The 69,809-nt window shown below is 39.3% G+C and overlaps 7 protein-coding genes across 12 annotated transcripts; 4 read left to right on the top strand and 3 right to left on the bottom strand.

Annotated features, from left to right (window-relative positions):
* Positions 1-4,604: 4,604 nt before the first annotated feature.
* LOC127944704 (serine/arginine-rich splicing factor 6-like) lies at positions 4,605-12,252 on the bottom strand. The gene is made up of 6 exons (XM_052540896.1): positions 12,037-12,252; positions 8,835-9,031; positions 6,340-6,455; positions 6,006-6,208; positions 5,537-5,614; positions 4,605-5,457 (listed from the first exon to the last, which is right to left on the bottom strand). The coding sequence occupies exons 1-6, from the start codon at positions 12,141-12,143 to the stop codon at positions 5,022-5,024; spliced, it is 1,137 nt and encodes a 378-aa protein (XP_052396856.1). The 5' UTR covers positions 12,144-12,252; the 3' UTR covers positions 4,605-5,021.
* A 1,055-nt stretch (positions 12,253-13,307) lies between these two features.
* On the bottom strand, positions 13,308-16,043 carry LOC127944715 (PRA1 family protein 3-like). Of its 2 annotated transcripts, none has more exons than XM_052540916.1 (3): positions 15,801-16,043; positions 14,939-15,168; positions 13,308-14,092 (listed from the first exon to the last, which is right to left on the bottom strand). In XM_052540916.1, the coding sequence occupies exons 1-3, from the start codon at positions 15,977-15,979 to the stop codon at positions 13,917-13,919; spliced, it is 585 nt and encodes a 194-aa protein (XP_052396876.1). In that variant the 5' UTR covers positions 15,980-16,043; the 3' UTR covers positions 13,308-13,916. The 2 variants fall into 2 exon arrangements, with proteins under 2 accessions (XP_052396876.1, XP_052396877.1); XM_052540917.1 differs by having other exon boundaries at positions 14,939-15,156; positions 15,801-16,034.
* Positions 16,044-23,529: 7,486 nt separating this feature from the next.
* LOC127944706 (serine/threonine-protein kinase Sgk2) lies at positions 23,530-29,278 on the top strand. Of its 4 annotated transcripts, XM_052540899.1 has the most exons (13): positions 23,530-23,785; positions 24,252-24,367; positions 24,455-24,507; positions 24,661-24,718; positions 24,907-24,990; positions 25,386-25,517; positions 26,520-26,632; positions 26,709-26,745; positions 26,833-26,919; positions 27,701-27,796; positions 27,876-28,031; positions 28,122-28,211; positions 28,367-29,278. In XM_052540899.1, the coding sequence occupies exons 2-13, from the start codon at positions 24,350-24,352 to the stop codon at positions 28,526-28,528; spliced, it is 1,086 nt and encodes a 361-aa protein (XP_052396859.1). In that variant the 5' UTR covers positions 23,530-23,785; positions 24,252-24,349; the 3' UTR covers positions 28,529-29,278. The 4 variants fall into 4 exon arrangements, with proteins under 4 accessions (XP_052396859.1, XP_052396860.1, XP_052396861.1 ...); XM_052540900.1 differs by having other exon boundaries at positions 23,780-24,367; XM_052540901.1 differs by lacking the exon at positions 23,530-23,785 and having other exon boundaries at positions 23,792-24,367; positions 24,661-24,805; positions 24,907-25,517.
* A 7,030-nt stretch (positions 29,279-36,308) lies between these two features.
* On the top strand, positions 36,309-40,652 carry adtrp1 (androgen dependent TFPI regulating protein 1). The gene is made up of 6 exons (XM_052540912.1): positions 36,309-36,518; positions 36,598-36,747; positions 37,968-38,069; positions 38,145-38,260; positions 38,337-38,497; positions 39,647-40,652. Exons 1-6 carry the CDS (start codon positions 36,348-36,350, stop codon positions 39,670-39,672), a joined length of 726 nt encoding a protein of 241 aa, XP_052396872.1. The 5' UTR covers positions 36,309-36,347; the 3' UTR covers positions 39,673-40,652.
* Positions 40,653-41,107: 455 nt separating this feature from the next.
* LOC127944694 (protein tyrosine phosphatase domain-containing protein 1-like) lies at positions 41,108-49,376 on the top strand. Of its 2 annotated transcripts, XM_052540872.1 has the most exons (10): positions 41,108-41,303; positions 41,928-41,962; positions 42,544-42,718; positions 42,959-43,039; positions 43,121-43,239; positions 43,429-43,566; positions 44,234-45,285; positions 47,404-47,586; positions 47,711-47,821; positions 47,897-49,376. In XM_052540872.1, the coding sequence occupies exons 2-10, from the start codon at positions 41,953-41,955 to the stop codon at positions 48,002-48,004; spliced, it is 1,977 nt and encodes a 658-aa protein (XP_052396832.1). In that variant the 5' UTR covers positions 41,108-41,303; positions 41,928-41,952; the 3' UTR covers positions 48,005-49,376. The 2 variants fall into 2 exon arrangements, with proteins under 2 accessions (XP_052396832.1, XP_052396833.1); XM_052540873.1 differs by lacking the exon at positions 43,429-43,566 and having other exon boundaries at positions 41,109-41,303.
* fbxw12 (F-box and WD repeat domain containing 12) lies at positions 48,371-55,994 on the bottom strand. The gene is made up of 10 exons (XM_052540889.1): positions 55,825-55,994; positions 53,566-53,603; positions 53,267-53,440; positions 53,072-53,189; positions 52,720-52,926; positions 52,458-52,622; positions 49,404-49,614; positions 49,095-49,273; positions 48,886-49,016; positions 48,371-48,786 (listed from the first exon to the last, which is right to left on the bottom strand). Exons 1-10 carry the CDS (start codon positions 55,918-55,920, stop codon positions 48,687-48,689), a joined length of 1,419 nt encoding a protein of 472 aa, XP_052396849.1. The 5' UTR covers positions 55,921-55,994; the 3' UTR covers positions 48,371-48,686.
* A 2,944-nt stretch (positions 55,995-58,938) lies between these two features.
* On the top strand, positions 58,939-69,346 carry LOC127944707 (protein Wnt-7a-like). The gene is made up of 4 exons (XM_052540903.1): positions 58,939-59,155; positions 59,600-59,826; positions 61,920-62,191; positions 67,006-69,346. The coding sequence occupies exons 1-4, from the start codon at positions 59,085-59,087 to the stop codon at positions 67,486-67,488; spliced, it is 1,053 nt and encodes a 350-aa protein (XP_052396863.1). The 5' UTR covers positions 58,939-59,084; the 3' UTR covers positions 67,489-69,346.
* Positions 69,347-69,809: the final 463 nt, after the last annotated feature.

Below are 69,809 nucleotides of genomic sequence, written 5' to 3'. Positions count from 1 at the left end.
ACTCCAGACTGTCTTTGATCATCCTGGAGGTGATCATTGGCTGAGCCTTTGCCATTCTGGTTATTCTTCTATCCATTTTGATGGTTGTCTTCCGTTTTCTTCCACGTCTCTCTGGTTTTGCTCTCCATTTTAAGGCATTGGAGATCATTTTAGCTGAACAGCCTATCATTTTTTGCACCTCTTTATAGGTTTTCCCCTCTCTAATCAACTTTTTAATCAAAGTACGCTGTTCTTCTGAACAATGTCTTGAACGACCCATTTTCCTCAGCTTTCAAATGCATGTTCAACAAGTGTTGGCTTCATCCTTAAATAGGGGCCACCTGATTCACACCTGTTTCTTCACAAAATTGATGACCTCAGTGATTGAATGCCACACTGCTATTTTTTTGAACACACCCCTTTCAACTAATTCAACTAATTGCCCAATTGCACAGCCTTAAGAGCGTGCATATCATGAATGCTGGGTCTCATTTGTTTTCTGAGAATCTACTGAACCTACTGGTAACTTGTTTGCCACGTAGCAATAAAAAAATATACGAAAAACCTTGATTATTCTGGTTAGTCACATTGTACTGCTATTATTTTGAACAATACTGTATATATATATATATATTTTTTTTTTATTTTTTTTTTGATGAGCTCTTTTCCAAAACGCTATAAATCCATTTTAATCGTTTTAATTATTATTATTATTTTTTTACCTAGACCCATACATATTTAATTCATCCTGTTAAAATGGTCTATTGGCTCAGTCTGAATATGTAAAAAAAAAAGATTGCTAAATGAAACAACAATATTGTTGATAATAAATTTAACGTTGACTTTTTTCAAATGTATTATTTTTTTTATTCTTGTATATATATAACAAAAATGAATGCTGAATAAAGTCATAGTTTTTGCTATTTTTGGACCAAAATGTATTTTCGATGCTTCAGCAAATTCTAACTGACCCTCTGATGTCACATGGACAACTTTGAAGATGTTTTTCTTACCTTTCTGGACATGGACAGTATACCGTACAGTTTCAATGGAGGGACTGAGAGCTCTCGGACTAAATCTAAAATATCTCAAACTGTGTTTCCGAAAATAAACGGAGGTCTAACGGGATTGGAACGACATGAGGGTGAGTTAATAATGACATAATTTTGATTATTGGGTGAACTAACCCTATAAGTAATTATAGAGCATATTACATTTTAAAATGCTCACAATCTATTTTTAGGGGCCAAGCACCGAAGGTGCGTAGGACCCTATTGTGTTTGTTTCCGTTCTTATTATTATTCTTCCTTCTTCCAACTTGGAGTCTATGGCAGCCCATAGAACCGATTGCGGGAAAGTTGTAATGGTTTGACATTCTGATAGAGGACAGTGCCAACATTAAGTACACCAATTTTGGTGGGTCTAAGACATTCCCTCTAGCGCCACCAACTGTCCAAAGATTTTTTAACTGTAAGGCCAATCAACAAAATTCTTTTTGAATTTGAATTTAATTGAATTTTTCGAAAAACCTACTTTTTCGAACTCGTCCTAGACGGTTTGTCCGATTCACACGAAAATTGAACCAGATCATCTTCAGGCAGTGCTGACCAAAAGTTATGGAATTCAAATTGATTCATCAAACCATTTCCGATAAACGCTCCAACAAATTTTACGTAGTGCTTACAAAAACAGTCGTAAGGCTGTATCTCTGCAACGACTTACCCTATTCAGACCAAACTTGGTACATGTCATAACAAGCATGACCTGAGGCTACATGCTGTGTTTCGGCGCAGCGCCACCTACTGGTCCGGAGATAAGAAAAACTGCTTATAACTTATTTTTGCTTATAACTTCTGAACAGTTTGTCCAAAAATCATAACATTGGTCTTGTTAGTTTCAGGGCAACATGCCGAGTCGACTGATATCCAATTACCATCTCGGCCATTTTGACTGTCGGCCATTTTGAATTTTGTGCTAAAATGCTGTATTTTAACAACGCATCAATGGATTGTTACGAAACTTGGTATGGGTCATCAGCACAATGTCCTGAAGGAGCGTGAGAAGTTTCGAAACAGCGCCACATAGTGGTGATCTTCTTTTTTTAAATGCTTATAACTTTGGGTGTGGTCGACTTATTTTCACGAGACTCATCAAATTAGACTCCTGAAACCTTACCGAGTCCTATGATACCAAACATGCTAGGTTTCGCCATACAGTTTGTGTAGCATTGTGATTTAGCGCTTAAAAAACATTTGGCTATATCTTCGAAACCGCTTGTCTGATCGAGACGAAACCACCGTCAGAAGTTCGGAAACATAGGTCGATAGCTAAATGTCAATGCCCAAATACGAAAATATTGATAGTAAGGGGTAGTCAAATTCAATCAAAGTCAAGAGTCAGTCATTTTTTTACGTGTTTTTTTTTATTTTTCATATAAATGTCTATAACTTTGAAGTGAATTGAGATATTTTTACCAAAATTGACACACATATGTATGGGCTCACTCTGAGCACACATAAAAAAAATGGTGGGACTGAGCCTCTTGGTGGCACTATAATAGAACAATAACACACAAATGGTGTGCACATCCCAAACATCCAAATAGGATGCAGGTGCAAGACAACTGAATAATATAATCAAATAAAGAAGTGAAGTATGCACACTGAGAACTACTGCTCCAGAGGAATTTAATTAAGCTCAAGCAACGTTTCGACCTGGTCGAAGTGACTGTGCCTGATGAAGACCTGAAGGTCGAAACGTTGCTTGAGCTTAATTAAATTCCTCTGGAGCAGTAGTTCTCAGTGTGCATACTTCACTTCTTTATTAGACTATAATAGAACAAAACATGAAATTCTCATCGACTTCAATAGTTTTGTGAAATAAAATGCTATACTAAACAAATGCATTGGTGTAATATTACGAAACTCAGAATGTGCCAACAACACCATCCCCTGAAGGTACTCAAAATATTTTGAAACAAAACTTATAACTCTATTTACATAAAGGCTAATAACTTTTGAATAAATCTGGCTATTGACATGACGCTGGTCTTAATAGATTCCTTGGGTCAAGCCGATAACACAGATACCAAGTTTTCCTTATTTGGCTGAACTTCCTGTCCGCCATTTTGATTAATGTTGAAAACATACTTTTTCTAACTCCTCCTAGGCCGTTTGTCAGATTTTCACCAAATTTGACGTGGATCATCTTCAGACCATGCTGGCAAAATATTATGAATTTCGTGTCAATATACGAAACGGTTCTCATTTATCGCATCAACGAACCTGCTGGAAGGGTGCCAAAATGCATTGGAGGCTGTATCTTTGCAAAGGTTTGACATATTTGCACCAAACTTTGTATGTGTCATCGTCACCTCACACTGACCAATCCAAACTAATTTGGTAACAGCGCCACCTATTGTTTACACATGATAAGACAATAAATCCTATTACTAGTTGTTGTGTTTATTGTTTTCAAGCCATTTTGCCTAAAATAATCTTAAAATGGTTTTAATTACTCATTCCTGCATTTTGTCTGAAGCTTGCTTCTGTAGTGCTTGGCCCCGTTATTGCTGCTTGCAGCTATATTTTTTATTATTTTTTTATGGACTACATATTTATTGTTCACACTAAAGCTGTAAACGACTAATTTATTTTTTCTCCCAAATTCTTTTTTCTCTTTTAAACTTTCCTTCGTAAAAATCCTATCGAGTAATACCATTTAGCTCTGACTATAATCATAAATGTGTAAACAAATGTGAAAACCATGCTTCTAAATTTAATTAAATAAAAATGAGACCATGTATTAAATAAGTATGCAAGTGATTAAACACTGGTGATGTCTAGCTGTGAAGCGCCGTCTTCATCTTATCCAGTGACTGTCGATTCTGAAAGTCTGGACAAAAATATTTCAAAGCTGAAAGGCTTAGGGCATGTAATGTCATTGCAGTTTTCATGTTTATTAAAGACTTTGCACATAATACAGGGATTCCCAAGCATTTTACTCAGCCAAACCCCCTTTGGATAAATATTTATTTCTATTTTTATTCCAGTAATTTAACACATTCACATGTTTACAGTTCTCTGATCTCAGTTAATGTTCACATTAGCATGCAGGAAAACAAGTTGGTTTTGATTAAGTGTTTTTATTTTATTTTACATTTTTATGATTTAATAATTAGCTTTTTAGCAACTCACAAACCCACTGCACAGTACATTTAGTGGCAAATTTAAAACAAGCTTGATAAAATCTAACAGTAATTTTAAAAGTAGCCAGATTACATGAACTACAGTTTTCATTGTGTAATCTGTAACAGACTACAATGTTCGTAATCTACCCAGCCGTTTGTGAGGTACTTCTGTGTGCAAAAGCTGCCTGAAAGGACAAGTCACTGGCTAATCTTTCAGACACAGCCAGAGCTGTATGCTTGCTTAGATCACATCAGATTTCCTTCTCATTGACAGGTTCTGTGCAGTCAGAGTAATCGCTCTCACTGTACAAACCAATGCTTCATGATAACATTGTCATCTGTGCTTTAAATACTCAAGCTCCTTAAAGTCTAAAGATGGATTCTAATTGGCTGTCATTGTCATAAAATGCATGAAAAAGAACACACAACAATAAAATAAACAGAACAGACTTTAATAAAACAAAATCAGAACGTTTTCAATGAACTATTACAAGAAGAAACGCAAGTCTAGATTTTTCAGATAATAGTTTTATAAGCCACAAGATGCAGTGGTCTTTCGTTTCCTTGCCGAGAGTCCTTTTTCAGTCACTCGGCATAGAGGATCATGGTTTATAAAAGGACTGACATGCAGCGCACCAAATTAAATCACTTATTTGCATGCTATTGTTATGTATATAAAATACTGAAGCTGTGATTCTCTTTTACTATAGAAGATAGGTAAAATAAAAAAAATGAAACACTTTGGACCTAGATCCTATCATGACTATTAGAAAATTATCCTTGCCAACCAGCCTCTTAAGGAGATGGGGGGGGGGGGGGGGGAGCAAAAACAAATCTCAGACTGCACTTAATACTAATCTTGGGAGGCAGATCTGGAACGAGAACGGGATTTAGAGCGCGAGCCAGACTTTGAGCGAGAGCGTGAATGCCTGTCTGGAGACTTGTATTGGCTCTTTTCAGCCTGAGGTGATGGAGAGCGAGAAGCAGACTTGGCACGAACCCCATCGCCATTCTCCATCGGTGAAGCCGATCTACTCCTAGATTTCTTGCTGACTGATTTCTCCTTGGAGCGTTCACGATCTGACTTCACTTTAGAAGTGCTCTTAGAGCGGGACTTGCGCTCGTCTGAGCGGGAGCGAGACTTGCGACTGGTTGATCGACTGCGCGATTTGCGTGTTCGGGAGCGAGAACGGGATTTACGGTTGCGTGAGCGAGACTTGCTCGATGGAGATTTGGAGCGAGACCCGTGTCCTGACCTGGAACGGGAGCGGTGCCGGCGAGAGCGAGACCTACAGAAGACAAACAGCAGCTGAAAGAGGAGATCCAAACTGTTGTGTTTACATTCAATTAAAACTTTCATTTTATTACCTAGAGCGAGATCTTGAGTTGCTCCGAGAACGGCTGCTACGGCGACTCCTACTACGAGAACGACGCCGGCTACGAGAACTGGGGAAAAAAAAAAAGATTAATTTTATTAACATACTCCTGTCCCAAGTGTATATGCAATGTCAACTTTAGAGGTAAATACTGAGGCTCTTATCAAAGTAGTTGTCTGTTAAGCATTCAGTTTGACAAAGGACTGTTTGTACAATTAAAGATAAAAAAGAAATCCTGTTTTTAAAACAGCCCTTTAACTTTGAAGGAATCATAATCCGCAATTAAACTGGGCCTAAGCTAGAACCTTGTGGTATACCAATGGTGAAAAGTGCCCAGCAACATCCCAATCCTAAAAGTTTTGAAATGTCCTTCAATATAGACAAAAAAAACCAAGGCGATTTAACAGCATGACCCTACCAGTTTCACCAGAAATGGGTGTTTTGCACTTGTTAGCACTCACCGAGAGCGGCTGCCAGAGTAGGAGCGACGACGGCGCTGCTTGTCTTCAACCAGACGAATCTTCCTGCCATTGATGTCTGTTCCATCCAGTTTATCCACAGCTCTCCGCATGTCAGAGTAGGAGCCGAACTCAATCACACCCTCATTGGCACGCTCCTTATGGGCATCTGCGTAGGTCACCTCACCTGCCTGTCGCATGAAATCCTGCAAAAGGAACCCAAACTTCAACTCCGTGCAAAACATTGCTGGCGACGGGAAAGTAGATACTTGAGGGCTAAAATAGTGATGTACAGAGATTAATTATTTTGCTGAAACTGAAGTTCATGAACCTTTACCTTGAGGTCTTGCCAACTGCAACGGCTAGACAGATTCTCCACAATGAGACGGTACTCAGTGCGAACGGGAGGGCCATACTTATTCCTTCCAGGGCGACTTCTGCTGCTGTAACCACCTTTGTAAGCAAAATGAAGGGAACATAAAAAGATCCTTTAATGAAAGAAATCAGGGAAAGACCACTGATTTAACATTACAACCTAAGAGAAGATACAAGTAATATTTGCCCTCTGTTGCTTATTGCCAACCTGTTCAGACTCAAGAGCAGTTTGCTGCCTCCCAGAAAAGGCATTACTATTTGGATAAAAAAGAAACTGATAAGACACATAAGTCTGACAAGACCATCATTCTTGGTCTCTCAGGGCAAAAAATTATATTTGGATAGGCAGCATGATACATTTAAATGTTTAATATTCAGGCTCACAAACCCTTCGCTTCACTTGTTCGTACAGAAATGCTAGTGAACCCAATGTCTCCATTTTAATGCTTTTTAATTATATCTTGGCTAGAGGCTTTCCATATGGACAACATAGCAATAACTAGTGTCATTCCTCACCATCACCCCTGGTCTATTGGCAAAAGGCTGCGGTCATCTTGGCTTCCGGTTAGGTCAGCCAAAGCATCAAGGGGCAAAGGTCACACACACATTGTAAGGTGAAGAGGCCAAGGCCAAACTGGTCAGGTAGTCATCTTAGCCACAACGACACTTGGACTCAGCCTCAGTCCCCACTGGACTCTTTCAAATTGAAACATCAAGGACTTTGTTATTATGAAGATCAAATTGGAAATAAAATAAGACTTATATACATGGATGTTGATGCTTACTTTCCACTGGGCTAGAACACAAGCTTAAACTCAAGAACAAAAGAAATGGCATATTGGGCAAAGAAAGAATATATAAATCGCCCTCAAAAAAAGAAACAACAAGTGGAAAAGAATGTAAAATAAGAACAAGTAGCATGTTTCAAAACGGTTAAGTTATCAGTGATCGCAAACTAAAAACTAAATAAAAGAACTGGTAATGACTTGCCCTGATGTGGCCGGGCTGAAGGGAACGATCATTCATTCACATTGTTTCAAACCGGTTTCTCTATTCAGTGGAACACGAAAAATTTATTTTGACCAATTTGTGTAAACAAACAGTGGCTGGTAGCCACTTGATTTCCAAAGAATGGAAAAAGATACTATGGAAGTCAATGGCTACCGTCAACTGTTCAGTTACACAGTTCTTTTGTGTTCAGCAGAATAAAGAAATTTGTACCAGTTTGAAAACTTGATTATGAGAAAATCATGACAATTTTAATTTCTGGGTTAGCTATAGACAGGGTGCACATAAGTGGTCCGCAAGCGGGACCAAAATAAGAAATGTGCTGTGTAAGAGGCATGTTTGCATACAGACATGGTTAATGCACAATTACCATTTTAGATCGGCAAACTGTACTGTATAAGATTTCTATTCAAACTGAAGATATAAATCTACATTAAAGTTTTCAAAGCACGATGCAAAACTGTGACCTTTCATTCACTGATGCTCTACAGTCGGCAGCGCGTATACTTGCCGGCAACACACCAAGATAAAAGCTTGCCGATTTTAATTTTGAAAATTAAAAATTATCATTACGGCTCAAATTTAAATAATATTAGCATTTTATTTTACAGTTTACTATAAAGTAAATTTTTTATTTAATACTCCCTTTTTCATTTTAAAATATATATTTTTAAGTGCAATAACATCACTCGCTAATTTTTTTTTTTTGTAGTTTTATTTGAAGAGTCACACCATGTGCCGTGTGAGGAACAAACCAAATCTCCATGTTCTCGTATGACAACCAGGCTGAAAAACGTGTGCACCCCTGACTATAGGCTACCTTTTCATTCACAACATTTCATTAACACATCAACATTTCCAGAAAGATGTGTGGAGCTGGGGCCCGTTCTTCATACCTCGCTTAATACATCAGAGTAACAGTAGCTGGGATAGATTTTAAATGTCAATTACACTTAAAGATGCAATCTAGTCCCGTTTACTTCATGAAATAAGCTGCTACCAAGCAGGTTTAGGCTCACGGACCGGTTGCCAAGACAGCAACTCCGAGATGAGCTTCAAAGAACCAAATAATCAAAGATCATGACGAATCATCAAATCTAATCCAGATAACGGAGCTAGCGATGTACGGAGAACGGGCCACTGATCTGGGTTTCTTTTGAAAAAATGTAAAACAAAACATTTTGGCTCTTTAATATTATTTTTCTTCAGCTGCTGAAAGTTGCCAGCATGACAAATGAAATACAGAAATCAATAATAGCAAGTTAAAGTAATTAACTGCCAATAGGACAAAGAAACAAACAAAGCAGTGTTACAGCTGGAGGAACATAAAACTGGGTAGCAAGTTTTGTGTTTGCTTACCGTTTTTAATATCCGGTTACAATCATCTGGTTTACAGAAACTCAAAAACAAGTTCTCAATGCAACACATTACAGATGTTCTTGTACTTACTACTGCGTCCTCCTCCTCCTTCGCCTCTGCCACCGCCTCCTCCTCCGTGATAACCCCCTCCTCCGTAGCTGTCTCGGTCCCGGCGTGGACCCCGGGCGTGCTCCACCATCACCCGCTCCCCACACAGCTCTTTACCGTTCAGCTCATACACGGCATCATCAGCATCACGGGTTTCCTCAAACTCAACAAAGCCGTACCTAGAAACACAGCACTGATCAGACTCGGCTGCAACTAACACTTATTTTGACAATCCATTAGTTGGCCCATTATTTTTCCGATTAGTTTTCGTAAAAATTAAACAAAATTATTTATTATTATTATTTTTATGCAGTAGTCAGTTTGTTTATCATTTTATTTACTTTGGACTCTTAAATCATTACTTGAAAGCAGAAGTTTAAGCTTAGTCTTTGTTTTTCTTTATTCCCAGGTGTGCATTTGTTGAGGTCATTTGCTCCTTTTGAGGAAAGTGATTTGAAAGTATGTACTCTTTTGGTTCACCCAGTTATTTATTCTCTTTTCTATTTTTTTTGCGTTATGTCATTTTCTTTAATATTAATATCCTTTAACGCCAGGGGCCTCAGGGATACTTTCAAGCAAAACGTCTTTTGTTTGCTAAAAAACACTGATCGGATTTCGGTTTTCTCTTTAGGAGTGTCATTCTACTAATGATGATAACAAATGGTGGAAATCTCAGTGGGGTAATGAACACTCAGCTGGAGTAAGCATTTTGAGAAACACATTTGGTGGGGATGCATTAGGCTCAGATTCAGATAGCTTGGGCTTTTACTTCTTTGAATAAAATGAGCGCTTCATGTTTCAGAATTAAAATGCACGGGTGTTTTTACATGAATTTATCTTTGAAAATAACTGATGTCATTTTCATTTAGTGTTTCCTGTAATGCATGATCAAGTAGTGTCTTTGATAACAGCCGTTATCTCTGCTCCAACAGCACCTCCTGCTGGCAGATGATTCATTTACAGTCTGTGGGATACACTGGTGTCTATCAACAGACAAACAAAAAGCATGTTTCAGAACCGCTTTGAGAAGCTGCTTTTATTTAGCCATTATTTTACTCTAAATTGAGCTACTACTACCATTACGATCTTGAACCCTGCAATAATTTGCTCAAACTCACTTTTATTAAAAAATAAATAAATAAATAAAAATACATATCGGTTGCCCTGATTTCTAGATGGGCATCGGCCAGTGAAAAACCCCTATTGGTCGATCTCTAGTATCAAATAATAATTATTTGGACAGATATCCTCCAAAATGGAGAGCTTTTTTTTTTTTTTTTGGAATTGGTGCCCATTTGGAGAGAGAGATTTCATAATAATTTGGAGTTTACTTACAAGCCACACCACGTTAACCAATCAGGAGCCTGTTTGCTGCTGTGGTGGCAGCCCACCCACAGTCACTCATTCAACATGAAGGAACTACTGATGTTGGCAGTGAGCAGTCACCCAGAGCTATCACAAGTTCATATTTCTATAGAGACAGGAATTAAAAGGACCTTGTTTGGAAGAGTAGACACCCCATTTTAACATGGGGAGTCTATGGGACTGACTCGCTTTTGCAGCCAGCCTCAAGCTGCCAGTAGATGAATTACAGTTTTAGTCGCCTCCTTGTTGGCTTCACGAGAGAGAGCGGGAGTGATGCAGTGTGAACGCAGCACCAGGATTGGAAAATGGTTATTTTTTCAAGCATTCATTTAAAAAAAAAAAAAAAAAACTCTGGCTATCGCTGTATGTAGCAGAGCTGAATAAAAAGCAGAAACGTTACATGATTGCGAAAAAAAAAAAAAAAAAGACAACACTGTTGGAGGTTGCCATATGAATGAGACATGCTGTAAGCTGTATCCCAGCTGTCAAAAAAAGTCAGTGAATTCTCTTATACAATGGTGTAAAGTCTAAACTAGTTAAATCCAAAAGGATTGTTTAGTGTAAAACATGTTGGAGACAAGCAGACAGGCTGACGATTCATTAAATGGTAAGCGGTTTCCTCTAAAAAGCGGTTTATCCAGCGCAGTGAAGTCAGTCTTCCATTGACATCCAATCAAAAATAGATACGGCCTCTGGTCTCCTTTCCCAAGTACTGGCAAACCGGAAGCGTTAACGAAATCAATTCCAATTCCTGGTCTTGGAGTCAATGGGAATAGATTCCTCACTGTTGTTTTCGATTCTTGTTTTTTTTTTTTTGATTAAAGGAACCTAATCTCACCATGATGACTGCAGAATAGGTAGTATAATGTATCCTTCCTATAATACGAGGCTGGAAAAAAAATGAAATTTTCTTAGACGATACGAATATTTTAATTTTGTCAGCATTGCCCGTGAAATTAGTCATAGCCCAGCTCAGCATGGACATGCATTTATCACATGAATTAAATAAGACATGAAGTGGCTGAAATAAATGTGCACAGTTCCGCTGAATGATGAAGTTTACTTTGTACAATATTTACAAACAGTACACTGAAACAGAATAACCAGAACATTAATGACTGATAGAGCTCATGGTTTATCTGTCAATCAGATGCGCTCTTGGCCACTCATCGATGATCGTGACGTGTTATTTTATAATTATCATTGGCTGATACAAATGTGTCTTCTTTCTGTTTATTTTCGTGAATTTAAATGTGTGAGAGTCTTTGTCGGATGTAGCCTTCCGTTTGAGAGACTTCCATAGATAAAGACTCTGAATCAGGAGTCGATTCCCCTTGATGGAATCGACTCTCGATTCCCAACGCCTCGGATTCGATTCCCAGCCCTAGTTAGCATTAGCCGAAACGCTTTCTTGGCTAAAGGCTGCAGGCTTGCCTCGCTTCAGGCCGTCGGGCGCGCGCACATTTCGGACGCGCTCGAGCAAATGGAGGCGCTTCAGCGGTGGAAATGTGGCGAGATTATCAAAATGTAATTTCTGCAACAATTACCACCTAAAAAGAACAAATCTGATCACAACATTTCAGCAGAATACTGATCAGGATCACCGCATAGTCACCGACTGCGAAAAAAACACTCACACTCGTTTCAAAAGAAACATTTCAGTTTAAGTCTATTGTTCTATACGAGAAACCAACGTGTAGCTCTTAACCCTAGCGCCAAGATAAATGTTGCAGCTGTACTACCAGATTAATCTCTTCATGGACTGATAATGGCGCTCTCTCTCCTCGTGTCGCGCGCACACGGCTGTAACGTTACTCACCCGTTCTTCAGATCCACCTCCAGCAGCTTCCCGTAGCCGCTGAAGAACCTCTGGATGTCTTTATCACGGACATGATAGCTCAGCCGGCCGATGTAAACTCGAGGCATGGTGATTCCGTGTGTACCCAGCAGCCGTTACACCGATTACTCCAGAACGGGAAAACAGACACAACAGGCTTTTGTCCTCGTGTCAACCGGAAGCTCTTCGACATAGACCGCCCCTTCTAAAATAAAAGTCTTTCCGATTTAAAAGTGCTATGCTAAAAAGGTCTTCACTGTGCATTTTTTTAATTAAGAAATAATTAAATCAAATGCAACATCAAATATATATATATATATATATATATATATATATATATATATATATATATATATATATATATATGCTATATTTGTACTTGTCAATTTTAAACTTTATCTAAGATAAACACTTAAAAATGTGCTATTTATTCCAAAAGGTGGAAGGGTTTAGGGATTCAGGGGGCCTTAAACATAAATATTTTCTAGGCCCTGAATCTGAATAATTACACACAAAGCATTTACATTAAAGCATAGTTGGATATTTTGGGTTAACTTCAGTGTAATTCCCACTTCACTGCAAGGCTGTTTATTATACATATGTGGAGGACTCATGCACATTAGACATTTTCAATACGAACGAATATCAGAACAGTAAATGCGAGTGGACTCACTGATGTCTTATTGAAGTCTGCTGGAGCAGGTCAAGCTCAGGACAGTCCTGTCTGCAGAGGCACATCCTTCCTGATTGAACAAACCATGTTGCATCTGCCCCTCATTGCAATCGTCCCCACTCTCGCCTATTCTACAAGAAATCTGTATTTTTTTACCCAGCTTACAGTAAATTTGTATTGTAAACTTCCAGCCATACACACATTGCTAGATACGTGACTGATCATGAACATATCAAAACATCATAGTGTTATTAAATTGCTGTACCATCATGGTAGGCTACTTTTTGATAAATGAAGTTCTGCTGAAATAAACTGTTTAGCTTCCATCCACTTGCTAGATCTATTAGCTTGTAACAGTATGTTCAGATTAGAAACACACCCGTGAAATCCTGTCGCCCACAGTTACATTAATGCCACTCAAGAGTATATATATATTTATTTACATTTATTCGTTTAGCAGACGCTTTTATCCAAAGCGACTTACAGATGAAGATACATATCTATATATATATATCCTATTACTCCATAAAGGGAGCTGAAGGAAGGTTCAACTTGAAAAACGATCATCTGCACAGACAAATCTTTTCCACATTCCACCTTTATTAAATCTGTACAAACCAGCAAACAAGCCGTGTGTGCTTTAATTTCAGAAGCACGTAGATGTTTCTTTATTAGCCAAAAGAATCAGAACATGCAATTTGGCAAGAGATGCAATAAATACACACTCCTCCATCATACATCATATCAGCTCATATGAAAACATTTAATTTCTATTACAAATGTGCGCCAGAAGGATGATGATTGTTTCACCATGGGGGAAAATAGGGTATGACCAAATCTACAATATATCAAAGTGCTTTCAGTGATTCTGTCTTTAGAAATCTATTCCAGCTTTATAAAGCTTACACTTTTATGTTAATTCATCCTGAATAAAAACAAAAATAGGCGAAATGTAAATGGAAGCTGCATACGCACTGGGAATGACTGTCTTATACTTGCACGGACTAAAACATCATTGTCATCAGTCCCAGTCTCTGGAGACAAACATGTATGCGTCTGGAACTTCCTCACACTTTGGTATTTAAAAAAAATATTTCCATTTTGGTATTTGGCTGTGAAACCAAGACCTAAACAAGCACAAAACAACTGAAGAAGAACCAGTGGCTGCATGTATGTGATGGTTTCATGCTCAATCTTTCAGCTTACTCTCCAGGAAGTCCTGGATTTTGTTGATTTTCTCTTCTTGTTGATCCAGGAGATCCAGGATGACTCCCATGGGTGTCTTCTTTAGGCCAACACCCTCGATCTTGTTCTCCAGCTTGTTCTTCATGCTGCGGAGTCTCAGAGAAGCGTGGATGAGGATCACTGCAGGGAAGACAAGACTTGATGAACATACCACACACACACGAGAGACTTTAACTCATCTATAGAGTATTTAAAGCTGTCCTGTTAAACCCAGGGTACAGCTTCTGCCCACTGCATACACACTATAACACTTTCTTCAAATGTCCTTTATAAAAAATATGTGAATACACATGTAGCGATCGAATGGAAACTACTAGATTTGAGATGTTAAATAAATTGATGCAATTTTACTATTCAATTCATAGACATTACATTTTCACAAATGTATATATTTAGTCTTTAGGGTGCACATAATATGAAGTTATTTAAAGATCCGGGCAGAGTGCTGTAAAAGGCTCATGTACTGACTTTAGACAGAGACGTGCTGAAACAGAATAAACTCTAATTAGATGATGATGATGATGATGATGATGATGATGCTTTGTGTTGCCATGACTACAAGCAAAACACTGAGATCTCTCTGCTGGTTTTTATTAATAATAAATAATAAAAAAGAGCTTTTATTTTGATATGTAATTTATTTATTTCTAGTTTAATTGTTGTATTTTCCAGCATGCTTAACAATAACGCTAACTTATTGCTATTAATAGTTTAATAAAAAAAAAAAAAAAAAAACTTTAACAATCATTGAAGCTTTCCACTGCATACAAGGTTCTTTATAGTGGATGGATCTAGTGTTTTTTGTGTAACTTCTATGCATCTCTGTGAAAATCTCCCTCTGAAGCCTTTATTCAGAAGTCTGTGGGTGACATCTGTACTCAAATATTATGTTTGTTTTGGGGGTGACGCTGCATCCACACCAGTAAGTGTCAGTATAAAGTGAATTCCTGAAGACCTGGTACTCACGGAGCATGGGAAATGTGATACCAAAGAGAAACACTATCACTCCTCCACACAGGGACAACAGGAAGTAGCTGATTCCCAGGACACCCACAACAAACAGGGTGGGATTTCTCTTCTTGAAGTTCTTGATCACAGCTTTATTCTCTCCTGCCCACACCGAGCCCATGAAGACCAGAGCCACGACCGCTCCACCAAGAAACATGCCCAGCGGGTTCAGACACCTGCACACATCACTAGCAGCATTATTATTATAATAACACCTCGTGCTGCAGCAACCTAGTGTCAGTGTGAACAACAGGAAGTCTTCAGTCAGGAGAAGGAAGACAGCAATACTCTAGTTATCGGCATTGCACATTTATTTCGATGTAATACAGGTGTCATTATAATAGTTGTTTTTGATGTGAACAGCTCTGTTCAACCATTATTTTTAACATAAAGTAATAAATATGGATTTTATATGTAGTGCAAAAAGTAATGTACACACAATGCTTGTCACTGCTTCGTTTTTGTTGTTTGTTTTCTGGTCATGATAGACTTTTAAACATGCTAGGTTATAAATGATGCTCTTACAAAATCGTGTTTGTAAACAGTGTTGATGAAACGCGTTGAGCTGAGCTGCTCACATTCAGCCAAAGAAGGGTGGGTCCACACATCGACCAAAACAGGCCTCGCGAATAACGAGCACACAGTGTATTTGTGATTCAGTGTTAGTACACAGTCACTGCATCGAGGGGTAGTCTGATCTGTCCACAGTTAGACCGGCTTCCCGATGATAATAAACACACACACAGCTCTCTGGAGCATTCCGTAACACACTGAATGATGTGCACACTAATAATTATAAGTGATTAAGACCTTTACATACCCGACCATCAGAATAAAGACGACAGCTGCCGCAAAGTAATTAGTCTGATAATAAAGCAGATTGCTGATCACTCTGTTATTCCATTTGCTTAAATCAGACACCTCTGGTTTGGAGAAGCGGTCAACCCCAGGGAAGAGATCACCCCACGGTCTGAAGGGCGCGAGCTCCATCCCTGCCATGATGCTCTCCGGTCTCGAGCTCCGTGGCGCTGCGGTCAAGTGGATTCACGGCTGGGCGGGGCTTCAACTCACGCTGTCACGTGGCACGTGTTGTTTTCCTTCACGCTGTCAGGATAGACCAATCACAGTCGTTTGTAATTAATTATATATTTAATATATTTATCGAAATTATTATTCATTTCCAGGATATAAATATTTAGTGTACTTATATATTCAGTAAGACTAAAATACCGAGAGATCTGACGGCGGTTCAAAGGAGAGCCACCGAGCGCCTGCTTTGATTGATGTTTCACAGAAACCGTTACATCCGCTGCCAAGCGCGGGAAACCGGTGAAGCCAGACACTGCAAGACCGTGAGAGGCATATGTCTATGGTGAGAGGAGTCGAATTATTTTTTTAAAAAAATTTGCTTTGATTTTATCTTATTTATTTTTGTTGCTATTATTATTTGAAAAGATTAGTTGTTGTTATTATTATTATTATTATTATTATTATTTAATCACATAAAAATAACCATTTTATAATTCAAGGCATCTTAAAATTGTGTTGGAAATGATAAATTGCTTTGCATTATCGAATATATTTTGAGTTTGCTCATCTTGATCAATAAGTAGAAAGTCACCTCATAGATATAAAACAGTAGCTAATGAGGCATTTAGAAAAACATATCTATGCGTCAACTGACCAAACATATTTTGGTCTCATTGCTCCTATGTATACATATGTACTTCAAATTTTTTATTCGATTTATTGTAAGCATGGAACATTAAATCAACGAATTACAACATACATTTGATAAAAGTATCATTCCATCGACCCCAATAAACACTTACCTCCCTCAACAACCTGTAACTTCCCATGGGGGAGAAAAGAAAAAAAGGATGAAAAACACATGTAAAAATAAATAATAAAAGTAAATACATTAATTTAAAAACATGAATAAAAAATATATATTTATATATTAATGCTCAGCTTAAAAGGATAGTTTACCCCAAATAAAAATGTGATATGTATCTGCTTACCCCCATGGCATCTATTGTGAAATCACGCACCTGATGGAATTTACTGCTGATTAGATAACTGGCTTTACTGACGAGATGTGCATTAATTATTGGACAATATTTTTTGTGCACCCCTAAATAAAACCTTGCAGTTCGTGACGATATATTGATGTGTAAAGACACAAACAGATCAGTCTGTGCAAGAAACTGAACAGTATTTATAATGTTTTATTCTTCTGATCCATGCAATGTCTGAACTGTTAGATCTCTCCTGTGTATGTTCTCAGCAGCAAGTGTGTGAGGAGGCTTCTTCTTGCTTGCTTTACAGCAGATCGCAGACTAATAAGTGCATTACCTCCACCTATCTCTCAAGTGGACCACTGACACTCCTGATTGAGATTGTACATAGAGTGTCAATGGTCCATTTGAGCCGTTTGGACTGTTACTGAAAGGTTAACATCTACTACCAACCCAAAAATGGCCAAAAGTGGATTTGTAACAAGATGACGAAGGCATCTTTCAGAGTTTAATATTTTAGTCCAACAATCAAATAATTTAGGGCATTCCCACAACAGGCGAGTTTATAGGTTGCCGATCCCTGCTTAAGGCTCTTAATGAAAAGTCTATAACATAGTTTGGTAAAACTTTCTCAATGGTAGTGTAAAAAACACTTTTTTACCCTGTAAAAAACAGCTCTTTTCAAAGCAAGCAGTTTTGTAGCATTCTCCTTTAAATGTTAATGAGCTCTGCTGACCCCACCCCTCCCTTCTGAGCCGCTCTCTGAGGGACGGTTTACTTTAAGCCGAGTTCAGACTGCACAATTTTCAAAGTAGTCGGGTCACTGTTCTTTTCACACTGCATGACTATAAGCCAGCATTCAGTCACTGCTGTGTCTGCGAGCCAAAAACTGGGCTAAAATCGTGCAGACTTAAGCCGCATTCATTCGATACTGACAAATTTAGCACATCACTAGGAAAGGCAATTAACAAAGATTCATTAAACCCTAGACTCACATCTTCTGTACGTGAAGCTGGATCACGAATGATTCATGGTGACTCTGATTTCATCAGAGTACAAGTACATCATGTTCCTGGATCAACATCCTTGTTGTTCCTGGAACAACATTCCAATCACCCAATCAGAACTGAGGGATAGCTTTTCAGGAAATATCAATTTTAGGCTTAAAATCAGGGTTAGGTGCCTCTACACCCATGTTAATCTGCTGATTTTAAGGAATAAATTATGGGTAAGGTTAGGTTTAGAGCTAGGGATTTGGTAAAGTCTATATTTTTGGACAGTAATGTTGATCCAGGATCATGTCTTACTTATCAAATCACGGCAACCAATGATTCGTGTGAACATTGACACATTTTTGTAGATCATTACCTTCACAAACAAAAGTAATCCACTGTGTCTTCAGCAGCTCAGATGTCGGGAGTACTGCTATGTTCATTATTTGATCAACAACAGAACACCTCAATCACTCAAGAGTCATTCTTGTCTACATCTGCTCCTGCAGTGAAACAATGGAGGACTAATGACAGTCACTCAGGACAGGTCTGATGTAAGACGCCTGTCCAGTCTGTGCAGAAACACTACTGTCAGTCAAACTGTTGTGGGAGGGGCATATACATATATATATGGATACAAAATACACATACAGCGGAGGGTGTGCTAAACATTATGTGAATATATTAAATTGGAGACAAATGGAGACTTAATTGTTTTCTTATTATGTAAATAAAAAATCATCTTAACATCTTAAATCTAGTCAAATCTTCTCCCGAAAAATGTTAACAAAAGAGCAATGGCAAATATAAATTAAACAAAGTTTCAGTCATCATATTACAAAAAAATTCAAATCAATACCATAAAAAAATGGTTTGATTTACTGGGTTGTATACTATCTATGTCAAGTTTTGTGGCATCTTCCAATATTCAATATACTATACTGATAGTGTATACTAATATTCTATTACTCCACTAGGTCTGAAATATATATTGTAGGTTTAATCCCCTGGAACACACTACAAACATGATGATCTAGATTACAACATGGTGCACTGTTGTGTCTCTGACATCAAATCATTATATATATATATATATATATATATATATATATATATATATATATATATATAGTTTGTTTACAGTCTTCCTTTAATGGACATTAATAAAAGACTATACTGCATATACTATACTTAATAATCAAAACAAAGACAAAACAGCACGTCAGCCCCTCATGGACGACTGACGCTCACAAACAAAAGCCAAACACAACTAAAACCCAGGCCTGGTCCTCTCTCATCCGTCACTGTCGTCGCTCCGGTTTTATATCCTTCCATCTCCTCCGTGGGACTCGAGACCGGTGGGTCGAGCAGGTGTCGCTCATTTCCAATCACTCCACCGTCCTCGCTCCTGTTCCCACGTCTCTCGGCCCCGCCCCACTTGTCCGGTAACCACAGAGCGACTATTTCTTTTTAAGTTATTAATTCCCCGGAGACCCCTGTAGTTTTGGGTCATCCATGGTTGTCTGAACATAATCCTCATATTAATTGGGCTAAGAATTCCATACTCTCCTGGGGCTTGTCATGTCATGTCAGATGTCTTGTGTCTGCTGCCTCTCCCGTGTCTTCTGTTTCTGTCTTTCAGGAGGAGCCAGGTGATTTGTCTGGGGTTCCTGAGAATTACTTCAATCTGCTGGTGGTTTTCAGTCGATCTCGGGGCACATCTCTTCCTCCGCATCGGCCATACGATTGCAGCATAGAGCTTCTTCCGGGTACCACTCCTCCTCGCGGGAGGCTCTATTCTCATATATATATATATTGTAGCTGGGTGAAGTAGGACACGACTCGAGGATGAAGGTAAGTTCCCCGAAGGATGGACTTTATGTATTCTCCCGTGGGCGTTGGGGCTGGTGGTCACACCCTGCTCTCTGCGGGCAAAGGGAAAGTCAAGGTTAGCGAGACATCTCTCACCTCTGTGCCTGCTTGCGGGGTTTATGAGAGCAGCGTCTGATGGGGCACAGATGTGGCTGCTCAGCCCGTGATGAGCAGGTGCAGGTGTGTCTGCTCCGTTCCTAGGGCGACGCTGATGAGAGCTCCGGACACGTGTCAAGCCTCGTCCTATTCCTCTGGAGAAGCGGGGAGATCGGGGGAGGGCGGGGAGTGGAGCCTGACAGACCTGCGAAAGCTGACCACAGGCAGAAGCGGCCTTTGACGTTGGCGTTGGCCGTCCCCGCTCAATGTTGTAGAGTGAAGTTAAAGTCCTGGAGTGCCAGGAACCACCGCGTCACCCTGGCATTGGTCTCCTTAGCCCGGGACATCCACTACTGGGGAGTGTGGTCTGTAAGGAGGGTGAAGTGGCGGCCGAGGAGGTAATACCTGAACTCCAGGACTGCCCACTTGATGGCCAACTCTTCCCTCTCTACCATGGTTTACCGCTGTTCTGCAGGAGTCAGCTTTCGGCTTATAAACATCACCGGGTGTTGTCGAGGCCCTGCGATAAGACAGCTCCCAACCTGCTGTCGGATGCATCCGTCTGCAGCAAGAAGGGGCGGTTGAAATCAGGGGCACGGAGGACCGGTTCTGTTGTGAGGGCCGCCTTGATCTTGAGAAATGCTGCTTCCATCTTGGAGATCCACAGGACCTTCTCCGGCTGCCCCTTTCTGGTCAGGTCTGTCAGGGGAGAAGCTAAGGAGGAGAAGTTAGGGAAAAAGCATCGGTAATACCCCACCAACCCCAAAACTGCCGTACCTGTGATTTGGAGGAGGGCCGCGGCGCTGAGAGGATAGCTGCCACCTTCTTCTCTTGAGGTTTGATCAGGGCCGCAACCCACCAGATACCCCAAGTATTTTGCTCCGGCAAAGGGCCATATGACACTTCCGGGGGTTAACGGTCAGGCCAGCCTGGCATAGGTCCGTCAGCACCCTGCACAGCCGCTCCAGGTGGTCCTCCCAGGTCTCCGAGTGGAGCACGATTTCGTCGAGGTAGGCCGCCGCGTAGGCCTGGTGCGGCCAAAAGAGGACATCCATGAGCCGTTGGAAAGTGGCCGGGGCCCCGTGTAGGCCAAAGGGAAGGACCCAGCACTGCCAGTGGCCACTTGGGTTAGAGAAGGCCGTTTTTTGTTTTGCCTGATCCATCAAGGGGACCTGCCAGTAGCCCTTGGTGAGGTCGAGAGTGGATATGAACCGGACCCTTCCCAAGCGGTCCAGTAACTCGTCGACGCGGGGAATGGGAACTCAGAGACCTCGTTCAGGCGGCAGAAGTCATTACAGAAGTGGAGGGTGGTTCCTGGTGGTGTGCGGACGTCGTGTTCCAGAACGTGGGTCCGCCCAGGCTTGGGGGAGAACAGATCCAGAAACTTACTGACCAGGTGCTGCAGCTCCGACTTTTGGACTTTTGGAACTCCCGTGGTTGGGCCACCCAATTGTAATGCCTTTGCTGTGCCTTGACGAGGTGTTCCTGGATGATGGGCATCACTCAGTCAATTTGTTCCCTTATCTCATGCACGTATTCAATGGTGGTTCGGTGTACCACCAGCTGTTGTTCCCAGGCCTCTCGGGCAATGTCGAGCAGACCGCGGGGCTGTCGGCCGAAGAGTAGTTCGAATAGGGTGAAACCAGTGGAGGCCTGAGGGATTTCTCGGAGCTGTGTTCACGGGGCTGTGGCGAGGTTCAGTTTCCCTGGGGAACCAGAGAAGACATGTGAGGTAAAGATCGTGGGAAAAAACAAAAACAAAAAAACAATCCAAACCAGTCCAATCGTAGCACGCGGTGTGGGGAAGGGTCATCGGTGGCCTCTTCACTGTCCTGCCCGCATTCTCCACCAGTGTGGCGGGGTGAAGTAGGACATGACTCGAGGATGAAGGTAAGTTTCCCGAAGGGTGGATTTTATTGAAAAAAACGGTGGGGAAAGGTGTTGCTGTGAGGCGGTTTGGTGCTCGGTGCTCGGCGGCTTGGCTTATTGGTGCGCTGGTGCAGTGTGGGTCCGTGCTCTCCCGTGGGCGTTGGGGTTGGCGGTCACACGCTGCTCTCTGTGGGCAAAGGGAAAGACAAGGTTAGCCGAGTCTTGCGGAGCTATCTCTCACCTCTGTGCCCGCTTGCGGGGTTTATGAGAGCAGCGGCTGATGGAGTGCAGGTGTGGCCGCTCAGCCCGTGATGAGCAGGTGCAGGTGTGTCTGCTCCGTTCCCAGGGTGACGCTGATGAGAGCTCGGGACACGTGTAAGAATTTTTTTTGTTTTTTTTTTGAATTGTGCCATCTGGTGGCATTTAAAAAAAAAAAAAACTTGTGTAAGGTCTTGTAACCTCCTGTATAGCCCCCTATTTTTACAGAGGCTTTTGGATTCCAGTTGTTTTTTTAGACATAATTTCTTAATTTTATTAGGTGTTACATTTACATTTATACATATGTATAAATATTCTAAAATACTTTTTTTTGTCAAGGTTTCAATGTTTTTGGTTCGATAAATATCAGGTTTTGCATTATGATTCAAATAAAATATTACAATTTTGTTAGAAAGGGAACACATGGGAAGCATTTTTGTTAGTCAGAACACCTGTTACACTGAAATAAGAACAGACACAATAATTACCAAACAGTAATTTGAAGAAAAAGATGGGATGAAATCTGAATGACCATAAATAAATATATTTGTAACTATGTAATTATTTTACGCATTGCTGTACATGCAATCGATAGTAATTCAGTGTCTCTTGCACACTGGAAGTTCACAATTGTGTGTGTGTATGAGTGTATATGTGTGTGTGTGTGTGTGTGAGAGAGAGAGAGAGAGAGAGAGAGAGAGAGACTCTTTTGATTTTTTTTTTTTATTTATTCATTTTATTTCACATAAAATTTTCAGATGTTGCAAAATTTCTCTGTTGCAGTCTTACCAGTTAATTTCTGTCTGTCTGTGTCCATATGTGTTCATGCACGGGTGTCTATTTTGCACTCTTGATATTTTAGTGTCACCACCTTGATTGCAGTGCACCTTTTTTTTCTGCACATGGGCTGATTTGTAGTTTGTATCACCAAAAGATTCTCTGAATTTTCTTATTTTTTCATATTTCCTATTAATATTCTATGTTGGTCATCTTTGGATGCGAAGGAGCCGAGTTTGTCTTTTGTTTTTTGACCCTTTAAAGGGGTCATCAGATGCGACATGTATTGAACTAAAATGTGTGTTCACATAGCTAATGTAACAAAAGTCACCAAGTGTCATCTCATTCTGATGAAGCTACGATTTTTAACATTTCAAAATATGAAATTTTTCAGTCAAAAAATGACTGAAGAGGCCCAGAGGGTTAAATAAAGTTATCAAGTGGCCAATTAATGGGCATGTTTAACTTGCAAGGACACAAAATGTCTTCAAAATTATTTATCATGTACAAACCTTTATCTAAATGAGGGCACACAACAGTGGTTTTTTTTATATGCAGCTAATAAATACTGACCAAAATCCACACCCAGTTCTGCATTTTTTTTTTAAATAAAACCAAAAGATTATTTAAACCTGCTTTATTTATGTTTCGTTTTTACAAAGGAAAATGTCCGCAGATGGAAGTTTTGTCAGATTTAACTAATTTCTGGGGAAAAGTTTGTCTTCAAAGCATAGTGAAGTATTAGTACACACACACACACACACACGTCTCTCATATCTCTCATGCACACACGGGTTGATCATTCACCCGGGCCCTCAGCCAAAGCAGCTGCATGACGACATGTTTCTGAGACACGGACAGAAAATGATGCACTTCAGCAACAGTTTATCAGCTCTATATTTAACCCGACTCCAAACAGACGGGTGAGTTGTTTTTCAGAACCGTTTCATTTTTGACAACTTGTTTCAAAATTATCGTTTTGTCTGCATCTGTTATGACATTTTTTATTTGTTTTATTGGAAACTATAGAATGCAAACCTCTCGTCAGTGTATATAATAATTTACGTCCAACAGATGTGTTATTTTATGAACTATTATTTATTTATTTTAGGTCATATTTAACTCATCCAGTAAATGGATGGTGTTGAATAAGATGACTAAAAGCATGAATCACTTAATGATTATGATTATCACCACAGTGTGATCTTTCTGTGTGTTTAGTCATGTAGTCGACCCTGTACACACTCACTAGACATACCTAAAGAACAAAGTGTGTATTCATAGTCCCAATTTGCAGGAGAATTGCAAAGCTTTATTTACCGTGTAAACTTGTTCATGCTGAGTTGCCAAATGTCCTTCATGGGTCTGTTATGTCACAAAAACCTGAAGATCCAGTTTGTGAGCGGCAGAGCAGCATAAGAGCTCGGAGCTGCTGGACACTTCACAGATCTGACCGACACTCAGGACACGGACTGCACTAACTCAAGATGGCTCATTACAATCCAGTAAGAACTTTTATTCTTGAGCTTGTAGATTAGCCAGGCTTTGTTTGGATTTTCATATTTGATAACACATTTCCCTGTCCTCTCCAGTCCTTATCGTCTCCATCAGACGAGGTCAATCTGGGTGTGTCGGTCAATCCTCAGTAAGAGCACACTTTTATTAGTCATTTGTCAGAGGAATCCTGTAAACCTTTCATATGTGCAGATGAACACGATGGATTTATGCTCATAGATAGTGATTGTGGTGCAGTGGTGATTATATATTGTCATAATTCGTATTGTCTTGTGTGCTTCAGTGCCAAACCCACTGACTTTGACTTTCTGGCTGTGATTGGTAAAGGAACATTTGGGAAGGTGAGGCGCGTCTGATGCCACTATCTGATTAACTGTGCCCCGTATGACTTCACCAATCATTAACGCTTCAGAAGGAAGTCTGCGAAGGTTACCTTGATTGAAGAAATGTTTTGTGTTTTTCCTTCGGGGTTGTTTTAAAGGCGTAAGAACGCACAGAAAGCCTAAGTGAGCTATCATGTCAATTGCAGGTGCTTTTAGCAAAACTGAAGGCAGATGGGAAATTCTATGCAGTGAAAGTTTTGCAAAAGAAGGTGATATTGAAGAAAAAAGAGGTTGGTGTTTATTTAATTTTATTTTTTTACATGCAACCAGTTTGTTTTTCCATATAACCAGCCCTGGAGAGACTATACATCCTACAAATGAAAGATCAAAAAGCCTCATTGCTCTGATAATGATAGAATCTAATCTAATCTGACTTTAACTCTGTCCTTTGTACCATGATAATCTGTTACACTGTGTCCTGGCCAAAAGACTACAGTAGTTGTAGCAGTGACTAACTAACTAATAGTTAGATCCCAGTGTGTAATACACAAGCGCTTGCATATTTTCATTGTATTTGCATTGAAAAGCTCCTCTTGTCACTTGTCTCATGGCCTGTCCTGGATGGTGTCAGCTCATAACTGTATTCTCTTGTTCACCTCCGTCAATGCTGCGTTGTGTGCAACAGCAAAAGAATATAATGGCAGAGAGGAACGTGCTGCTCAAGAGTCTGAAACACCCTTTTCTGGTCGGGCTGCACTACTCCTTTCAGACCCCGGAGAAGCTGTATTTTGTCCTGGATTACGTCAACGGTGGAGAGGTATGGCAAGAAAGCATCACTTATGAAAACAACAGGCATCGTCAATAAAAAGCACATTGTTTCCAAAACCATTGCAACTGATTATCAGGAGGGGAAATGCAGAATGAGGACACAAAAATGCAGGCAGATGAACATGAGCTTGTAGAAACGGGTTTAAGTAGACACAATAATTGAAGAAATCTGGCTTCCAACACCACAGAGAAGCCACTGAAAGATTAGTAACATGCATGTATTTATAGACAGGGTGACTTTGATTTCATGCTGACTTTTTATTTTTATTTTGAACTTTCAATTTATTAAAGAATCATAATAATAATAATAATCCAGCACATCTGTTTTCAACATTGATAATAATCACAAATGTTTCTCGAGCAGTAAATCATCATATCTGAATGAAGATGGGAGTAATGATGCTGAAAATACAGCTGTGCATCACAGAAAAACATATTCACATAGACAACAGCTGCTTTAAATGTTTCACAGTATTACTGTCTTACTGTATTTGTTGATCAAATAAACACAGCCTTGATGAGCCGAAGAGACTTCAAAAGCACTGAAAAATCGTACAGATCCCAAACTTTTAAATCGTAGTATGTTTGTCAAGTATGTTGGGAAGGATAATGATTACCCTGGATAAAGGATAAAGTTACCCTGTTTTTAACTGTTTTAATTACTTCATTAGTAATGTAACTGATGACATAACTGATTACTTCTCTAAATTTCTAGTAAATGTTTTCAGTTTCCAGGCATGTGAAACATAATGCATAATAGATTACAGTTACATTTATTTTGAAATTACATTTTATTATGCAAAAACTACATAACGCTGTTACATGTAACTAGTTACTCCCCAGCACTGTTTATAAGACTTATACAAGGCCATGAACTCAGTTTAAATACTGAATATATACAGTATACTATGTGTTTTTTACTCTTAAACTGGTGAAAACTAGCAGCATAATCAGTGGGATGTGTTAAAAGCAGGTGTTTCTCTCCCCTCAGTTATTCTATCACCTGCAGAGAGAGCGGTGTTTCTCAGAGGCACGAGCTCGCTTCTACACGGCGGAGGTGGCCAGTGCCATCGGATACCTTCACTCTCTCAATATAGTGTACAGGTCAGTAACCGCACAGCTTTCTCTTCAGATCTCAGCTGGACACAACTCACTTCCATCTCTTCATGCTCCCATCTAGAGACCTCAAGCCAGAAAACATTCTGTTAGACCACCAGGTAAAACAGGCATTCAGGACTTCTGTGCAATAGCACTAATACATGCATTGTGATCGTGCATATAAACTGTTTTCTGATCTCTGTCAGGGCCATGTGGTGTTAACAGATTTTGGCTTGTGTAAAGAAGGCATAGAACCAGAAGGAACCACCTCAACCTTCTGCGGCACCCCAGAGGTACGAATCTTGAGCCGAGTCAAATTTACCTTTTACAGTACACATTGTTTTAAAGCAGCTTTACAGAAGGCACAATGTTAATGTTTATAATATTCTTATATCTTCATTCCTTATAGTTGCATTTAGCAGATGAAAGCTGGATGATCATATTGTTAATATTTGGAGACAATATAAGCAACCCAGCAGTTGAGAACATTCATGCATTTGGCAGAATATTTGATCCAAAGTGACTTACATTGCATTCTAGGTTTCAACAAATATAACAAAAATTACTGCTGAAATTCAATATATAATACATATCACTTTACATTCATGTAATACATGTTTGCAGATAAAACTGGACATAATATATATCAAACTTTATATATAGACCTGCGCAATAATGCAGTTATAGTCTTTATTGTCCTAGAGACCTTATGCATCAGAGAAACAGGTGCGCAGTCATCAGAATCTTGCCTTTAAACTTTTAACATATTTGGGTTTTGGGGTTTACTTGTTGCAGAGTTAACGAATGTTACCAAGAACATCGGGAAGATTTTAAAACTAGCTGTTCATTCATAAATTCCTCAGATCTTAACCGGGAAACAGGACAGGTGCAGCGTGGGAAAACGGGCGGGGCTACATAAGCGCGTTACTAGTGTAGCCTACTGGATAAAGCTGGATATGCTTTATAATCAACTCTATATTAAGTGCTGGGCAGTAATATAGACATACACAGCTGAGATTAAATGCATATATATTTTGATATTGACAAAGTCATGTGATTTTCTCTCCCTCTCAGTATCTGGCTCCTGAGATCCTACGGAAAGAGCCGTATGACCGCACTGTGGACTGGTGGTGTCTCGGAGCTGTGCTCTATGAGATGCTTTACAGCTTAGTAAGTTCACCTATTCACTGCATATATTTAATCTTCTTGGCCCAGACGTAATGGATTATAATCAGACTGTGGCACACAGCCTCCGTTCTACAGCCGGGACGTGTCTGAGATGTACGACGCCATCCTTCACAAACCTCTGCATCTGCCTCCGGGGAAGTCTCAGGCCTCCAGTCACCTGCTCTACGGACTCCTGCAGAAAGACCAGCGCCGCCGCATAGGAGCCATTGCTGATTTTGTGAGTGACCCTCTGGAGGTCTTTGTCATTGTGAAACTGTGTATCAGGCCAAGTGTCACTGTTAATGTGTCAACTGTTCTGGTTTTGCAGTTGGAGATTAAAAATCATGTGTTCTTTGCCCCCATAAACTGGGACGACCTCTACCACAAGAGAATCACTCCTCCTTATAACCCAAATGTGGTAGGTTACCAGAATCTCCCTCTGGCCTTTGGTCTTTATAGAGTACTAATACACAGAGTATAACTGTACATTACGTACACATTCAGTTCTGTTTCACCTGACAGTGTTAGACTGAAGGTGATTTGTGTAATAAGACTAATGCCGTGTGTCTCCAGAGAGGCCCAGCAGACCTTCAGCACATTGACCCAGAGTTCACCAGAGAGACGGTGCCCAACTCTGTGGGCCGCACCCCAGACCTCACCCCCAGCCTGGCCACCAGCAGCTCCAACGCCTTCAATGGCTTCTCATACATCTCTGGAGAAGACGGCTTCCTCTGAGACTGCTCTCACCTTCAGGTCACTGAGCGCACGGTGTTTCTGGATGCTGGAAAACACTGGACTGTAATGAGGGCAAACGCTGTGACACATGAACCTCAGCTGTCTGATGATGGGTTTTAAGATGTTGTGCTCATTTTGCATTCATATTTCATCAGCATGCACGCATGTCCGTTGTGTAAGACTAAAGGACATTGCCTGAGACAGATTTGTTCATTGCACCACTGGAAAAGCAGATGCAGTTGCAAAATCTAGATTTCTGATCTTGCTTGTCTTTTGGGGATTGTGGATCTGCAAGCCTTACTCTTGGCAACACCCTCATCTAACGTTCTTCATCTGATTAATGAAAAGCATGGAAAATTACACCTTTGCTTTGTAACTTGTTGTGCAAAATGTCCTGTAATGCAATGCTCTTCTGTTATTGAAAATGTCACAATCAAATCTATTTTATGTATGATCCATACATGTGAAGATGATTTGTCTATGAAATCATGTATTAATGCTCAGAAAGTCTTCAGAAAAGTGTAATACCACTTATAAATGCACTGGCTATACAGGTATATTGCTCATAATGTTACATGTTTTTGTTTAAGGTTTAGTAAGACCTTTGCTAAAGGTTCCTTTAATCTTTGTCATATGTCAGAATTCACTGTGGAAAAAAAAATTTGCTAGGAGATTTGACTTAATTTTCCTCTGATCTGGCACTTTTTGTATCCATATGACAAAGTAGCAATGAATTCATGCAAGACATTATATTCAGACACTGTTCCTTCTTTTGACTTCACCAGTAAGCAGAGCATCTCCATCTGTTTCAATGGTAGCATTTACAACATGGATGTCAAAGGGATGTTTATCTGCTTACCCCCAGGGCATCCAAGATGTAGGTGACTGTTTCTTTAGTAGAAAACAAATGGAGATTTTTAAAACAAACCGTTGCAGTCTATCACTCTTATAATGTAAATGTAATGTAAAGAGCTTTATTGCCAAGTATGCTTGCGCATACAAGGAATTTGTTTTAGTGACATAAGCATCCAGTACAGAGAGACAACAACACACAGACAAAAATAAACACACACAAACAAAAACAATTATAAAGAAAATTGCAAATACATTGTATAAACAGTTGTGCTATAGATGATAATGGAATAGAATTGAGTAAGACGCAGGGATGTACTAGAGAGGAAACAAACACATCTAAGGATATCACAGTGGACTGTCACAGGGCTGTTCATGATGGTGAGTGGGGGGAGTGCATGGGGGGTTTCTCCTAAAGTCCACGATCATCTCCACTGTTTTGAGCGTGTTGTTAAGACTGCACCAGACAGCCAGCTGCTCAACCTCCTGTCTGTAAGCAGACTCATCACCGTCCTGGATGAGGCCGATGAGTGTGGTGTCATCTGCAAACTTCAGGAGCTTGGATATGCGAGGATATGTCTGGGAAAGTTTGTGGGTATGAAATAAAACAACAGTTCAGAAGCATCAACAAACTAACACTCAAAGCAGCTAAAGTTCATCTATCAGCAAATGAGGGATAATGGGCTTGGTGCACAAGATGGGACGAGTGCGTGCATTCCTACTCCTGGTCTTGCTACGTTCTCATTTACTGTCAGGGGAAAAACTTGATATGAAACGTGGCTAAATAGAAATAATTATATTTCAGATTAAAAAATATTGTTTTTCAGATTAAATAGCATTATTGTGTACCTCTGTGTGGAAATTCATTAAGACCAAACTTGGAGATTTCTTCATTCTTTCTTCTGAATGCTATTTATAGGAACATAACGTTTGGGACTGTGAAACGAGATGCTCAGAGATTTCTGCATGTTTTATTATTTAAAAACTGTAACTACAGTTTAACAATGTAATTATGATAGGTTATTGGCATTAATTAATTAATAAGCAACGCTGACCTCATACGTCACCCCCCCGGAGCTGCTTCTGTTTACAGCTGTTGGCACAAGCTAGATTAAAGTATATTTTTCTTACAAAAATACATTGATAAACTACAGGATGCCTTTTTTCATCCCCCGGAGCTGTGTGAGACACTTTTTTATTAAGGATTGGGCTCTATTTATTTAACTTCTTTTGGACTGATGCTGTACAACACCCATTGAGTGGAATTAAACAGCTTGAAAGTTCAAAGACAATTTTTAATATAACTCCGACTAGATTCATCTAAAAGAAGAAAGTCATATACACCTAAGATTTCTTGAGGGTGAGTAATTCATGGGCTAATTTTTATTTTTAGGTGAACTAACCCTTTAATGTGCTGCTTCTTGAGCCACTCCTTTGTTGCAGTGGCGGTATGTTTCGGGTCATTGTTATGTTGGAAGACCCTTCCATGACCCATTTTAGGGCTGAGGAAAGGAGGTACTCTGCTACTCTGTCTCAACATTCACACTGTCCACGCGGTCTCAATATATTTCCTGTACATGGACAGGGTGCACAGCTGTCCGTTCTGTTGTGTCGATGCTGACATGGGCTTACTGCATCAGTATGTAAAGCTAAACTAAGATGTGCGTGTTGTGGAGGGGAGCATGAATTTGGGAAGTGTGATGAAAGAGTTGGTTTGAAATGTTGCAATTGTGGAGGAAGGCATAATGGAGGGTGTGAAGTAAGAATAAGGGCAGTAGAAGTACAACAGGAAAAAGTCAAAAATAATCTAATTTATGATGAGGCTGTAAAGGTAGTAAGGGTTAGGAATAAGCCAAGTGGGACAGAACGAATGGTGCATGAAAAGAGAAGTGAAGTTGCAATTGAAATTGATAGAGGTGAATGAAGAAATAGGAATTGAGAAGATATATACAGAGGTAGTGTCAGCAATTCACAATGGTGCAAGGAAATGCATTCCAAAAGGATAGGAAAGAGACAGGGAAACATTTTCAATAACAGCTAGAAACTGAAAAGGACTGAAAAGGACTTACAACTGGCCAAATATGATCATACATAAGAAAACTTAACCAGAAACTAGGAAAATAATAAGGGAAGTGTAGAAAGAGTGTTGGAGAAGGTTTTGTGATGAAATTGGGAAAAATACTCCAGTTGAGGAACTGTGGAGTATGATTAAAAAGATGAGTGGAATTAGGAGAGAATATGATTATCCAGTGTTTATTAAATCACAGTATGTGATAAAGACAAAGGAGAAATGTTCAGTAAATAATTTTCTGAGTTGAATAGCCTAGATAAGCTGACGAAGGAAAGCAAGGATATGAGAGAGAAGCTGTTAATCGAGCATCCATGCATAAGGGAAATAAAGAGAGCTACAAATAGCCCATTAGATGATCCGTTTTCATTTTCATTTGCTCAAGCAAGCATTGAAAAACACTAAGGCTTCAACTCCAGGACGAGACGAAATTAGCGTAAACAAGTTACGTGGTGAATCGTTGAGTATAATTCTGGAATTTTATAACAGGGTTTATGTTGGAAAGAAGCATTGATTATCCCTATTAAGAAAGTGGGTAAAGATCCAAGAAACCCTCTAAACTATAGACCAATAGCATTAACTTCACATTTATGTAAAATAATGGAAAAAATTATTATTGACCGGTTGATGTATAATGTGGAGAAAAATTACTTTTTCTCTTCATATCAAAGTGGTTTTAGACATGGAAGAGGAACAATGGATTCAATTATAAAATTAGAATCAGATATTAGGAAAACTTTGATCAATAAAGAAATGGTAATAGCAGTTTTTTTTAATGTTGAGAAAGCTTATGAAATGTTATGGAAAGAGGGTTTGCTAATTAAATTAGATCGAATAGGAATAGGTGGAAGAATATATAATTGGATTTAAGAGTTTTTAATGGAAAGAAATATTTAGAGTAAAGGATGGGGAGTATACTTCATATTGAGAATATTATATATTATATATTATAATTAATGATGTTTTTGCAACGATAGGGGAAAATATAAATAAATCTTTGTTTGCAGATGATGGAGCTTTGAGGTTTAGAGGTAGGAATGTTTAGTATGTTGTTAATAACATTTTAATAAATGTTGAAAAATGGTCTTATAAATGGGGGTTTAAAATTTTCTGTAGATAAAACTAAATATATTTTCTTTACAAATAAAAGATTTAAAGTTGAAATTATATAATAAAGAGTTAGAACAAGTTAAAGTGATAAGATCTTTGGGTACATGGTTTGATGCAAAGCTTGCATGGAATAATCGCATAAGTAAGATGGAGTGAAAAGGCAAAAAGATGTTGTATGTAATGAGGTGTATTCTGGACGTGAGTGGGGAGCTGACAGAATGACATTAAACACCATTTATTCAACAATGATTAGAGCAATATAAGACTATGGATGTATGTATATGGCTCAGCAGCTATAAGGTTGGAAAAACGAGAAAGAATACAATCCCAAGCTTTGAGAGTTTGAACAGTATGTTCAAGTTTTTACAGATGCATCTAAGAATCCACAGAAAGGTCAGGGGGGAGCAGCGTATGTTAACGTCTCAGGAGAGTTGCTAGCAATTTTGATAGCAATGAATAAAATATATGAAATGGGGATAAATAAAACATTAGTTTGCTCAGGTTCAAGTTCAGCTTTATTATGCCTGGAAGCTCAACAGTTTGAAACTAGACAATATATTGTTTTGGAGATCCTTCAGTTATTATATATATTGCAGTAGATGTAGTAGGATGGTTCAGTTCTTGTGGGGTTCAGCACATACAGGAGTGGCAGGGAATGAGGAACAGACCAATTAGCTAAACCAGTAATGACAATGATTCGTTCAGTCGTGCATGCGCAATATTCTATAGGTTCTGTTCTGGAATTAGTCTAGTTCACCGGGTTCAGTCAATGCAGTCTGAGCCAGAAAGAGAACTGATTAGTTCATCTCATGAGTCTTTCGGGTTTGAGTCGTTCTTTAATCACGTGACTGTCACAGTGTCTGGTCTGTGTATCCCTGGGTGTCCACTAGAGGTCTCACTTTCCCTTATTTGGTCACCTTCCTCCTTGTTTGTGTTAATTGATTGTTCCCCGCCTGTCTCCACTTCCCTCATCATCCTTCTGTGTATTTATACCCGGTTTGTCTCAGTCTGTGTCACAGAGTCCTTGTTTAATGTCAGAGTTATTTCCTGTCCGTCATCCTTGCCTTGCCTTGCCTTGCGTTCGTGTCTTGTTTATGTTTTGTTTTGGATCTTCTGGTTTTGAACATGCCTGGCTTGTTTACCCGTTTGGATTACCCTTAATAAAGAATCATACCTGCATTTGGATCTCTTCTCGTTCCTGTATCACGAGCCGTGACAGAAGGACTCCGTCAACACGAGATCCAGCGGTATGTCGTTTTTCCATTCCCCAGCCAAGATGGCGGAGCGGATAACAAGATATCTTCTATTGACCGCCCTCCGCCAAGAGGGCAATGAAGTGGGTGCCCTGGCTCAAGTGTTCTGGTGCCTGGCCGAGGGCATGGGCTACAATGATGCGGCCCTTAAAGATCATTTCAATGGCGGGCTGGATGATCCAGTGTCTCAGGAGGAGATGGCGCAGTTAGAGACACTGGAATTCTGTGAATTCGTGCGCTACCTGCAGCATCGGTGTCGGTGGGATGCCCCAGCCACTCCTGTCTCTTCCGGCGGGGTGGTCGTCAGCCCAGCACCACTGCCCAGGATGGCTACCAGCCAAGCGCCACAGCACAAGATGGCCGCTAACCCAGTGCCAATGCCCAAATTGGCCACCGGTCCAGCGCCACAGTACAAGTTGTCCGCCAGTCCAGCGCCACAGCCCAAGATGGTCGCCAGCTTAGAGCCACAGCACAAGATGGCCGACTCAACGTCTGAGTCGCCAGTCAAGGTGCCACCGACTCGCCATCATAGAGGGCGGAGGACGAGGAGACAGGCTTCTACCGTTCCTCAAAGCCTGGAGAACGTTCCCGAGCGGGCCGCTGCCATCCCGGAGGCGGTGCCTGAGGCCGTTCCCGATGCAGTGACCGAGGCGGTGACCGATGCTGTTCCGGAGGCCGAGGTGGTGGCCAAAATATTACTCAAGTAAAATTATAAGTAGGTATGTTCATTTTCAAGGTTACTTGAGTAAAAGGACAAGTACAAAGTACTACTACAGTTGCAACTTTGTTAAAGTCCAAAAAAACTAAAAAACTTTTTAATAAAGTCCACTTATTAGCCTATAATGGAAATGAAATATGCATTTCGTTTACTTAAGCTTTGATTATAAAATGTTTGTTAAATTAGTTAAAATGTGGCAGTATGCATGTTAAAATTGAATAAAATATGCTGTATTACTTTTAAATGTTTAAGCTTTGATTATAAAATGTTTGTTAAATTAGTTAAAATGTGGCAGTATGCATGTTAAAATTGAATAAAATATGCTGTATTAAGAAATGTTCTTATCTGAAATAAACAGATGAGAGTATTTTACAAAGTTTATTATTACTTTTATAGTTTTTTAGTCAAAATGATGTAGTTTATTATTATTTACTAATAGGTTCACTTTAGAATTCTGTAAGTCCTGCAAAATTATCTGCTAATTCTTTATTAATTACTAATGGGTTCCCAATATTTTCACTTTAGAATAGGCCTACTGTTTCAGGTCCAAATAAGTCCTGCAGAATTATTTTATAATTCTTTATTAATTACCAATTGGATACCTGTATTTTCACTTTTCCTCAGGCTTTGCGTTACATAAAGAAATTGAATTAATAGTAATGTGGTATATGCTGAGGAGGCACACATACAGTACTGTATATCAAATATAAAAACTAAGGTAAGTTATCACAAGGCACTGGAGTCATGGTGGGGTTCCTACTGGAAGCTGATTTCTTACAAAACACACTCATAAAACAATTCACTACACAGGCAAAGCCTCTGTAAAATGTATTGCATTTATTAATATTGCATTTTCATACTACTACTACTATTGCTAATAACTTTTATGTGAAAGGGTCACAATTCAATGAAATTGTGTAAAACTGTTCATTAGTAGTTACTTCATAGTTATTTTTCTTGAACCCTAACTAGTAGATAATTAATAGTAGTTCTTCAGTAGGTATGACAGAATTCATTAGTTATTGATTAGCTAACTGTTACTTAACACAATCATAAAATTATATTACATACTGATTAATTAACATATCTTCCTTAGTAGTTAACAGTAGTGAGTTAAGTGTTAATGAATAATCACCTGTTAGTTCTTCAATAAATCCTTATTAGTTATGTAAGAAACAGTATTCTAAAGTGTTACCCCCGTTTGTAAGGAAGTTTGTAAATTAATTTCTCTATAATGCTGCACTTCACGTGACAAATTGAACGAGAAAATTGTATATATGTGTGTGTGTGTGTGTGTGTGTAAAGACCTCTAACTAGCTTGCTCTATTCTTTTATTTTTTATTCTTTATTCTATCTGTTTTCTTTTTATTTATTATATTATTTAAAATCCCATGCTATGTGTAGGCTACTGTGTTAAGCTAACTGAAACTTGTTATAGCCCTTATATATCATTGCTCTTTTTGGTGTTTTTGATTGCTTCCACTGTCTTCATCTGTAAGTCGCTTTGGATAAAAGCGTCTGCTAAATGAATAAATGTAAATGTTTATTATAGCATTATAGTTTTGTATTGTTTGCAGTGTGATCATCATTTGCGTAAGTAACGTTAGTAGACGTTAGGGAAGTAACACTTAAAATTTTAATTATATTTGATCAAATTAACGAAATGACTAGAAAAATGATCCGTTCATTTTGCTGAACGAGACTCAAAGGTCCGAGTCCGAGTCGGTAAAATGATCCGAATGTCGGTGTGTGAGTGAGGACTTCTTGGAACTCTTACTGGAAAAATGTCCTTTCCGGTGACGTCAGAGCCGGTAAAGCATGGCTGCCGCCACGAAACTCGGACCACAGTTGAGCCTGCTGGTTCATCTGCTTATTTTCAGCTGGTATGTTTTTACTATCTGGAGTAACTGTACTCTGCAAACCTCAGACAGACACCCAGGGGTGCGATCATACGGAGGACGCTGGAAATACCTGACGTTTATTAATCTGGTAGGAACTGCTCTCGCGCAATGTCACCGCTGTCAGCTTGGATAACGCGTGTCATCTGCGTGTGTTGTTTTTGTTGCAGGTGTCGCAGGCGCTGTTTTTTGGCCTGTGTGTGTTGTCGGACGCGGTGCAGAGCTCTGTGACTGTCAAACAGAGCCGAAGCGGGACTCCTCTGCTCATCACCAGACTCAGAGACTTCTACTTCTCTGCTCTGGCGTTTCCCGTCGGCTCTGTGAGTAACACTCTGACTCCTTCCCACGGCTCGCGCTACTTTCTCTGTTGGTCGCATCTGCAGATGAAATGGTTGCATTTTATTATTATTTTTTGAGCTACAAAATGGCATTAATCAATGCATGCTGATGCACTTTTATCATAGTTTATAGTTATATTGAAACGAAAGTGGTTAACCTTCAACCTGTTCTTTTTCATCAATAGTATTATTTTGTGATTTGATTTTATGTTACAAGCCGCAGACTTCGAATGCTTTCACTTTTGAATTCGTGATATTTTACAAGAAAAGATTACTTACTTCCATCTGTCACTTTTATAGACTAAAAACAAAAGACGGATTCATCCTTATTCTTAATGTAGAAGCACTAAAACAATAAAACAGTAAGATTAAGGAATAATTGACGACAGGCCGTTGAATTATTAGAGAATAATGCCCACGGAGGCGGTGACGTGAAGCGGAGGTTCAGTTGTATATCAGAGAGTGTGAGCTCTAACTGCACCGCAGCACAGATCTTCTGATACCTGCTGCATGATCAATATATCTGAGCGACAAAAGTGATAGATCTGTAAAGCAATATATTGTGAGAGGGCCGTGTGTTACCGTGTCCCATACGACTCAAAACAATGAACCACAAAGTTAACTAAACGGTTCACTCCAGTGTGTTGAGCAAGTGCTTCTCTAATGTCTTCACATGCTACTGGAAACTTCCCATTTCTAACTTTTTAACATTTCTAATGCTTGTTGCATTCTTTTCTGTTAATAATAAGTGGACAGTGGTTTTTGAATGCTGATGCTTAGCCTAAATAATTTGATTGGGTGCATCCCCTCCTGTCCCCTCCTGTGACCCATGATTTGTCTGTTTGTGTATTTAGAGCCAGTGAGCAACGGACTTTCATAATAATAAACTGATAATAACTCATTAACTCGCCCAGCCATAATTATTAGTTTAGTGCATAACAAAGTGATTAATCGCAGACAATATTGCGATTGATCATGATTTTAAAAAATTACCGTTGCCCAGTACTGTATGTATGTATGTGTGTGTGTGTGTAAAATATGTGTCATTTTCAATAATTTTGTGTATTATTAATATCAGACGATGGACATCCTGCTCTCTTGATACTGGTATCATCAATGGTTTTTAAAAACCTTTATTGGTCGACTACTGATGTGAACTTTGAATTTGTTGATGTTTCTGATCCTGATCTTCTTGCCTGCAGTTTGTGTTCGTTTCTTTCTGGACGCTCTACACTTACGACAGAGAGCTGGTGTATCCAAAAATGTTAGACGAGATCATTCCCATCTGGTTGAATCATGCAATGGTGAGTGCTTTATTCTAGGGTGATGTACTGCAGTATTGCCTGAGCTTTGTGACCCATGTTTTGTGTTTTTCGCAGCACACAGTGATCATGCCGCTGCTGCTGCTGCAGATGTTCCTTCAGAACCACAGATATCCCAGTCGCACTAAAGGGATCTTCAGTCTGGCTTTATTTGCTGCCCTGTATCTCTCATGGTAATCTTGCTCTGCTTGCATCGATCACACAGATCTAAGCAAAGTTTAGTTGTTTCATGCGTCTGTCTCTCATTAGGGTGTTGTGGGTGCACCATGCGTCAGGGATCTGGGTGTATCCCATCATGGCTCACTTGAGTCCCGTGGGATTGTGTGTTTTCCTTGGAGGTGCGTCGCTCAGCATGGCTCCTCTCTACCTGTTAGGAGAGAAGCTCAGCCTCATGATGTGGAGCAGCACAGGTGAGAAACTGACCAAATCGGCAGTAGATTCAACTATTTTAACTCCTCCCCTGCCAGCATTTTAAAATTAAATAAATTGCCAGGGATGTTCCCTCTAACTAGTTTTTCTTGCCGAGCTAAACTTTTCTCTAATTGGTGGCAATTCTTTATACCAGAGGTGTACAGCACACACTCACACAAAGTGTGTAACCTTTTAACTTTAATTTGCAATTTATATTTGATTTGACCCTTGATGTAAATAATGCACATTTTAGGATACCTGAGAATCATTAGGCAGACACACAGACTGTACAAAAACCTGTAGGTCTCTGAAGAGCATTTTTGAAGCCCAAAGTGGGCGGAGCTAGCTGCTGTCATCTTGGCAGCACATCACTCCTAGATGAGTGAAAATGGGCAAAGAGGTGGAGTGTGGGAGGAGCTTGCTGCTGAATCCTAGCTCGATGGTGGTGACAGCAGAGGAAATCTACCTGTCACTCAAGTGGCCACGCCCTTAATTATGCAGAACTTTAAGGCTTATTATAATTTAAATGGGTGAGTTATTAAAACATTCACCCCCAACAGTTGTCATGAAGTGTAAAATTAGCTACATAGACCAAAACCACTTGTTCTTTTTCATTAACAAAAAAAAACATTTTGAACAAAAATGTACACAAATGTCGAAGGCCTCTAAATTATCAAAATGATCAACACAATCGTCTACATGCCTTCTGTCATCTGATTGGCCATTTAACTTTGTAGCAACTAAAAGCTATTTTAGTGTAATTGTACAAAAGTCCAGCTTCAGCTCGTGCTTCATGTGTCTATTTACTGTGAAATATTTACTGATTTTTATAAGTAAACAGAAGTATAACTTAGATTTTTAGTAATATTTCAAGATGAACACTTACTGAACTGAAGCAACTTTTTACTCAATGTTTTTTTTTTTTTTCATCCTTGAGTATGAGCTCCATATGCACCTGTATCATACTATATAGCTATAAAAGTAGCAAATATGATACTCAACAAAAAAACACACATGCCAACCTTCTTTTCTTGATTAAATGATTTTAATTTCCTGTCCATTTCAAATCAGAAAGTTCAATGTCAGAGTGTGTGAGATTGTATCGTATTATGATGATCTGTACTGACTGTGATTTTTTTGTCTATAAGGGAATCAGAAGAAGAAAAAGAAGTAGATGTCTACTGGAATCCACATTAACCGTGTGGAGCTCAAACCAGCCAAACAACACACTTTACAGGGCACGAAGCATCAGCTTCAGTAGCATTTCTTGTATTTTATACAAGAGGGGCTTGACTGGCCCCAGCCTACACACAGTACACATCAAATGTGTTTACGCTAATCATACTGATATTATTCTGTCCGTTTTTCTTTCTTTTGTGACCTATTTTTGGAATTCTAATGAAAATCAGTTGCACCTACAAAGTAAAATGCTGTATTTTTTAAATAATTTTCATTATTTTAGAATTGTGAAATTCCAGACATATTTTCCAGAATGCTGTTGTTCATTAGTTAAGGGACCATTAGTACTGAGCACTTTCCCCTTCTCAGATTCATAATCGTTATTTTAACACAAGTCTGAGCAGCTGAGTGGTTTCCAAGCTGTGTAACTGTGTCACAAGATGTGTCAGGCCTTTCTGAATGACACACTTCAACCTGTGTGAATTCTGCTAATCTCAGCAGTGAAGCCCTTAATGTGATCTTCCGTCTTTGCTGAGAGTTTGATGATGGACTTCATTGGAAACAAGTCAACCCAAGTAATCGGTGACCTTGCTGTAACACACGTTTAATTCACTCTGCATGCACTCTTTCACTAACCCTCTCAGTGACAGATTTCAGCAAATAAGACTGTATTTCATGAAAGCTTTAAATTTTTATTAATTATATTGTCAACACTATTAAGCAGAAGACAGTGCTTTATTGTCATTATTGTGTGTTTCCTCTCAATTTGAATGTGTGTAAAACATGTAGATGGTGTTTACAGGGTGACTGAAGATGATTCCTGCACTCAAACGATAGATTATGGCACTTGTGAATATCAGTGGCACTTAAGAGGGCCAAACAGTTTTTCTGTTATTACTGTTATGTAATGATTACTAATGTCATCTGTGTCCTTTATCCATAAACAATAAAATCTCTGCTCTTGAAGTAATTTAAGGTGGCTTACTGTCTTTTGTCTTTAGATATGTATTGTAATCTAAATGAGTCTGACTCTGATGGAGTAATGGAGGAGCAGTGCGTCAACTGTTTGTTAACTTCCTACTTAGGAGACTCTCCTTTAATCAGATTGGCTGTAAGTCCATCAGTTTGCAAAGCTTTGAGAACCTCACCTCACTGTCATTTTCAGTTCCTGGCTTCAATAGAAGCTACACTGGCCTTTCTGATGGGTTTTAATTAACGTATGGATTGAAGCAATGAACTGGAGCTGAAAGGACTAGAATGCAGCCAGAGCTTTGGTGGCTGAGGATGCTGTCCGTCTCTGAGGTCAGAGGTCAGAGAAAAGGGCTATTTCAGGAGTAAGTGGATTAGATGGGAGGGAGTCTGAAATAGCTGCTTTATAGTCACTCTTTGGCTTGATGTGAGCACAGAACAGCAGTGTTAACTCTACCCTCAGTCAGACACTTGCCGTTTGAAAATGACCAGGATGTACAGCCGATCTGGATGGATCCATGAGCTTTGCACGGTGAAGAAGATTATGCATCTTACAGGAAGACAAAATAGATGATATATTGACACAAGTTATCAAATCAGCGGTGGATTCAGTGGATCGAAGGGAAAGTACAGTTGATTTTCTCTAGCTGTGTTTGGGTGAGTAATTACTCATTCTCGAGAATCAGTGATGAGTAAAGAAATTAACATGACGGCCGGAAAATACTTTTTAATGGATGTCTGAGACGCAAATATCATTTGTATGAAGACAAGTTATATATCACTTTATATTTCACTCAAGAACAAAACCAAACTCTGTTTTGAATAAAGAATGTAACCTGACTTTTTTGACGATTAACCACACTACCATCCCATATTGTAGTTACTGTATTGCATCTGGATGTTTAACTTTTGAAGGGTTATTTTTAATAGCAGACATTATATATGATTTAATAAACAAATTAAAGTTAATATTAATGAACAGTTTATATATTGTTTTTGGAGTAATAAGAAGTGGGGAGAAATCGTACTTGTACAACGGTACATGCTTTCATCAACTGTTCTCAACATTGATTTTAATAAGAAATGTTTCTTAAGCATCACTCAAGACTTGAGGAATGATGCAGAAAATTCAGCTTATTTTTTATTTTTGTTTTACTGTATTTGTGATCAAATAAGTGCATGTCACTGATAATAAGTGACATCTTTAAAATAATAATAATCTTCCTTAAAACTTTGCTTTGTAGTCTGTAGTGCTAATTCATTTATCATGTGCCCAAACAGATATTGCCATGGAGGAAGGAGTATCATGGACTTTGGTAAGGAATGGCAAAAACTAAATAATAAATGTATGTAATAGTCAAATAATAACTGTCAGATCTATGTTTTATCCATTTGTCATTTTTAAAGACATTTTGAGTTCCTTAAATGAAATTTACTTAGTAAAGCAACAAGGATTTCCATGTCTACCTGAGATATATATTGCAGAACTGAGCCTCCACTGGAGAGAGGTTTTCAACACTATCTCACGGCCAATTCGTACGTATTTTACGAGGTGGCTTATTCGTACGAGTTTGTACGACCTCACTCATACGATTTTATACAATTTGGCTAAACCCCAGTGACGGTTAGGTTTAGGTGGGGTGTTAGGTGTAGGTCATTCGTACAAATTCATACGAATTGTGCAACTCGTAAAATATGTACGATTTGGCAACAATCGTATGAATTTGTATGAGTGTGGTCGTACGTATTCGTACGAATAAGCCACCTTGTGAAAAATTTACGAATTGCTGTGAGATCGGGATGGGTTTTGCTCACCTGAGCAGATTCTTAAAGGAATTAATTTCAAGTGATCACTCTGCTGATTTTCTAAATAATGATGTCTGTTTGTTTTTTAAAGTGACGGGTTCCAGGGTTCCCAGAGCGAAATGCACAATAGCTCAAGAGGTGCTATGTTATGTGATCCCCTACCGTTTGCAGTGCTCCGTGGGATGTGGTGGGCAGAACTGCAAGTATGAGGATCCTTCACACTGGAGTGAAGACGACCAGGCCATCAGAGGAATCTACTCGTCTTGGTACACTGCCTGCACTTACACCTGTTTACTTAAACATGGCCTTTTCCAAATGAGGTTAAGCCTTTGGCAGTCTTATGAACCCAAGCTTCTCTGTATGTTGTGTTCTCCCAGCACATCAACATATCACGTTCACTGTTCTCTTATCAAACAGTTACAAAAATAAAGAGTCCTTTCCCTAAAATGTTCCCTCTATAGAAAGTAATTATCCCAACTCATGGTTCCTCTTTGTTTGTTTTTTAGGATCACTGACAATCTGCTTGCCATGGCCCGCCATTCTACCAAAATCATGGAAAGGTTTGAAGTAATAGACCAGTTTTTGAGGTAAAACTGATGATTGTGCTTTAGAAAACTGTTCTGGGGTATGTGTTACACTCTTATGATTTGGTGTTTCATCGTGTTAAGATATGGTTTGAGGAGCGTTATTAACCTCCAGTGCCCTGGTGAACATGCCAGCTGTGGAGACCCACTGGATCCCCAGAGCGGCTTCACGTACCGACCGGAGACATTCATGGAGGCTGGCAGTGAGTGACTTGCTTTTTGTACATTGTCTGATTCTGAAAAACTTTTAAATTTCATTGCGTTTTCTGTGTAATGTGACAATTAGAAGTTAAAGAGATTAAAAATCTTCTTGTGACACATTAAGTAAAAACACAGCTGTGGTTGTTCTTATATTTTCAGGTTGTAAAGGTACTCTTGTTACTTTATTTTAGTATATTTCTACAACTTTAGATGGAATGACTGTGGTGTGGCGTCTCTCACATCCATCTTGGATATGGTGAAAGTCATGTGTTTTGCCCTCCAAGAAGGCAAGATGGCTGTTCACTGTCACGCAGGGCTTGGCAGAACAGGTACAGTTCTGTTTTGTAGGTTTGAAATACAGTATATTTATAATGAAATGAAAATACATCTTTTTGGGGTGATGTGGCTTATAAGTTGCTGGTTTGATCCCCACGAGCAGCCATAAGCTATTATTATAAGCACTACTCATGCAGTGAGTACAAGCTTCTAAAAATGTGTTATATTTCTAAAGATAGCAATAGCCTTATGGACAGTGCTCCAGGTGACTCAAGTATATTTACATTTACATTTACACAGACTCATTTAGCCCAAGCTTTTACATTAAAGCATTATATATTCTTTTAAATTCAAGCATTCTTTAGGAATCAAACCCATCACTATGGCATGTTAGTGCTCAGGGCTTGATAAATGCATGGGCCCTGGGCACTAGACCAGAGAGGGGCAGAACCGAATTACCGCTGCCCCCAGAAAGTGATTTCAACAGAGGGGCCCCTTTAAATCAGTCCGTGCCTAGGGCACCGCCGCATCGTAATCCTGCCCTGCTAATGCCATACTCTACAGCTACAGGACGGCTTTTCTGATCCCTGACAGTCCTTATAAATAAAGACAAAAAAGCCCTAATAAATAATCCTGTAGTAAAATGTTTCATCCGAACTGCAACATCACAAGATGTACGCTTTTTGGATACTAATTCTTTTAACTTTTTTGTTGTTATAGGTGTGTTGCTGGCCTGTTTCTTGTTGTTCACCACACAGATGACAGCAGACCAAGCCATTGTGTTAGTTCGAAGCAAACGACCTAACTCTATCCAGACTAGAGGACAGCTCCAGTGTGTCAGGCGGTTTGCTCAGTTCCTGGTTCCGCTAAGGAATGTGTTTGCTAACGCTGAGCCTAGAGCACCGCCTGTCACTCTTTCACAATACTTGATCCGCCAGAAACATATACTGCATGGATATGAGGCTCGGAAGTTGAGATACATGCCAAAGCTTGTCCCCGTTATTTGCAGACTCCTACTGGACATCGCAGAGAATCGCCAGGTTATCGAGGAGGACATTGTCGAGGTTCCTGATGTAACACCCGTGGTAGAGAAAAAGTTTAATGAAAATTCAATACATCAGTTAAACAGAGAGATATTGGAAAATGGGACGACTCTGAACAGTCCCCGTCTTCCAGGTCTACCCAGAGCCAACAGAGGCAACACACAACCTCTTTACTATGTCCGTAAGAGCCTCAGCTACAGCGAGTCTGACCTCCAGAGGTTAGCAGCGTCTTTAAACCTCTCGGATAACCCTCTCTGGGTTTTAGCCAGCATCCACTCAACTACCATCAACGATCAGCTGGGAGCTGTCAAGTGTGTTTCCCAGAACTACGTCGCTCCTTCTCTGGGGGCTTGTAAGCACAATCCCATCTACAGCTCAACCAACAATATATGGGAGCTGAAAACTCATATGGACCAGACAGAAGGATCTCCACTGCTCAAAACCAGGAGACAGTCTGTCCTGCAGCGAAGCCAATCTCTAGGCATTTCAGATGAGAAAAGCACCACAAGCATTGCCCGAATACTGTCCTACTGGAGGAAAGACTGCAAGCAAAGCACTGACCCTGACGAGGCTCAACACATTGAGAAAGAGCATTCGGAGGTGCCCTTCATCACTGTCCAGTCCGAGCTGTCTCTGGAGTCACGTCGCCTCCTGGTGGCTCAGTCCCTTGCAGTAGACCTCGAGAAGGATGGAGAGAAGGAGCAAATTCAGAAGGTGTCTACTTGGCAGGTAGATGCATGTACTGATTTACTAAGACAGGTGTGCAGAACTACCATGGTTTGCAAATAAGCCTGAAGAACTTGATTAGCTGGATCAGGTGTGTTCAGTTAGGGCTGTGGCCCTTCAGGAACTGAGTTCTGCACCCCTTTACTTAGAATAAATATTGAAGTTAAGGGCAGGGATTGGTAACTCCCATCCTGGAGGGCCACACTACTTCAATCCCTAATCAAAGTGACCTGACGAAATCCAACCAAACAGTTTTTAGAATATCTGCTCCATTTACTTTATATACCATCAGATTTGGACTTGATCTTGTGGTCTTCTTGACCTGAATCAATGTTTTGTTGTGTGGTCTCAGAGAAGACAACAGTCTATTTCCATTGTACTTCAGGAGATGATTACAAGTTGCCACTGTATCTTCACTGTTTTAGAGAGGTTGCATGGCTGAAATACTTTTTATTTGTTCTTAGTTCATTGTTTAAATGAGTTTCAAAGAAAAGTTGGGAGGAACATGTTAATTTAATCTGACCAATCAGCACCTGAAGAGGGGTATATAAGCTGCTGCTTATATCGGTCCTATATGACTTATAGTTATTCTGTTCTACTGGTATCCCTATGCTTGTCATCCTTATATCCTCCTCCGGTCACTACTAAATCTAGTCAGTCCTTGAGGGAATTCAGGCTAGGGTCGAGTTCAACAGCAGGCCAAACCTCTTCATTAAAGATTACATAAAGATGGGATCTTGTGAAGTCAGCAACCTGGTCTGGTTGTTGAACCACTTCTGGTGGTTCTGTTGACAACTCTGCATCCAAGTGCTTACAATGAGTTTTAGCATGTAGAGTTTTATTCTGCCTCCCTCCAATTCATCCTCATAGTCTCACTGAAGACAGGCAGCTCTGCATGTTGGACCTAATTGACCTGATCGGTAATCCCTGCTCCCCTTAGTTACTCTTGCTCAGTCTAATAGAGCTGCTCACTGTCTACAATGACAGCTTTCAGTGTGAAAACAGTGTAAAAATGACATGGAGGGATTTATAACATATTTTAAAATAAATATGGTGGGTAACAGATCACAATGCAAGCAGGAGAAGCCTCGTTACAGTCAGGATTGTAAATGACAAAATCCAGGATTCATGTACCGCAGGGTAGGATTAAATTAAATTATGTTTTTATAAACAAGATTCAGGAGGAGCGCGTTAGATACTTAGCCTAATCGACACAGGTGGACCATAATCAAGAAATCAATCCCATAGAATAAATATCACTGACTTACCTCTATCCATTGACGGTTTATCAGCATCCTTCCTCCACCCCATCTCCTCATTTCAAGTTCACTTTATAAATAGATGGGGAGGGGGGGTGGGGGGGTCTAGATTCGGGCCATTCCCGAGCTCGGAGCCCTTCCCCTGACAGCACAACAAATACGCATACCATACCTCAGCTAATTATATGTAAGCGTGAACTAGTGAATTTACATTAAAACAGTTGGGACATGGAAAGGCACTGAAATGTAGATCTTCATTTATTTGTTTTTGGCTTACCCTGTGCATGACGTAAGAAGTAATTAGCTTTGTACATTATATGGACTCACTGACTTCAATGTTAGCTAGTTTTAGTTGGAGATACACTGCAGCACAAGATGAAATTAACGTTCTACTTGAGCAGATGAAATTTTTAACTTAATCAGAGTATGGCAATCAGAAAATGTACATTTTCGTCTTCACTGGGATTAGGGTTGAATGTTTAGGGACATTTAGCTCTGTTTTGTTTGGATTTAGGAAATGTAATAAAATAAATTCCATTGCCCATCCTCTTAGGATACCTGGAATGACTGTTACAACCAGGCACATCATTTTGTCATTTCTGTAGCATAAACACCATCAAACCGATGTGAGCTTCGGATCTTCCCATGTGTCTCTGTGGTGCTGTAACCTAAAGATGTCCGAGGTCCACTCCCCATGCAACTGATATTCGACTGCCATTGGCTCATCTGTGTTCGATGAAAGGGGCTTACCGATAGGTCAACTGTTGTCTCATCTGGCTAGCAATCTGGTCACATCATATAGATAATATGGCCTAAACTTTCTGAATGTAACATTTGTAAATTTGTTAATTCTTCTCTGCAGACCGATCTTAATCTTCAAGGTGCGTGGGAGCGACTGTGTTTGGAAAAAGACCCATTTATTCTGTCTGGAGTCATGTGGTCCTGGCTGGAGCAGCTCAAAGAGCCAATCATCTCAGATCATGATGTTCACACACTTACAGGGACCTGCCAGGACCCCCAAACTGTGCTCAATTGCCTAGATAGGGTAAGATTTAAATATCAAATCTTTTCTTTTAAACTTAATTCAATTTAGATTTATGGTTCAGTATGACTGTCAAGAGACATTTTCATTTTGAATGATGTGACTCCATTCTTATTACCATCTTCAGGCTTCAAAAGAAACAGTGATGTGTATTCTGGACTGCTTTGCTCACGTATTAACAATACCCGAGGAAGTCGAGAGCACTTTCCTGGAGCGAGCCACCAAAGCCTTCACAAAGGTACTGTTTTGTAATTCTGAGATCTTCTAAAATAGGTTGCATGCATAATCTAATTTACTTCGGTGCTCTCTTTAGATGAAAAACACAGATGGTGGGAAGAGTGTCCACAAAATAATGAACGGGATCTTGAAGATTGTCCTGCATGATTTGAGGTCGGCAGCCATGAACGAGTTTGAGGTCTAACACATGTGACATTAACTAGATGAACATCTTAATTACGAAGAGAATTTGTCTATTTACATCTTTGTCCAACATCAAAGACAAGCTCTACATCTGTTGCAGCAGTTTCTTTGGTTGTTTCTCAGGTCTTGGTTCTGATGAGGAATCCAACATGTAATTTAGCCCACAGATAAACTAATTATATTTGTAGAAATTGGAAATGCATTTTGCATGGTAAATTATTTGATGTAAAAGAAATACCATGCACCGTATATTATGTGCCATAGTGCTAATACTTGAAAAGCATTGCAACTGAAATTTTTGTACCAACTGTCTGTACAGTTATTTGTAATAAAATAATTAGATTGCAGACAACTAAAAAGAAAAGAATCTTTTGAGATTAGCTTTATTGCAAAGAGGAAAAGTTAGTCATATTATAGTTATATATTTTATGCAAACAATCCCACAATTCCCTGTAACCTTTTTGATATCCAAAACCATTTTTAATTGTCTCATTATTCTAAGAGCATCTCATGCTATACATGGATCTCGGTTGTGTTTATCAAAAGCATCGTAAGCTAAGTTGATTGTAGAGACCATTGGTGGCAATGGATCTACGATCTACTCAGGGGCTTACGATGTTTTTGGGAAAAGCAGCCCTAGTCAGTAAGTACAAAAGATCTCAATACATCTGGTGGTTTTGAGGTCAGAAATCAAAGGTATAAGCCTTCAGAACATCGTTCCCATCCACAGACTCCACAGAGCCCACAATAGTCGAATAATCACAGGCAACGTTGGTGAATCCTCTGCAAATACATATTTATACAAAATAGTCAATTTACCTGTCAAAACAGGGTGCATGTAAAAATCAAAAATCACCTGACAGTATGGGAGATGTGCTGTACCTGGATCTTGTGAAGGAGCCTCCGAGCAAATGATATTGGCTTTCAAGTGCAAGTCCATGTTCTGGATCGTTTCTCCAGGTCAGTATTCTGAGGGACAGGTCACGAGATGCTGTCACCACCCTAAAACTGTCCTGCAAGATAGCACAATTCATTTTTATGTCAAACTGTCCACAGGGAGAGTTTTTATATTGATAGGTCAAACCGCTTACCACACAAAGAGCAGTGATTGGCTGTAAATGGTCTTCAAAACTAGCAACAAGTTCTCCTTTAAATGTGTAGACCTTCAGATGGTTTCCGTCTGTAACTAGAAGAGTGCTGCTTCCTCTCGCCTCCAGAATGACGTCCGAACGATGGCTTAGTGCCACCTGAAAAGAGGCGACTTGCTGAGCTAAAATGGGAATGCATGACATATTGTATCAGTAATGATTATTGCATTATAATAATTTTATTTGTAATTTGTGTTCAAAATATAAAAAGAAATATGAAAGCAACATGTTTTTTTTTTTTTTAAGGCCAACCTTGTGTCTCCTTTTTGTATTTGGACTCCTTCATGGTAAGGTCAAAGACTGAGAGTGTGTTGTTGTTGAAGCGGCCATCAGAATGGATGACTGCGAGCCGTGAGGGTTGAGACGGCAGAAACAAAGCAGCACAACAGCCAGTGACTGGCAGACTGTGATACAGACTGTCCTCATTTTCAGCAGGGAAACACACACTGTCACTGTAGAAAACCTCCCAAGAACACACCAGATGACATTCATTTCAAAATAAAATACCAAACTTTCAAACGAGATGACTATAATGCTTTTAAAGTTATAAAAAAATGTGATGCAGGGATGACACATTATTGTAAGCCCAGAGATGAGTTAGCATTTTAGCACTTCGTCCTGAACTCAATGGGAATTTTTTTCATTGCCTGAAATAACATCAGTGGTCATGGAGTTTGGTTACTGAGCAAACAGATCTGTAGATGATGCAGTCAACATGTGATTGCACTACAACATCTAGACCAACCAGGGACTTGTGTGAGGATCCTGTTTGTGGACTTCAGTTTGGCTTTCAGTACAATCATCCCAGCACTCCTCCAGACTAAACTAAACCAGCTCTCTGTGCCTAGCTCCATCCGCCGATTAGGGATGTAATGATTTACTCAACTCACAATTCGATTTTCTCAGATTGAAGACATTATACAGTAAATGATAAGCTGTTGTTTTATTAGGCCATTGATGCACGTTTCTTTGTGAAACTGAAATATAACAAAACAAAACTAACACAAACCCCAAAATCAAACAAGTTACAAAAATAAATCTCTTAATATGAACAAACTAAGGCTTTGTCTGTGCTCTTTCCAATTAAAATTAGAGGCAACAACTGGATTTTAATCATGATCCAAACAAAGATGCAGCATACATGCAGCATGAGTAGTTTTTATCTTAAATTAAGCTGTATAATTATAAAATCTGAACCAAAAACAGAACGTTCTGACTTTAGTTTTATGAAACTATGCTACATAAAACATATCAGAAAGAAACAGCAGACTAGCTGAGAGAGAGCAGATTCACTCTCTGACAGCAGGTGGTGCTCATGAACAACAATGATTTAGTGTTTCCTGGATTAATGCTGTAAACAGAGCTGTGAAAAGAAAATATACTCTTTTCTGCGCTTTGTTTGGCATCCCAACCGGTTTGAATCATCACATATTGTAACTGATTTTCAACCGGCTCGCAGTTAATCTCTGGCTTGCTTAGTTGGGGTCACTTCATCTACAGCGATATCATTGACTTGATTGCAAAAAAAATGCACAGACACTATTTAACTGAACAGAGATGACATCACTGAATTCAATGATGAACTGCCTTTAACTATCATTTTTCATTATTGACACACTGTTTTCCTAATGAATGTTGTTCAGTGCTTTGACACAATGTATTTTGTTTAAAGCGCTATATAAATAAAGTTGACTTGACTTGACTTAATCGTTACATCCCTACCGCCAATGGATCACCAGCTTTCTGACAGATAGGAAACAGTTAGTGAGACTGGGGAAATCAAACAGCTGCTCCACCAACACTGGTGCCCCTCAGGGCTGCGTCCTCTCCCCTCTGCTCTTCTCCCTGTACACCAACGACTGCACCTCTAAACACCCCTCTGTCAAGCTCCTGAAGTTTGCAGACGACACTACAGTCATTGGCCTCATCCAGGACGGTGATGAGTCTGCTTACAGACAGGAGGTAAAAGAGCTGGCTGTCTGGTGCAGTCTTAACAACCTGGAGCTGAACACGCCCAAAACAGTGGAGATGATCGTGGACTTTAGGAGAAACCCCCCTGCACTTCATGAACAGCACTGTGACAGCAGTGGAGTCATTCAGATTCGCCAGCTGAGGAAGTTAAACCTGCCACAGGAGCTGCTCACACAGTTCTACTCAGCTGTCATTGAGTCTGTACTGTGTACTTCAATAACTGTCTGGTTTGGTTCAGCTACAAAATCAGACATCAGAAGACGGTTCGGACTGCTGAAACGATTATTGGTGCTCCCCTGCCCACCCTTCCAGAGTGAGGAAAAGGGCTCAGAAAATCACTCTGGATCCCTCACATCCATCTCCTTTTTCAACTCTTGCCATCTGACCGGCGTTACAGAGCACCAAACACCAGGACAGGCCAGGCGCAAGAGCAGTTTCTACCCCAGACAATCTACCTCAAGAACCATTAAATGTTCTCCTCGACTGTTCCTTGAATGAGCAAACATATTTGGCAATAAAGCGCACTCTGACTCTGATTTTGGCCTTTTCACATTTTATTCTACTACTACTGTTTTTTTTTTTCAAAGCTTTTCCTTGAATGCGGTTGCTAACAAGTGTCCAAACAGAACTACAGAGGTTGTCAGATATTATACCTCATCACACATCTACGAACACATTCACATCCTCCCTGTGTTTAAAATCATTCTCCTACAAACCATTCAAACTCAAAAACTAGTCTATATTTGTTCTTATAGAGTTTATATTCTATTTCTTTATATCTCTTTAACTATGGCAATTTTATTTAGGCTTCAAAATTCATAAAAGTTGTGAAATGCTTAAGAATAATAAATGTTTGCAGGTCACAGTTTATTTTCTGAAAATATCCAGAAGCCAATGGTAAAATCCTGTTGTGTTTCTGTCAAGGAATCAAATGTCTGGGTTGGCCTACAGAAATCCATCATCACTGCAGAACTATATAACCACTGTTCAATACAAATTAACAGTAACAACCGCTGATAAACTGTTCATAATATTCCAGCATTGTACTTTTACCATTTGTTTCCTCCACAGAAACACAGTTTTAACCCTTGAACCAAACCATTGAGCTCTGACATGATACACTGCAGTAAAACGTTAGATTTGAAGAAAAACACTATTTTTATTTTTAATTGGAAAAAGAACAAAGGTACACGTAATATATATGTTACACTTTTTAAATGGCTATGAAGAGTTTATTCTTTGAAGCACTGTAAATGACAATACAATTTACAAACGAATAACATCTATTGTAACAATGAAATCGACTGAAATCAGCTTAGAGAGCGTTTGCCTTACCTTCGGGCTCAAGTCAACATTTTCTTTGGAGGCAGTGAATATCCATTTTTGATCTGGTGATGAGCGGAGGAGGTTTAAACTGAAGGAGTCGCACACCACGTGCCTGGAGACTTCAGACAGCGCAGGGCAAGTCAAGACCACCAGAGACCCTAGAACACTTCCCACCTAAAAACACAAGATTAGGCCTCCACCATATACTACTGATTCACTGGGCAATGACTACACATTTACCAAAGAAGTCTGATTATGCATGATAGCCTACCACGAGGAAAGAGCTGTCTCTGTTGTTGAATGACAGCAGCGTGGTCTTCGAGTATCCTGACTGGAAGCAGCCCACCTCCTCTCCAGTCGCACCCTGCCAGGTTTTGATTGTTCCCGTGTTATCAGAAGTGATAACAACGGCCTGCAGCGGATCAACTGTGATGTCCTGCATGGGGCTCTGAGCAGGGCTGGACCATAAATTAACACCCTGCATGGAATATCAAAATAAATCTTAGATGAATACCATTTTTGATTTTGGGGTGAAATATGCCCCAGGCATTTCTTGAGATCCAGATTCATTCCTGCACACTTTGATGAGGTCTCTACCACATGAAGGAGAACGCCTGTGATACCTTGTGAATGTCCCATGCTTTGACTGTGCCGTCTGTAGATGCACTGCACACCACTGGTGTCTGCTTCCACACGTCTGAGCAGCCGTCGTTTCCTACCAGGTATGTAAAACCAACAATCCTGCCTGTGCAATCAGAGAAAGACTCATGAAGACTACATTAACTGAGCAGCATTTCAAATAGCTGGGATGCGATCACTTGCCTTTATGGCCTCGCAGGCTTTTGCATGTGTAGTCTGCACAGGACCTGCCTGTTTTCATCTTCATCTCCAGGTGAGAGCGGCGCAGGTAATAAGCCTTCCACGAGTGTGTTCCCGCGTCCGAGAGCAGCTGAGAAACATTGCAGAAACTCCATCTCTGCAGACACATTCTCCTACACAAGGATATGCTCTTAACAGTCTCACAGTGTAAAGCACAAGGTATAAATCGATATCAGCTTTTCAACATCATAAGATGAATGCATTTTGCCTATACAGATAATTATCTTGAGTGACTTACCTCCAAAGCCATGGCGTCTCTGCAGCATGATACCATTCCTAAACAAAGAGAGTATTTTCATGTCTTTTGTAGTGGGATCCAAAAGTCTGACCACAGCTTCTATTTTTTCTCAAAAAATAAATAATTGAATACATACAGATACATAAATACATGCATATATATATATATATATATATATATATATATATATATATATATATATATATATATATGTGTGTGTGTGTGTGCGTGTGTGTGTGTGCGTGTGTGTGTGTGCGTGTGTGTGTGTGTGTGTGTGTTTATATATATATATTAGTGCTGTCAATCGATTAAAAAAAATTAACTAATTAATCGCACAATTTTTAAAAATTAATCGCGATTAATCGCGATTAATCGCAATTAAAAGACTGAAACTTTTTGGATATGTAAATGTAAAATGTAAATAATTAATGTAAACTCAAGACATTTAAATTTAAATTCAAAATATTTAAATTCAAAATATGATTGTTTATTGGAATTTTTGTTTAACTTGTAACACAGATTTTCTCATGTAAACAACATACCTGCAATAAACCATCAATATCCTCCAAATTAACTGTTGGCTTGAAAGCCATATTTATTACAGAAATAAAAACACAGGCATGTAAGTACCATTTGAATTTCAAAACAATCAATGCCAATGAAAAACAAAAATGATTTCCATGTTGAATTCTAAGTGGACTGCAAAAAAATTCCAAAGTATAGTCATTGCCAGTGCTTTAAGTGGGCCAGTAAGCACCAGCACTCAGTACCGCCACTTCCAAATATAGCTCTTGAGCGTACCGCCACCTCTCCGTGCGCCCAGAATGTGCTTGTAGCGTACCGGTACGCTCATTTGGACATCTGTTTTAATAGAGGTTTTAATCTTTTACCTGCACTGCCGATTTTCAGAGCGCCCTTCACAATGCAAGCTTCCTAATTCATCCCACCCAGAGCAGAAACTACATTACCCATTCACCCTTAAGTCATACAAGTGAATAGCGCATGTGTCGCTTTTCCCACTGTTAAGTGTCAACAACTCAACGTGGCCGGAGAAGGTGTGTGTGAAACTCGTTGTGAGTTATACTAAAGCAAAATCTTGAGTATTTATTGTCTGATAAACATTAAAAACTGTCTGCGGAGGTTGAGTCGTCCTGCAGCCCCCGCTGGCTGTTCATTGGCTGCAGCATCTTTTTTCTAAGTTCTAAAAAAATACCGTAGACGGCAAGGCACAAATTTAGATATTCATTTATCTAATTAATCTATAGCCTATGCACAAAGACAATATGATCTTTTTGTCCCCTTTTTGTTTTAAAGCTTGATGAAGAGAGAGAGCGCAAGTTGCTGCAGCTGCGAGGAGGACAGTGATGCACGCGTACAGGAGTGATTGACAGTTCGCGGCACTGTGTACAAAAAATACTCCGCTACACAATTATTTCGTTTAAGCTTATTAACGTTAGCGTTACAGAAAGGTCTGATTTACGCACTGTTACAGTCATTTTTTTTTTTTTTTTAAACAATGACATTTGAGTTCATGATTTTAATGTTGCTGTTTCTTGTGGCAGACTAAATGAAGAGTAATGTTTCTTGTGGCAGATTGAAGAGTAATCCGGCAGAGTTTTATACTGAAACTTTCCGTCTAAAAGTCCTTCCTTGGTCTTATCCATATTTCTTTGCACGTTAAACACACAAGGCCACAACTGGAAATAAAAAAACTGCAACCGCGTTAATTGCGTTATTTTATTTTAACGCGTTAAATATTTCAAATTAATCGAATGCGTTAACGCGCTAATTTTGACAGCACTAATATATATATATATATATATATATATATATATATATATATATACACTTTATAAATACATTATTGTAATCTTAACTCTATGGCCTGTCTTTTTTATTACTTCAAATTAATTCTGATATTTTAAAATTCAATTGTGTGTTTTCAATTTAGTGTCTAGTCAGTTTATCAGTGTCAATGTTCAGGCATCACTTTTATTTATCCAGCAGCAGTATATATATATATATATATATATATATATATATATATATATATATATATATATATATATATATATATATATATATATATATAACAACGTGATAACCGTCGCATCAGTGTGTCCAGAATGACTGTGCTATTGTAATAAACCTCTGGTGCTTCATCTGTATCGGGAGGAGATCTGCACTGTTTTAGAGGCGGTTGGTTCCGAATTGAGCCGACGCCTACTTTTAAATGAATCCTCATTCAGGGTCGCTTACCTTACAAACTGTGGATGCTCTGATTAAATCTTCATCATGAAGAAGTGAGAAAATACTAATCAGACAGTCCAGAGGTAAACTTTGCCAGATCTCCATTTCTCCAGTTCTCGCAGTCCTGCCACTGCACTGCCGGAACTTTCAGTTTCGTGCGTAATGACGCATTCTACGGAACAACGTCAGGGACAGAGAGCACACATATCTATGACTGTGAGCATGTATAACATAAAATACTGATCACGCAATAATTTAATCATTTTGTAAAGTCCTACTGAAAACCTACTTGAAATGTTGTCATTAATCAAGAACAAAATATTACAAAAGTCTACAGTACAGAGTCTATTGTACATGTTAATCGTATTCGATGTTAAACATTGTTATTGTCATTATTTCATCACCTTTAAAATAAACAAAACGGTGTCTTAAAGTAAATCACGGTGTAGAGTACCACAATTAAAGAAAATGAACGATGTGATATATGTAAGAGGTCAATTTCCCCATACTGCGCTCGTCATCAGCAGAGTGGCGCAGCGGAAGCGTGCTGGGCCCATAACCCAGAGGTCGATGGATCGAAACCATCCTCTGCTAAGATGTAATTTTATTCTCTTGAAACTTGTGTTTACTGTACGATTTTGAACGTCTCGGAATATCGAGATGAAGTCTCTCAAAGAGCAAATTTTATTTATATTCAGTAACTCCTGGTCTAGGATCTGTTTCTTGGTAACATTAGCAATAACGAAATAGATTTGGCAAACAGTGCAGTACAGTGCCCTTCTGCTTTGGAAAGAGTCAAGAGATTTTGCAGAGGTGAGCAATGCAGCCATTCATTAAAATGTTTGTTGATTTTTTTTTTTTTTTTACTTTGTGAGATCGTGATGAATGAGTGACAGTGAATAAATTTAGTGTTTGCATGCAGGTTTCAAGTGAAGGTGTAATTTTTAACAAGTTGATAGAAACAAAGCTCTATAAATTAAAGCATACAAAATTATGTACACACCCGAATAGTTTGCATAACCCAGAGACGTACAAGTCCATTGCCCCCGCAATTAAGTAACAAATAAGTAAAATGATAGCGTAGCCTATACTGCATTAATACCGCCAATATTCTCAATTTAATTCCATTTTATTTCCCCTGAAATCATTAAATCACAAAGCCATGTGATTGTGAACTGTAGAACTAAACATAATCAGTTATTGACCTGAATAGACCAGATGAAGCCTGTTTCAGTGGAGGACAAACACTAATCTTTTATCAGATTTAACAACATAAAATATAACTAAACATCTATAAGTTGGTGCATGATGCCGATAGCTATTTGTTTGTGAATGCAGGGCCTTCAGTGTTATTTTAGTATCATTGATATGTTATAGTTTTTGTTAATACTCTTAATTAGATTTTACATTTATATATTTGGTTGTGTGGATCTTAGTTAAAATTTTAGTACTTTGTTGTTTTAGTACTTTGTTTTCATTTATTATTTTATTTTATTTTAAGTATGTATAAGCCTATTAAGTTTTTATAAAGCTAAGTTTTAGATTTGGTTTATTTATTTTTTGTTATTTTAGCCTACTTCAGTATGAAGTGAACAAAAATGTTGCAGTGGCAACTAGCTGAAATAAAATAAGTTTAAGCTTTTAATTATTTTATTTCAGTTAATGTTTATTTCACAAGTAATGTTTTTATGGTTTTATTTTTAATGAACAAAACCCTCATTCAGACCATACTTTTTTCACATCTGTCCACATTCAACAGCAAAAACAGATTTGTGACAACATAGCTCATTTATTTAAAGAAAACCTGAATAAAGCAGTCTTAGTACTTTCTGAATGCACAGTTCTCCATCTCCTTATTTTGGCAATGATAACTTCACATAAAATCTAACAGTTTTACAGAAGAGTGTCAGTATCAGAGAGATCTCCTCACACTGCAGTGACCTTCTCGCTAGCGCTACAGCTGAGTACAGAGTACAGTAATGAGAAGGCATCTGGTCTTGAATTGTGCCCAACAGGAAAGACACTCAACTGAAGCTGAGCTGAGCAAAACTACAATTAAATGATGTGACAATATGTGCTCTGTTATTGTCAAATTATATGAAGGAAGGAACAATACAAACTTCCGATTACATCTGACAAACATTTATATATTTTATAGCTGTCTTTTTGCAAAACTAGAAAAGTTTTTGTTTGTTTCTTTCTTTTTTACTACAGCTATAAGCAGTTATACCATATTTGATCATAATGACGTTACTGTTTTTACTGTTTCTCGACAAAAGTTTGTACAACTCTGTGATCTGACATTTAGTCATTCCGTGAAAGCTACAGTCAGAGTCAACAAAAATGTGGGAGAATTTACCTTAACTAAGACAATAAACCTTTCTAAAGTGCACACACGAGTTGAGTTTTCACCCATCTGCTGTGATTAGGCCTGTAGGGGGAGTGACTGCGAAAGGTTTCTAGACTTGATAAACAATAGCCTTCTGCTAATAAACTGCTATGGATTAAAGAATGAGTTTTTAAAACTGGGAGTTGTGTCTTTCTCAAGAGCATAGAGAATAAACTGACAGACATCCGACTCTCAGGCCTTTTCTAAAACCTAAAGCACCTGTAGTTTACCTTCCAGACTTCTATAGCACTCCTAACCACATCAAAATACGCCGGACAGCTGCCTGTTTATTCCTAGTTTATCATCAAGAACGCCACCTGGACACTTAACAGTACTTTACAGTAGTATTTCTGTACTTTACAAAAGAACAAACACAGATTTAACTAAAAAACATGTTATGTACACTTTGAAAAGAAGTGTCGCTTGTAAACTCAACTTGACAATTCACATTAATTCACTGATAGAAATGTGGAAAATCAACTGTTATGTTGAGACATGTTGAGGAGTGCTTTAACTGATGATTAAACTAACTGCTATCTGCATGACGAGGCTGTGTCTAATGGTTTGTTTCTATTAATAGTGGTATTTATGGATCTGAATAAAAGCAGACACACGACTTCTGTGATGTAAATGAGATTGTATGGGTGGGCTCAGGGCCCCCAGGAACACGCCCAGATATATAAAGCAGATGTGGAGGATGAGGGCTCAGATGTGCTCCACCTGTGCCGCTGTGCGCGCGCTGCAGACACCTGGACTGAGCTGCACGAGCGGCCAGAAGAGTCAGTCCCACAGCTGGAGACAACACTACTTCACACGGACTTTATTTACTGATAGACTGACTATTCAACCTGACTTTTGAGCGAAACGAGACAGGAGCATCATGAGCAGAAGAACACGACGCTGGATATTTCACATTTTCCTTTGTATCGGAATAATCTACTTAAAAATGGGGTGAGCTGTGGGAAAAACACACAAATACACTATTAATGTTGTTAGAATAATTAACGCAGTCTAGTGTCTAATCTGCATTAGAATGTTTTTTTGTTTTTTTTTGTTTTGATTCAGTGGGAAATCAAATGTTTTTTTTTTTTTTTTTTTTTTTTTTTGTTTTTTTTTTTTTTTTTGGAGTATAAGCATTTTAAACAATGATGCTTTCCAAAGGCACTCAGTGATCTGCTGCGCGCTTCGCAGGGGTCTTTGGACAAGCACCGGACTCCCTCGGTGCGCGCGCGCGGTGTGTCCGGTGGTCGTGCAGGTGCCCGAGCAGCTTGTCATGACTGCGAGGGAGGCTGTTGTGCAATATTAGCTCTTTATCTTTTTGGTAGCCTATCCAATATTCGTTTGATTAGCAACCAAATGTTAAATATTAAGACATTCTTCTTTGATCGATGGTAGGCGGTTCTCCACCGTGCTGGCGCTGGGAGCGAGCATCATATGTAACCGGATCCCGGGTCTGGCGCCCAGGCAGCGCATCATCTGTCAGAGCCGGCCGGACGCGCTCATCGTGATCGGACAGGGCGCACAGATGGGGCTCAACGAGTGCCAGTTCCAGTTCAGACACGGCCGCTGGAACTGCTCCGCGCTCGGAGACAGGACCGTCTTCGGGAAAGAGCTGAAAGTGGGTATGTTGGAAATCTCCTCTCGTGTGTCTAAAACAGCATTTGGATGAATCTGGAAAGAGGGAAGTCTTTCCTACTTTGGTTACGGATTATACATTTTGTTTAATTTTGGGTTACCTCCTTTACTAGTCCCAGTTATTAAGGGTTCCAAGTTTTCAAGATTTCCGTGGCACATGCCTGAAATGTCTGGTAGATGAGCTACATGAGCGTGTTTCTAACCTGCGGTCATGCATGCGCTCCAAAACATTAAAGACGGGAATATGAACAACAACAACATCTTAAATAACCTTAAATAAAGCTCTTCGGTGTTCTTAGGTTCAGCAAACAAACATCTAATGTAAATCTAGTTTTGAAAACCATGTTTAACTGCTGTATAGTTCTTTGGAGATTGCGGTTTTATTATGTGTTTGCAGTATTTAGGTTTCTTAGTTCCTTAAAGCACCAGCAGATGGTTTTTATAAAGAACTAAAGAATATAAAGTTCTGTGTGGTTCTGTGGCTCTTCTTTTATATAAGGTATATTGAGCCTTTTCGGTTTTTGTTGAGCCTTTATGTTTAAGAGTATGGCCCCCTTTTTCTGACTGAAAGCCTTCTCAGAGTTTGGTATTCACATTTTTTATGCATGCATCAGTGTTTGGGTTGGTATTTGCAGCCTGAAGAGGTTTTCCACAGGTGTGCAGAGCATGATAAGATGCTACCTGAGACAAATGCACTTTTACTTTCACAGCTGCTGTATCAGAAAAGTTCATGAGGTCTAAGCTCAGTCTGAGTAAATCTGGGTAAAGAGACACAAGTCTACTGGTGAATATCCGTATGCTCCTATTATTGTGTTTAGTGTCTGAGAGACACTTCAAATGACTCAAAAGCACAATGAGCAGACGATTCTTGTAGCACCCTTAGACTCTACATCTTTACGTTTCAAAATCTTATGAGAAATTACTAAATCTGTTTGAAAAACAACTAGCTTCGAAAGTCCAGGAGGAAAACGTTTCATTAGTTTTGTATGGGTCCTGTGAAAGCTCAGACATAAAATATATAACATAAACCCTAAAAATAAAAACATTAAAAACAATGAATTGTCACATGTTTTTCTGATTGACTGATTGGTGTATAATCTGATGTGCACTTGCAATTTGGATGAACTTTGTATGTTTGACCTTAAAGCAGTGTTATTTTATTGAATCACAGCCTCATTTCTGAACACTGCGGTGATACGAGAGCGGGTTAAAGCATAACTTTAATTAACTTTAGTTAACTAATAATGAGCGATAATTTGTTACCATATTTAGTCATTTTTCTTCCTGTTAATAACAACACAGCTGTTCATTGTTAGTTGTTGTTAGTTGTTAGAAGATACAGTGGTGTCTGTCAGTGATTTATGGAGAAGCTATGAGTGATAACCTCAGGAAGGAGATGTCCATTGGTTTCTTCACACATGAAGTAGATCATCTCACAAACATCTGACCTGGCAATAACTATTCATGTTATGTATTTAACACCTCTTTTTACATTTCCTTGCATTTGTACATAACCTGTACACACAAATACCATCTGTTGTCTACTTTGTATATTGTGTTTTTTGTTTTTATTATCCTAGTTTTATTCTTTTTATTATCAGTTTCCTGTCTTGTCACTTTCCTTCTGTTTGAAAGACACCTAAACAAATTCTCTGTATGTGTAAACATACCTGGCATTAAATCATTCAGAGAGCATCACTTGTTCCCCCAGAGCAATTTTCCTAATAAAACTGCACAAATGGTCTTTGTTTGTAACACATTCAAAATACTACCTACCTATGATTTTCTTTCATATTTCTTCTTTTTTTTTAACAAAAAGTACACACTTATTATACTGACTGCAAAACTGTCTGCACATATTTATTTTGTAAACACATATGCACCAGTGGTCAAAGAGATTTGGACAACATCCTGAAGTGATGCATGTTAGAAATGTCATTTTAAATGTCTAACCACATTCAATTATTGACTAATGCAGATATCTGATGCTTTATTTGAAGTGCTTGATTTGCATCCATTACCTCTGAAGAACGGTGATTGCTGTAATATACAGTAATGTGTTCTCTCTCTGTGATCACAGGCAGTAAAGAGGCAGCGTTCACGTATGCCATCATGGCAGCAGGAGTGGCTCATGCCATCACAGCCGCCTGCACGCAGGGAAACCTCAGCGAATGCAGCTGTGACAAAGACAAGCAGGGCTTCCACGGCCACGCCGACGGATGGAAATGGGGCGGCTGCTCGGCAGACATCCACTACGGCCTGGGCTTCTCCAAAGTCTTCATGGACGCTAGAGAGATCAAACACAGCGCCAGGACACTTATGAATCTACATAACAACGAAGTAGGCCGAAAGGTATGTGTTCAGTCATACAAGCAACGGCTTGGCTTTGTATGTTTCCTGTAAATAAAAATGTCAGGCATCTTCCATTTTCGAGAGTTTCCTTTAAAGGAACAGTTGGCCCAACCCAGTCTCATGGAGAACTGTTTTACCAGATGTGGATCGTTTTTAAGAATTCGAACAACTGTCAATGGTACGACCTTTAGAAAAACAGTAAGCATGGATGTCCACCCCTAAACATAACCATCTTTTAGCATACTCTTTTCAACATACTATGCTTTGGGACACACTTATTCCAATCTCACATACTATTTATGATGGATAATATGCATATTGGGACGCAGGGACAGTTATTTTTTAAGGCTGACCTTACGTATGCATAGGTTGTTTATGAATAATCAAGCTTGGGGTCTCATGTTGAGCTATGAGACACGTGACACCTGGCCATGCCTGGTCTTGTCAAGTCTGAAAATGAGCATGTGGGTGAGCAAATGACCAAATTTTCAAGTGAAGTATTCCTTTAAGAGGTATTATCTATCAGTGAAGTGATGTTTTGGTTACACTGAACGGATCAAGTGAAAGTCAAGTACAGCGAAGGATTCAGTAACTATGGCACTGTGGTTAGCAGCCGTCAGCAATCCGGCACCGAAGCCAAGACTCGACTGGCACAGCAATAATAGGAAGCTTTTAGAGGTAAGAGCAGAATAAGTGCTCGAGTTTGATTACAAATCAGATCAGCTCCAACACACAGAGGTCTGTGCAAATCCACTCCCATTTTCTGCTCAGTTTAATAGACATTGGATTACACCAGTATCCCCTATCGCTAGCTTTGATGGAAACATTTCATCTTTGATGTCGTGTTTATGTCTCAACTTTCAATGCTCAAACCGCCAAAGATCCTAAAAGGCTTTTTCACTTTCACCTGCATTTAGAGGCCATGCTTTTTTCCTGCATATACATTTTTATGTTGTCTTTGATGTGGAATAAGTGATACAGTCCCTTAGAAAAAAGAGATGTGCTTACATGTATTGAATGTGCACTTTTAGTATATATATATATATATATATATATATATATATGCAGCTAATAAAATATTTACTAAATAAAAGACTTTGTGTCTTGATGAACTTACTACAAGTACAATTTATAGTAGTAGATTATCACTGGTGACTGTCAGTTTATGTGCATATGGCAGAAATGTTCTGTAAAATTAAAGACGTAGTCAAACAGACGATTAACACTATTAATAGCAATTATTATATGATGCAATCACACTTGTAGCAATAATTGTTAGTTCTGTTTGTTGATTCAGGGTTAGCATCATCTGGGGTCCTCTGAGGGTCAGCATCATCTCTTCTCAGGTGCTCTGGATCCAGACTGGAGCTTGAGTTAATCCTAGTTACCACGGGATGTAAATCCTGTGGCAAAACAGAGAAACAAATAGAGACATAATTAGAGTAACTGCTGTTCCAACCAAGTAAAATTAATTAGTTTAACCCAAGTTTAAGAATAATAATGCACATTTGATCAGATATAACTGCAATCCATAATTATAAGATGCATTGTTTGAATGTTTGGCCAAACAGATGTGTCTTTAATCTAGAATTGAACAGAGAGAGTGTACAGTACATCTCCTTCATAGAGTTGATCAGGTTGTTGCCTGTGGCCTGTGGATGTTGGTCCACTCCTCTTCAATGGCTGTGTGAAGTTGCTGGTTATTATCAGGAACTGGAACACACTGTTGTATACACCGATCCAGAGCATCACAAACATGCTCAGTGTGTGAGTGTGCTGGCCATGCAAGAACTGGGATGTTTTCAGCTTCCAGGAATTGTGTACAGATCCTTGCAACATGAGGCCATGCATTATGATGAGGAGATGCTCATGGATGAATGGCACAACAATGGACCTCAGGATCCCATCATGGTATCTCTGTGCAAAATGCCATCAATAAAATGCACCTGTGTTCGTTGTCCATAACATACACCTATCCATACCATAACCGCCACCATGGACCACACGATCAACAACACTGAGATCAGTGAACCGCTCACCCACACGACACCATTCATGCTGTCTGCCATCTGCCCTGTTCAGTAAAAACCAGGATTCATCCGTGAAGAGAACACCTCTCCAAAGTGCCAGTCACCATCCAATGTGAGCATTTGTCCACTCAAGTCGGTTAAGACGACGAACAGCAGTCAGTACGAGACCCCGATGAGGACGACGAGCAGCAGATGAGCTCCCTGAGACGGTTTCTGACAGTTTGGTTATGTAACCTGATTGTTGCAGCTTCTGTCTGGATGGCTGGTCTCAGACGATCGTGGAGGTGAAGATGCTGGATGTGGAGGTCCTGGGCTGCTGTGGTTACACATGGTCTGCAGTTGGATGTACTGCCAAATTCTCTGAAACACCTTTGGAGATGGCTTGTGGTAGAGAAATAAACATTCAATTCACGGGCAACAGCTCTGGTGGACATTCCTGCAGTCACTATGCCAATAACACGCTCCCTCAAAACTTGCAGCATCTGTGTCATTGTGCTGTGTGATAAAACTGCACTTTAAGAGTGTCCTTTTATTGTGGCCAGCCTAAGACACCCCGTGTAATAATCATGGTGTCTAATCAGCACCTTGATATGCCACACCTGTGAAGTGGATGGATTATCTCGGCAAAGGAGTAGTGCTCACTAACACAGATTTAGACAGATTTGTTAACAATATTTGAGAGAAATAGGCCTTTTGTGTACATAAAAAAAAAGTATTAGATCTTTGAGTTCAGCTCATGACAAATGGGGGCAAAAACAAAAGTGTTGCATTTATAATTTGGTTCAGTATATTTACATTTCCACTTAATTGTAAATGACATGCAATCAAGCATCTAAAAATATTACATATAATCGTGTGAATAGGTCACACTGTAATAAAAGTGCTAAAGTGTATTTCTTTTTCACAAGGGGTGATACCTGAATCCCATGTCAAGGACACCTTTTTCTACAGTTTTGTGTTTATGTAAATGAAACGCCAAGCTGCATTATCTGTTATTATGGGTTAAAGGAATAGTTTGCCCCAAAAGTCCTCATTATGAAGCATGCACTATATTTCAAGGCTTCTGAGGCTCATGGCACAGTTTAGACTTCAGTGTAGTCAAACATCATTTCTCATGACCAAACATCATTAACCTCAAATCTGTTGAATACTATTAGACATAAATTTCCTTTGTCATTTAAGAAACACCCCAACAGGTCTATCTGCTAATGAGAGAGCAGAATAATCACTCTTGCTCTCCCAGTTAAGTCTAACAGAAGTTAAAGAAGCCTCCATCTAATATCTAGCTTGTTCCACATTTGGTCACAGAGAGGTGATTCGTGGCACCAACACCTCCTCATTCACCGGCCTCCACGCTTACATTGTGCACCCAGCAGAAGGAGTCTTTTCTGTTCATACCATCTTATCTGAAACGCTAAATTGCCTCTTAGTGAACTGACATACAGGATCATGCTAGCTGCAGGTTTTGTCTTGAACAAACTAAAAGAGTGCTCTGTTTGACTGTGCCCCTCCCATTCTTAATCCATGCCAGCTTTTGTAATTGTGCTGGCTCATGGTGCCCATCTCTGAAGAACAGATAGCAGAAGGTCTTGTTGTTAGTCGCTGAGCTGATGTGTGATACGTAAGGCCATTTTGAGTGCTGTCATTGGTATGTTGTGGGGTGAAATAACAGTTTGTGCAATGGTAATACAGTTATTGTACATTTGTTTTTGAATGTGAAGTCATGGAATGAGAAGATGCTTCGGGGGCAAGCCTGTGACGCGTTTGTTATTGCTTATACGGGGATATGATTTACCTAGTAACCTACATATTAAACTAAGTAAGTTGTCTCTCACCATTTGAGCTGTGGGCATGAAGAAATTTTAACCTTTTTTATCCTGCAGATTTCCTCGCACTATATGGAGTAAAAATAATCAAACATTTTTGCACCCGAATAAACCCCCCTGACAGCGACCACCAACAGCACTGTTTTAGCCAATTCTAGTCGTTCTTTTCCACGTTCTTTGTGCAAAAATGATGGTGTACCAACACATTACTGTGGATTTGTCACCTGCTTAAAGGCTGTAATACACTACTAATGACTTTTCACTAGAAGATGCATGGTAGATGAAAACAGCATGTGTTTTAAGATCAGCTCTAAAAACATTTTTGATATCCTCTGACCAAACAGATTCAAAGTCCGAGGTATAAAAATGGGAAACACTTTATTTTGATCCACTTTAGACGTTCTTCTAACTATGAGTAACTTTGCAACTACATCTGAATTAACTCTCAGTATTAGTAGACTGTTGGGTTACAGTTAGTAAATTAAGTTAACATAAGATTAAGTTTGCATAAGTATATGCAAAGTTATTTACAGTCAGAAGAATGTGTTGTGAATCATCAAAATAACGTGTTAGCAGAAATTAAGCAGACAGTCTATTAATACTTTAATGACTGCTAGTTGACATGTAGTTGTGAAGTTATATTTATAGTTAGTAGTCTGTCTGAATTGGACTATCAAAATAAAGTGAAAATTGCTGTCTGTGTCCATTATAGACTATGTGAATTGCTTTGAAATTGGTCAATTCTGAAATGATCAAAATCTGCAGTCTGGCCTCCAGCAGATTGTAAACTGGGCTAAAGTCATGGAGTGTAAGACAGCCTTAAGTTCAAAGCAAACCTATTCAGTCTGAAATGACATTGCTTGCATAATTATTTATCTTCACAAACAGGTAAAATTTTGATTGATATGACTAATTAAAGCACTGATTTCTCATATTGTTGCTGCTGTGCTGGTCTCAGGTCCTGGAGAGGAACATGCGGCTGGAGTGTAAATGTCACGGTGTGTCTGGATCCTGCACCACCAGAACCTGCTGGATGACCCTCCCCAAGTTTCGCGAGCTTGGCTACATCCTGAAAGACAAATACAGCCGCGCCGTTCATGTGGAGCCGGTCAAGGCCACGCGCCACAAACGACCCACTTTCCTCAAGATCAAAAAGCCCTACTCGTACCGCAAGCCCATGGACACAGATCTGGTGTACATCGAGAAATCACCCAGCTACTGCGAGGAGGACCCTGTGACCGGCAGCGTGGGCACTCAGGGCCGGGTGTGCAATAAGACGCTGGTGCACCATCCCAACGGCTGCGACCTGATGTGCTGCGGCCGCGGATACAACACACACCAGTATTCACGCGTCTGGCAGTGCAACTGCAAGTTCTTCTGGTGCTGCTACGTCAAATGCAACACTTGCAGCGAGAGGACAGAGGTGCACACATGCAAATGAGCGATGCCTATGGATCTTTTGACCTAGTTTATGAGAGGATCTTTCATCCTGACATTAAAAGATGACTTAATCAGGTGGCATCTGTTCTTTTGATCAAGACCTTACATCAGACATCCTTCCTTCACTTTAAAGGAAGATCATAAAGTTTTGTCTGGAGAAAGAATTGCTTGAGAAGGAACACGGGACCAAAAAGTGTAAAATACTATACTTTTGATGCCACTCTCTGCGAGTGTTTTTTCAGTCTGCAGGAAGCTGTTTGGATTAAAACAAGGCTCTCTTGTCTTCTACCTGCTGTAAAACCCAGTACAACTATCTGAATCCTGATTTTTACCAATGGAGCTACTGGATCATGGACGTCTTGCAGGCGTGAAAGTGAAATTAACAGAGATATTAACAAATAGAGCAAAACATCATGGTTCCAGATGTAAGCTGAGGTTTTAATTTTATAGTTTAAGAACATTTCTAAAGAGAAAATTAATCAAGGAAACCAAGGAAAATAATGCACGATCACTGTTGTGCTCTCTTGTTAAATTCATCCAAACTGATTTTATTTATTTATTAAAAACAATGTTGTTAACTGTAATTAATGAGACTCTGGGAAGAAATAGTGGATCTGCATCTCTTGATGAATACACTGAGATTTGTATCTTCTGAAAGTATAGCTTTATTAGTTTACATAATGCATTGTTATAAAAAAAACAAAAAAAACAGGCAATATTTTTTTCGATGAGAAATTTCCTATATGCTGCTAGTCTGGAATAATCACATTCGCTGTAATATTAAGAAACTACTGACCACAAGCTTTTTGAAACTGGTATAGTGATGAATCCAGATGTAGAATTTACACTGAAAATATTGAGTATATTTTGTGAAAGAATATTTTTATATGAATGTTTTATTTATACTTTGCCATTTCTGAAAACCACTCCGTTTGCATTATGCAGTAATTTTGACTTGTGGGTGACAAAGTTGGAATGTGGATGTTAATGATTAAAGTCAAACCTAGATCTCATGCAACCATGGCTATGTTGTTAGTAGTGTTTGATAGTGGTAAGCAACACTATCACTAGTATCACTTCTTTAGATTTAGTGATTTGAACAAACTAATAACTTTGTGCAACTGAAATGAATGCTTCTTAAAATCATGCAGCATGATGAGCAGAGGTTCGCTGGTTCAAATTGATGGTGGGCAAATCATGAGACCTGAACCATATCTAGAGAGCAGAACATTACAGACAGAACAGCACAGTGTTGTGTTTGAGCTCAACACTTCAGCATCTGCACTGGACAAATCACATAAAACAACCTAGCATCGCACAACACAAGTTGACAAGACCAGCACTCACTCAATTTTGTTAGTGGTGTTAGTGTTCCTCATGTGTGATGCCGCCACAGTTTGTCTTGTTGAAGAATTCAGCCTGAATAAACATTACACAACAGTAATTCCCACCAGTGCTTTGTTTTGGACAGTAATTCCAGCTCCTCGTGTAATTGATGAGCGCAGGGAGTGTTATTGTGACGACTTGTTCAAGTGGGCGGAGCTGGAGTTGTCAGGTGATTGATGACTTGGACATTTCTTCCATTCAGTCCTTTGCTGTTAGTTGCTAAACAACTCCATTGACTGCTGCGAAATGTCAGCTAGTCACGCAGGCTAAGTCAGCTAGCGCTTACACGTGATATCGTTCAGCTTTCGCAAAAACATACACACGTGGATATTATCAGGAAGGAGAACTGCTAACACAAGACATTACTATCAAGATCATAGTGAATTAATTCAGCAGAGAAGTGGAGAGAGTTTCTTCATTCTGGTCCTGTCATCGAAACTCAAGCTTCTGTTTGTTTTTGTGATCTAGCAATTGCTAATGAGTATTAAAAAAATAAATCACTTAGATCACAATTTAATTCTCTGTTGTGTTTGTACATAAACATCAATTTTCACTCCCAAAGCTTGTGCTGATAACATAAGGTTGTTTTTGATAAATATAATGCTGTAGTATTTTATATTGCATACTGCATTTTCTAACAGAATTGCACTTGTGTTTATTGGAAGTCACTTGTCCATATCAAGTACAATCAGAGTATAGAAATATAAAATGAATATGGATGGCATAGCATAGCTCAGAAGAAATCATAGATCATTTGATTTGGGGTGAATTTAATGAGATGTTTTGACATAAAAAACTCCATGGATGCTGACACACTGAGACAGATCAGGTTGAGACAATGTTGAGATGAAGTTTTTAATATGCTGCCACATATTCTAGATGGTTGTGTGAGATTGATTCAGTACATTCACCGATCATTGGACCACAGTGACAAAT

The sequence above is a fragment of the Carassius gibelio genome, chromosome A23, assembly GCF_023724105.1.
Source record: "Carassius gibelio isolate Cgi1373 ecotype wild population from Czech Republic chromosome A23, carGib1.2-hapl.c, whole genome shotgun sequence".
Taxonomy (NCBI): domain Eukaryota; kingdom Metazoa; phylum Chordata; class Actinopteri; order Cypriniformes; family Cyprinidae; genus Carassius; species Carassius gibelio.
Note: the sequence above shows the minus strand (reverse complement) of the source record. Positions and strands in the feature narration are given on the sequence as shown.

Excerpts from the sequence above, each read along its gene's own strand:
- LOC127944704 (XM_052540896.1), bottom strand. The coding sequence starts at position 12,143 with ATGCCTCGAGTTTACATCGGCCGGCTGAGCTATCATGTCCGTGATAAA. Across the intron at positions 9,032-12,036 it reads GAGGTGGATCTGAAGAACGG|GTACGGCTTTGTTGAGTTTG; the intron begins GTGAGTAACGTT and ends CTGTGTTTCTAG. Across the intron at positions 5,615-6,005 it reads TACTCTGGCAGCCGCTCTCG|TTCTCGTAGCCGGCGTCGTT; the intron begins GTGAGTGCTAAC and ends TTTTTTCCCCAG.
- LOC127944715 (XM_052540916.1), bottom strand. The coding sequence starts at position 15,979 with ATGGCAGGGATGGAGCTCGCGCCCTTCAGACCGTGGGGTGATCTCTTC. Across the intron at positions 15,169-15,800 it reads GTCTTTATTCTGATGGTCGG|TGATGTGTGCAGGTGTCTGA; the intron begins GTATGTAAAGGT and ends TAATGCTGCTAG. Across the intron at positions 14,093-14,938 it reads TATCACATTTCCCATGCTCC|TGATCCTCATCCACGCTTCT; the intron begins GTGAGTACCAGG and ends TCTTCCCTGCAG.
- LOC127944706 (XM_052540898.1), top strand. The coding sequence starts at position 24,587 with ATGCTCATAGATAGTGATTGTGGTGCAGTGGTGATTATATATTGTCAT. Across the intron at positions 26,746-26,832 it reads ACATTCTGTTAGACCACCAG|GGCCATGTGGTGTTAACAGA; the intron begins GTAAAACAGGCA and ends GATCTCTGTCAG. Across the intron at positions 28,212-28,366 it reads CTCCTTATAACCCAAATGTG|AGAGGCCCAGCAGACCTTCA; the intron begins GTAGGTTACCAG and ends GTGTGTCTCCAG.
- adtrp1 (XM_052540912.1), top strand. The coding sequence starts at position 36,348 with ATGGCTGCCGCCACGAAACTCGGACCACAGTTGAGCCTGCTGGTTCAT. Across the intron at positions 36,748-37,967 it reads TGGCGTTTCCCGTCGGCTCT|TTTGTGTTCGTTTCTTTCTG; the intron begins GTGAGTAACACT and ends TCTTGCCTGCAG. Across the intron at positions 38,070-38,144 it reads TCTGGTTGAATCATGCAATG|CACACAGTGATCATGCCGCT; the intron begins GTGAGTGCTTTA and ends TGTTTTTCGCAG.
- LOC127944694 (XM_052540872.1), top strand. Across the intron at positions 42,719-42,958 it reads AGAGGAATCTACTCGTCTTG|GATCACTGACAATCTGCTTG; the intron begins GTACACTGCCTG and ends TTTGTTTTTTAG. Across the intron at positions 43,567-44,233 it reads CGCAGGGCTTGGCAGAACAG|GTGTGTTGCTGGCCTGTTTC; the intron begins GTACAGTTCTGT and ends TTGTTGTTATAG.
- fbxw12 (XM_052540889.1), bottom strand. The coding sequence starts at position 55,920 with ATGGAGATCTGGCAAAGTTTACCTCTGGACTGTCTGATTAGTATTTTC. Across the intron at positions 53,604-55,824 it reads GAGCATCCACAGTTTGTAAG|GAATGGTATCATGCTGCAGA; the intron begins GTAAGCGACCCT and ends CTCTTTGTTTAG. Across the intron at positions 49,615-52,457 it reads ATGTTGACTTGAGCCCGAAG|GTTTTCTACAGTGACAGTGT; the intron begins GTAAGGCAAACG and ends TGTTCTTGGGAG.
- LOC127944707 (XM_052540903.1), top strand. The coding sequence starts at position 59,085 with ATGAGCAGAAGAACACGACGCTGGATATTTCACATTTTCCTTTGTATC. Across the intron at positions 59,156-59,599 it reads ATAATCTACTTAAAAATGGG|GCGGTTCTCCACCGTGCTGG; the intron begins GTGAGCTGTGGG and ends GATCGATGGTAG. Across the intron at positions 62,192-67,005 it reads ACAACGAAGTAGGCCGAAAG|GTCCTGGAGAGGAACATGCG; the intron begins GTATGTGTTCAG and ends TGCTGGTCTCAG.